The sequence below is a fragment of the Oncorhynchus mykiss genome, chromosome 5 (genome assembly GCF_013265735.2).
Source record: "Oncorhynchus mykiss isolate Arlee chromosome 5, USDA_OmykA_1.1, whole genome shotgun sequence".
NCBI classification, from domain to species: domain Eukaryota; kingdom Metazoa; phylum Chordata; class Actinopteri; order Salmoniformes; family Salmonidae; genus Oncorhynchus; species Oncorhynchus mykiss.
The window spans coordinates 73,183,938-73,244,786 of NC_048569.1; the positions used below are offsets into that span (position 1 = coordinate 73,183,938).

Here is a 60,849-nt window from a genome sequence, read left to right on the forward strand (position 1 = left end):
GTGAGTGTGGTGGAGGTACCTGTACCAGACAGAGGGTGACAGGCCAGGGAGAGAGGGGTGAGTGTGGTGGGGGTACCTGTACCAGACAGAGGGAGACAGGCCAGGGAGAGAGGGGTGAGTGTGGTGGGGGTACCTGTACCAGACAGAGGGAGACAGGCCAGGGAGAGAGTGGTGAGTGTGGTGGAGGTACCTGTACCAGACAGGGGGAGACAGGCCAGGGAGAGAGTGGTGAGTGTGGTGGAGGTACCTGTACCAGACAGGGGGAGACAGACCAGGGAGAGAGTGGTGAGTGTGGTGGAGGTACCTGTACCAGACAGGGGGAGACAGGCCAGGGAGAGAGGAGTGAGTGTGGTGGAGGTACCTGTACCAGACAGAGGGAGACAGGCCAGGGAGAGAGTGGTGAGTGTGGTGGAGGTACCTGTACCAGACAGGGGGAGACAGGCCAGGGAGAGAGTGGTGAGTGTGGTGGAGGTACCTGTACCAGACAGGGGGAGACAGACGAGGGAGAGAGTGGTGAGTGTGGTGGAGGTACCTGTACCAGACAGGGGGAGACAGGCCAGGGAGAGAGGGGTGAGTGTGGTGGAGGTACCTGTACCAGACAGAGGGAGACAGGCCAGGGAGAGAGGGGTGAGTGTGGTGGAGGTACCTGTACCAGACAGGGGGAGACAGGCCAGGGAGAGAGTGGTGAGTGTGGTGGAGGTACCTGTACCAGTCAGGGGGAGACAGACCAGGGAGAGAGTGGTGAGTGTGGTGGAGGTACCTGTACCAGACAGAGGGAGACAGGCCAGGGAGAGAGTGGTGAGTGTGGTGGAGGTACCTGTACCAGACAGAGGGAGACAGGCCAGGGAGAGAGGGGTGAGTGTGGTGGAGGTACCTGTACCAGACAGAGGGAGACAGGCCAGGGAGAGAGGGGTGAGTGTGGTGGAGGTACCTGTACCAGACAGAGGGAGACAGGCCAGGGAGAGAGTGGTGAGTGTGGTGGAGGTACCTGTACCAGACAGAGGGAGACAGGCCAGGGAGAGAGGGGTGAGTGTGGTGGAGGTACCTGTACCAGACAGAGGGAGACAGGCCAGGGAGAGAGGGGTGAGTGTGGTGGAGGTACCTGTACCAGACAGGGGGAGACAGGCCAGGGAGAGAGTGGTGAGTGTGGTGGAGGTACCTGTACCAGTCAGGGGGAGACAGACCAGGGAGAGAGTGGTGAGTGTGGTGGAGGTACCTGTACCAGACAGAGGGAGACAGGCCAGGGAGAGAGTGGTGAGTGTGGTGGAGGTACCTGTACCAGACAGGGGGAGACAGGCCAGGGAGAGAGGGGTGAGTGTGGTGGAGGTACCTGTACCAGACAGAGGGAGACAGGCCAGGGAGAGAGGGGTGAGTGTGGTGGAGGTACCTGTACCAGACAGAGGGAGACAGGCCAGGGAGAGAGGGGTGAGTGTGGTGGGGGTACCTGTACCAGACAGAGGGAGACAGGCCAGGGAGAGAGGGGTGAGTGTGGTGGAGGTACCTGTACCAGACAGAGGGAGACAGGCCAGGGAGAGAGGGGTGAGTGTGGTGGAGGTACCTGTACCAGACAGAGGGAGACAGACCAGGGAGAGAGGGGTGAGTGTGGTGGAGGTACCTGTACCAGACAGAGGGAGACAGGCCAGGGAGAGAGGGGTGAGTGTGGTGGAGGTACCTGTACCAGACAGAGGGAGACAGGCCAGGGAGAGAGTGGTGAGTGTGGTGGAGGTACCTGTACCAGACAGAGGGAGACAGGCCAGGGCAGATGGTGAACAGATCACCAGGTGAAATCCAAGCAGCAGTGCAGTAGACGACAGGGGTAGGTGTCCCACCCACTTGGGAGAAGCTTTTATTTCTGGAGGCAGATTTCTTGTAGAAAATGAATGAATGGTCTTTGAACAGCAGGAGAGGGCTTCAGAGGATGCTTCAAAGACTCCTGACACTTGTTGGGCCCAAAGTCCTTGCAAGCCTGGGAGCCTTAACTCAGCATTCAGTCCCCATAAAATAAAATATATCATTGTAATGTACATTATTTTAATTGTTTATTTTTCTTCTTGGCTTTCAAAATAGCATCAGACCAAACACTACTCACTCAGTTCCGGGTTGGATGGTGTCCTCAGGTCTCTGTTTGTTTGCTAGAGTACCCTCTGTATGGCTTGGCATGATCCTATCTGTGTTGTATCTGTCCCATTATGGCGTCTGTGAAAGCATGGGCACCGCCATTGAGGCCATCTACTTCTATAGGTTGGTAAACAAACTAAAAGGGTACGTACTGGCACTTGGAGTGTGTTGTTTGAACCGGTATAAAGCCAAGGTTGGCGATTTACTGCCACCTGCAGTTATGGAATGTTTGCTCACGAGTATAATGCATTGGCCGATCCCTCCTGATGACCTGCGTGGAATTATGTGACCCTTCCTTAACGCATAGGAAATCGCACCCAGCTGACTACTTCAAAATGGTGAAAGTCCTCAATGGGCTGCCCATGCTAAAATGGGATTTTGGACATTAGAGTCCTTCATCTCTAAGAGATGACCCAGTAACTGTAGTTGGCCCCACTAAGATATTTGGATGATTCCCTATAGGTCATTATCAGCTATAGATTATGGGTTACGAAAATGATGCACATGCTTCAATGGGGCAGAAGTCTGTGTGTTGTTGTGATTCTGGATGGCCAGATAGCTAGCAACAATGTCAAGAAGCTGCCATGTGTGTAATCGTAGGTGTCTCGTTCTTGATACCATGTCTTGTTTTGAGATGCTTTGACTGATGTCAAGTCTTTGCTAATATGGCAAAAAAAATTGCTCGCTAGCTAACCAATAACTGTAACAAAGTTTTTGAGAGACAACAAGTGCTCATCGTGCACATTTATTTAAAAATGTTCAATAAACATTGGAGACGAAATGTAGTTTATATGTTGTCAACAATCTAAGCCAACCCCCTCTGTTTTGCCCCATAGTTGCGCACAAGCTGGTTTTGTTGCTAAACAACCAACCCGTCTATAGGCAGAGAGGAAAAGGGTATTTCGATATTATAGAAGTTCATTATGGGTTATTATTTGGTAGAAGTTTGTTTACACATAATAAAGAAAAATATTTATGAAAATATGATGTTTCACAATAATGAAAATGCAGTATTAGGATTCATGATACATATTTCTTATTTGTTGAGAGAAATTACATGTGGTTTTACTGTACTAAAGATCTCTGAACACACAGTATGATTGATTTACCTTAAAAAATAATTTTATGGATTTTACCACCTCACCAAATCTTTGGCCTTGGTTGACCTGTCATGATGTATTGCTTGTTTGTTTTTTTGGTCTTGAAGCACTTTGAGATTCTATGAAAGCGCTATAGAAATGTAATAAATTCATATCATTATTATTATTATTAACCTATCCCATCTCCCCATTCTCCCCATCTCCCGTCAACATACCTAAACAATGAATGACATCACAGTTCTTATAATGTCATAAAAGCTATATTGTGTTCTGTTTCCATGGCAATTTTTTAGGTATTTTTCTTAAAACTGCATTGTTGGTTAAGGTCTTGTAAGTAACCATGCATACATATCCTTTGATAAGATGCAGGCGCACCCAACAGTGACCTCTTGGCCTTACTTCTTTCTACTGTCAGATCGTGCCCCTTTTATCTCCCGAGGGGCACAGAGCCTCCAGCATGTGGACAGGGTCCCATTCACAGGAAACAAGGTAGATGCAGGTTGAGGACCAGGTTGTGGCCCACCTTCCTTCTGCAGTCCAGAGACATCTTGCATCAATGCCTCCAGAGACGTCTTGGCAATTCTCCGAAATAAAAATGTTTTTAATTCAACGTCATTGTGGTTTAAGACTAAATTCTAAATCAAGCACTACATTTCTAACAAGAATAAATGTGAATAATCTAGTCCATAATCTGGTTTTGAACATAAATTAACACACAACCTCCGATGTTTACAAAAAGGATCAATATTCATCAGTCTACAAACAATCTCAGTAAAACCCTGTAGGGTACAGTTATTGGTCACTTACAAGTTTCTTGTTTTCTTTCTTCTTCTAAGCCTTTATTTCCAACTCTCTTTTGCCTTCTTTAGTTTCACTTCTTTCTACCACTGCTCTGCCCATCTTCCACTCCTTCCTGTTTCTCCCTCCTTTCCTTCACCTTCCCTCTTTCTCTCTCCTTCTCTCTGTAATACTCCTCTCTCAATTCCTCTCTGTCCCTGCGAGTCCACCCATGTGAGGTGATATGGTACACATCCACACAGTTCCCAGAGTATGCATCCCTGTGTGTGGCCCTGTACACAGCCTCTCTTGCCAGTGAGATGGCCTCCTCCACCGTCAGCCCCCACCGTACCCCTCCGTCCAGCACAGAGTAGGCATAGGGCGAGCCAGAGCCCACAGAGAACAGCGCTCCCTGCAGGCGAGTCCCGTCACTGCAGACGTAGTACAAGCTGGGGCCAGAGCGCACTAGCTGTTTACCTCCAGCAGAACAGTGCTGCCGACTCATGGCTGGTGAGGGGCACGGATTCCTTCCCCGTGCCTCTGCTTGAGAGATTGAGTCACTTTCTGATGTCTTTGCCAGATCATCTGTTTCATTCCCCATCTTTGATATGTTCTCTTGCTGATCCGCCCCTTTGCTGCCATGCTCAAGAGGACATGTCTCCACCTCACCTCCGTCCCAACCACACAGAGTGGCTGCCACACACAGCTCAGTGCCCTTAAACGGGTGCAGCATGTGGGCTAGTAGCTTGGCAGCGCCAGCGGTGGACAGCCTTCTGCCATGGCGGAGCTGGTAAAGCCGGAGCTCCCGAGACAGTATCCTCTTCCATAGGGCACAGTCGGCAGATGTGCCCGAGGTGGTGCCCACCAAGTGGGAGTGGACAGGCAGGATCTTCTGCGAGGCTGGGCAGGCAACCAGCCCATTGCAGCTGGACCGTGTGTCTGCTGCAGCTATCACTCCCCCCTGGAACATGAAGGCCAGGGTGGTGGTGCCATGAGACATGGGGAAAGGCAGAGGGACAGAGGGAGAGGAGGAGGGAGGAAAGCCAGGAGGAAAAGAGAGGAAAGGTAGGGTTGAATCCTGGTGAAGGGGGGTGATATTGTATGGTGCAGTGTTGGGGTTGATTTGGCCAAACTGTATCGGGCTTTCACTGAGGTATTCCACAGCTGGTATATAAAGATGCAGTGGGCTCTCACTCTTACTCCACGACAATCCCCTGCTTGATATATCTCTGGTTCTCTTCCCAAAAAGCATGGAGGTGTCTTCCTGGGCCATGCGATGTGAAGCTGGTAAATTCCATCTAGAGTTGAGAAAAGAGTCCTTGAAACCGCACAGATCTTGTAATGCCATTGAAAAATGTGTCCCTCAATATATAATGTAACCTATTTATCCATATTTAATTCCCCTCCACCGTTAATCATTGATTCTTCTGTTTTTTCTTTGAGAGTCCAGGTCGGGGTCTGTTTGTCTCTGTGATTGGGGATGCACTGACCTAAATGTAGTAAATCGCATCCTTTTATATAGTAAATGATCCCTCAGTTGTATTGTCCAAACAAGTAGCATGACATCAATAGCATTACATTACCTCATTACTGGGACGCAGAAAAAGTGTGGAGTAAGCCACGCCAGTCATCAAAAACTGTGCTTTTGAACACGATACCTGTCTCATAAATCATATTGATATGCTGATTGTACTGGCGTTGATTTAGATTGATGAAATGAGATTATGTGTCTGTAGTTCAGTCTATCCCCCTATTGGTGAGCCAAAAACTTGCACACCTGATGATGTAAAAGGGCTATATAAATACATTTTATTTTATTTTATGTGTTGTCTGATGTGTCTCCAGTATGAGTATATGCATGGTTTTATCTAGGCTTCCTGACAAAATGCAGTAAGATTGATTAGAAAAGAGAGGGAGGTACGTAGGCCTAGTAATAGCGAATATTGACCTTTTTGGACTGATTTAAGATTTAGCATACTGAAAACAAATTATTCCAGGAGAGGATGTGGGGTCCCCTACCCAGTATTCTGATGAGTTTAACAATGATTCTGTATCAATCCCTTTGAAATGCTTCCTGATGCCTGCTGCCTTGAGAGAGCAGTGAAATTCTGCAGCTCTATAAAGGTACCCAAAACTGACCATTAAGGGAGCTACCAATTAATGGCCTGGCCATTTGTTTGTTTTTGCCCCTACATTTTCTGAAGTATCGATTGTCTGAATTTTGGTTTCACACATGCAAGTTCTCCTGATGAAACATATACTGGAAAACTATTTGTGACCTTGGAAAGTGTTCTATATTTGTTCTTTGACTTAGAAAATGTGGAGTAAATTGTGTAGTTCAGTAAGAAAAATAATCAAATTTATTCTCTTTGAGATTTAATTTTAAGGCAACAAAATATTTAGACTATGCAAGGGGTGTGTAGACTTTCACTAGGGACTGTATTTCTCCCTTTCTGTATGTGTATGTTCTGCCAGTGTCTGTTTTGTGCTAAATTGGGTCTTAAATTCAAATGGTAGACTCATAGTTCATATCTGTTGATAATTTTGACGCCAGGCTGCTGAAGGTAAAGACAGTTTCTAAACCCAGAGGCGCAACATCGCGAGACTTCCGGGAACGATTGCGAAACAGACCAGGCAGGGGTTTGAGAAGTCAATGAGAAAGGTGAACAATTCTTCCTTAGTTGTAAATTTTTTCAAAATCTAAAGGCACAACCTAGATTCCAGCAAATGTTTTACATAGTTGAACATGTTATTACTCCAACCTCGTGAAAGTGACAAACTGACACATTTTAATTTGCGTCAAAAACAACTTTATATCGAACGAGTGCCTAGGATTGTAAAACCTGCACATGCGCAGTTGATGTGATTATGCACAGGCAAGACATCGCCTACAAGTGTGATGGGGGATTTCTGTTGGAGAAGCACTTTCTGCTTATCTTCACACTGTACTGTCTTTGGCTTTATCGTGCGATAAACTGATTTCCTCGTGTTTATAGAATATTGGTGCTGTGAGATTATGATGTATGAGGAGAAACGTGTTGCTGAAATACTGCCTATGAATGTATCCAATTTAATAAATAATATTTTTTGCCACTCTGCACAACCTCGCCAAAGGATCACTGGCTCTGTCGGGGGCGAACGACAGAGTAGCGGAAAGATTTAGTGTATCGTCAGGCTAATTTTGCACGGCGTAATAGGCTCCACCTGCAGAGCAGGTGCTACCACATAGCTCCACCTGTATCACGGAAGTGAGGAATAACGAGGCAACGCAACAGAAAGCCGTATTTGGATTAATAACATTGGATTTATCACATTAATACAACTATAACCACGATTTGAACATTAAATAACATTCGATATAGTCCTAAAAAAATTGGGAAGACAGAATTCAAGGATTGTATGAAATGCACACTTGAAAATGAAAGTTTTTGAAAGTTTTAACCTTTGTGGACATGCTGTCACCGTTGTAATTGTTTTGTCGCTGGTAAGAAATATACACAATTGAGTATCAATACAAGGATAATGAATATGGCTATGTAAACGGTAATCTATTTGAATAAATTGCAAACTTGTGTAAATATTTGTGTGTAGTTTACAGACTACCACCACACATCACAACTCACAACTAATATCCACAAATGTCACATTTAGTGCCTGGTCATTAGCTGACCTCGTTTCAAATGTGATGTTTAATATGTACATACCAGACTAGGCCCACGATGCTTTTGGCCATTTTCAGCAATTTAAATCTGTATGAATATGCATTTTACCAGTCTTAAATTTCAACAAAAGTGATTATATTCCAGCCATAACACACTGATAGTCACCAGTGCTGCCTGGAGGCATCTCCGAATGAATCTTACAAACAAGTTAGATTGAGGAAAATTCCCCCAGGCTTTACTCATTATTTCAGTTTTCTTGGTTTTATAAAGGGATAATACACTAGAGACATTACCCATTTATTATAGCAAACCATTCAAGGAGAGGTCTTCTGAACACAAAGCAAGCATGCTCTGCAATGGACTTAACGTTACTGTTGAATCCAACTAATTTCCACCTATATTTAATTCATCTCGACCAGGCACTATGTGAGTCTTCATCCCACATCACGCCTACCTCCTCATCTCCAGCTGGAGATAGCTCAGTGCTGCATGGTGATTCCATACAGTTTGACTTGGTCCCAGACATAGTGATGAATGGCTCAGTGGTCCAAGTTAGTTACCAGTGCTCCAGGGCCTGTGAGGTGGGAGTGGAGGTGATGGTCCCCACACAGACCAAGACAGGAGTGGCTGTCTTCAGGAGGAGATGGACCAACCACAGACGCCTCCATGTCCCCAGGACTCATCCAGTGAAGCTTTGGTTCCCTCCAGGCATGGCCTACAGAAAGGACCTCTTCATGAGGCGCACATTGGACGTCCATAATGTGATGGTTCGAGCCTGGTTGGACCACCTTGAGCAAGGCAAAGGAGACAAAGGCCATGTGAATAGGACCAGCACATACAATGGGTCCCTGGTGAGGACGTTCAAAGTGCTTCAGGCAGTACTTCCCTCTGAGCGTCCAGCTAGACTTTATCCTGGGTGCCCCTCCTGGATGGCTGATCTTATGTGGCAGCTGACCAGAGACAGAATCCGCCAGTGCCCACATGAGTCAGGTCTGGTCTCAATCAACCAATCAGGTTTTGTACTATATGTGTGTGTTACAATTAGACTCACATTGCTGTCAAGTACACTTTATGATAAACAGTTTGGTGCCAGTGAATTGAGACATAGAAAGAAAAATACTGACATTATTTATTTTGTTAAAGAAGTTATTCTCAGTCCTTGTTAGAGTTTTAGTGTATACTAATATTTTCTTGAATTGATTTGTAGACACTGTGGATATATTGACATTTCCAATGGTTAGCACTGGAAAGAGTTTTGGAGTGATTCGCAAGATCCACCCTTTCATCAACAGAGATCTTGAGAGAGATCGTGTCCTCACTGTGGAGCAGCCCAGGTTTGGATTTAACTTCCCTCTAAATAGTATTTATTTGCATTCATGACACATTTGCCTACGTTATCATGAGAGCTGATCCTTTGGGTAGTCTTGTGGACAACAACTGGAAGTGCACTGACAATGTCACCTGGAATGACTCACATAAACATGAACAAGTATAACCAGTATAATGCCAAATTAATTATACAATATATATTATGACCTCTCTTACAAAGTGAGTTATTTTAAAGTTCAACTAAAAGGGTCCATGATTTAGCATTTTGAAAATGATAGTTTCAGTCATCTGATATTTCTGACTCCATGCACCTCCTTAGGTCAGTTACAGAAAGATCTGTCTGTTCAATGCTGACAGCTCATTTCACTTCCATTTTTAATTCACTTAGCATATACATTTCCATATGCTACAGTTCTTTATTGTTTACATGCTTTAAACAATGCATTGAAAGATCAGCAAACTAACCTATGTAGAAGATGATACCAGTGGGCATGCTTTATGGATGCTTAAGGATGGATGCATAATCTAAAATCTAATCAAGATATAATCACAGATTACAACTACACAAATTCATTAAACACAGAAAATGTCATGTGAAAGATCTCATTAATCTCCCTTTCCCCAGTATCACAGTGTCTATATGGGTCTTTCTGGTGCAGTGGTGTGACAAGAAACTGTGTGGAATCATCCATCATGTTGATCAGAACAGCAAATACGACACTCCTCTGATGCAGCTCACTAACACAGGTGAGGCATAGCATGGTCTCACTTGATACTTATGATGTAATGTTGGGCTGTGAATGTGATCAAGCTGCTGTGTCTTTGAGCGGTAGGTAGTGTTATGATTGGATATCAGCATGCATTATGGTAGATGTCTGTCTTAGGATTTAATAAAGTACTGTCTACTGTTTAGGAGATATCATAATTCAGGTTCGTGTGGTGTCTGGGGGAGATAAGGCATTCAGAGCCCACACAGCTCTGCCTCTCTGGACCTGGATCAGACTAGACTGCTTCATACAAGGCTCTAAGGTACCATACAATTGAATTTAATAAACTATTATTCCAATGATTGGAAATTGGATTTATCACCAGCAAGATATCAGAAATCTAAATTAAACATGCATTAATTGAAAATATTTTACTAAGTTGCATTTCATATTCATAAGAAATCAGGCAATTTAAATTAATTCATTAGGCCTTAATCTATGGATTTCACATGACTGGCCAGTGGTACTGGGGAGCCAGGCCCAGCCATTCAGAATGAGTTTTTCCCCACAAACGGCCTTTATTACAGACATAAATAATCCTCATCACTCACCACCCCTCAGACGTTCCCACAGGTGAAGAAGCTTGATGTCGAGGTCCTGGGCTGGCGTGTTTACATGTGGTCTGCGGCCAGTTGGACGTACTGTCAAATTCTCTAAAACGACATTGGAGGCAGCTTATTGTAGAGAAATGAACATTAAATTATCTGGCAACAGCTCTGGTGGACATTCCTACAGACAGCATGCCAATTGCATGCTTCCTCAAAACTTGTGGCATTGTGTTGTGTGACAAAACTACACATTTTAAAGTGGCCTGTTATTGTCCCCAGCACAAGGTGCACCTGTGTAATGGTCATGCTGTTTAATCAGCTTCTTGATATGCCACACTTGTCAGGTGGATGGATACACTTGGTAAAGGATAAATGCTTACTAACAGGGATGTAAACACATTTGTACACAACCTTTGAGATAAATAAGCTTTTTGTGTGTATAGAAAATGTCTGTGATTTTTTATTTCAGATCATGGAACATGGGACCAACACTTTACATGTTTTGTTTATATTTTTGTTCAGTGTACATACAGCAACAACATATGCATCAGAGACACAATTGGTAGCTTAGGGTGCTACAGTTAGGAATGGGGTATATCATTAAAGTCCCATGTCAGAATCTACATCCCATCTTTTCACATCATGGTATTAATATATACTTTATATATTGGAGTTTTGGATTTATGTCTTGTGTGTCTTTCAGGTGACACTGCAAGTTAAACCTGAAATGACATCGGGAGGAATGGTGGGGAACACACACATATTTGAGTAAGGCATCAAAACTTTTTGGATAATTACAAACTTTTTTCAGACATAAATATTTTGATATATAAACACAGAAAAGGGATTGGAGTGAACTTTGGTGTTTTTAAGACTTGCACTCTTCAAACTGCACCAAAAGCCTTGAGGAGGGCTTTGCATAACTTAGTGTCAATATTTATTTCGAATGTTGAGTGTTGAATATTTTGCAGCTTTCAGAGTGACATCCATTACAATGACACTGGTGGATACTTTGTGATTGGAGGGGGCAGGTTCATGCCAGGTTTCCATGGCTATTTTGGACCAATCAAATACTATCGTTTGGGCACAGAAAAGGTGTGTCCAAATGCCTTAACTTTTTTTTAAAACAATTGTTCAATATGAGAAATGAAAATGTACAGAAATGTACTATATAGGCCTTACTGTACTACTGTATTAAGAGGTATATTGTTGTTACAGTTTTATGACAGTTAAATATAGTTAAATATATTACAGGTGATCAACTTCCTTTCCCCTGTCAAGACATTAGAGGGCCTGGAAAAGACTCACAGAGAGTGTGATGTTATCAGAGAAGTCACTGCAGCCTTTCTTCAGGCTGTGACACACAACCAGGAAGTCTTTATGACAGGTGAGCTCTATACTGTGTAGATTCATGTTTAGTCATCTGTGTGAGTGGTGTGCCAACACCAAATGGATCTGTGTCTTGAAGGCAAACCCTAGCACTGTGAATATGGAGTCTGGGGTAGTTTTATGCCACATTATTTTGGAGAAACCAGATCTGACTGAGTTAGATTTTTCAGGTTTGTGTCACTCTCACTACATCAGTTTATGGAGAAGGTTTGGACAGAATACATGTAGGCAGACATGGACCTGGGAAGCACAGAAGAAGCACCGTGTACTTTTCACCTTCTTAGAGACCCAGCTAAAGGACTTCACCACAGGTATATTACCTATAGGCTACCCATCTCATCTCATATCTGCCTTATGTACTTAAACCTACATCACCTGCAGGTAGTGTTTGACTGCACCTCACATATTCTTGGTTACATTTACTGTATCTACTCCATTGATACCTGTAGGAACTAAGAACAGGAGAACACCCCTTTACCTTGGAAGCAGATTGTTTGAGCATGTAGTGAATAGACTGTCCAATAGAGGAAGCAACCAGATGGACTCCACCACCACCACCTCCTCCCTGATAGCCCTGCTGCAGATGTCCTCCTGCTATGGCTACCACCACTCCTCCTTGCTGCTCTCCACCATCCACCTGGCTGGCCTGGGGGCCCCTGTGGACCAACAGCAGGTAAACGACCAGTCACCTGACCTCGTCACGGGTAATACCACCTTTGTCATGAGCTGTATGTGACCCCGGACCCATGATGAGTGACCTTGTTATGACCTCTGTGTATTCCAGGGTCATGTCTACAGTCTGATTGGTGCACTGGGAGACAACCGTTTAGCCCTCATGCATTTGGGCTACAAACACACACAAGGAATTGACGGGTTCCCCAAAGACTTTGACATGGCGTACAGTTACTACTCCAATGTTGGGGCACAGACCAGTATTGACCAAGGCCGGGTACTGGGGAATCAGGTGAATTTATAAAAAAGGACTTGAGGAACTTTAGTTGTACTGTTACGTTAGTATAACTGTTAACCATACATTTCCTCTCACCCCAAGCAATATATCACGGAGCACATTCTTATAAGCAACGAGGACCACCTGAACAGCCTAACTCATGAGACAGGTGACACCTTTCAGTATATCAAACTTCAAGCTGACAGAGGAGACGTTGAATCACAGGTACAGTATATATCAAAATACCTAGAAATCATTGCGCTTTTAGTCTAAAGTACTTAGAAGTGTCTTCTACGTCAAGTTAGGAATGATTCAAGGGAATAAATCTGAAAATGACACAACTTCATTTATGCAGAAACTTCTAGCAAAGCTTCTATTCTGGGGTCAAAATGGTGTCTCTAAGGACGTTGGGAGTGCAGTTAAGTGGTATGCTAAGAGTGCCATGGAGCTGGAGGATCCTGCAGCCATGTATGAGTACTCTATCTTATTATTTAAGGTAAGCATCATGTCTTGTGTAAGTAGGGGATATAGGACTTCAATATTGACAGATATGTGTTGTGTATGTGTAGACTGATTAGAGGACTGATTGATAATGGTCTCTTCAGGGACAGGGGGTGAAGAGGAACATGACTCTGGGTCTCCAGATATTGGAGAAAGCTGCAGCCAAGGTATGTGTGCTGTAATACTCTACCTTGTGGGGTGTGTTTATGTGTGTCTATGTGTGCTTGCCTTTAATGTGCATCTCTGACCCCCAGGGTTCAGTCCAAGCCTTGAATGGGCTAGGGTGGTATTACAGCACCATACTGAGAGACTACAAGACTGCCTACAAGTACTTTGAACAGGCTGCCCACAATGGCAGTCATGACGGCATGTTTAACCTGGGTGTGTATCACTTAAATGGGAAGAACCCACACAACCCAGAAAAGAACGAGGTAGGACCAACTTCACCCATCCTTTTTAAAAATCAACTTGAGTTATAAGTTGGAAGCCTTTTTCAGATTTATGAAGAGTCTAATACTCATTGTGTTTTCTGTACTCCCAAGACTGCTGCGTTTCATCTCTTCCTAAACTCCTCCCTCTATGGTCACGTGGACGGGGCGGTGGAGGCGGCCTGGTACCTGTCCACAGGAAACCTGGAGGGGGTCTCCCGGGACACAGAGAGGGCTGTGATGTAAGTCTCTATTCCGCTCAGCTCAGGGAGTGAAGAAAACCCCTGTATGGTCCACTGCACCAGAGGGTAGCTGCAGAAAAGTGTCATCTGACTAAATGCTGGACTAATTTAAGGACCTGTGTATTTGCATATATAAAAATAAGTGCCACTGTCACAGTGTGGCTTAGAGCGAGAGACCCTGCGTAGTGCAGTTACTCGTCTTATGAATCCCCAGATGAAGCTGTTAGTGTCACACAAATATCTTAGATCAGGGCTGATGCGTCAGAGTAAGAGTAAACCTTTAGTCACTGAGCTTATTGTAGTCCTTGGTGTTCTGTACCAAATGTGTACAGTCGTGGTCAACAGTTTTGAGAATGACACAAATATTAATTTTCACAAAGTCTGATGCCTCAGTTTGTATGATGGCAATTTGCATATACTCCATAATGTTATGAAGAGTGATCAGATTAATTGCAATTAATTGCAAAGTCCCTCTTTGCCATGCAAATGAACTGAATCCCCCAAAAACATTTCCACTGCATTTCAGCCCTGTCACAAAAAGACCAGCTGATATCATGTCAGTGATTCTCTCGTTAACACAGGTGTGAGTGTTGACGAGGACAAGGCTAGAGATCACTCTGTCATGCTGATTGAGTTCGAATAACAGATTGGAAGCTTCAAAAGGAGGGTGGTGCTTGGAATCATTGTTCTTCCTCTGTCAGCCATGGTTACCTGCAAGGAAACACGTGCCATCATCATTGCTTTGCACAAAAAGGGCTTCACAGGCAAGGATATTGCTGCCAGTAAGATTGCACCTAAATCAACCATTTATCGGATCATCAAGAACTTCAAGGAGAGCGGTTCAATTGTTGTGAAGAAGGCTTCAGGGCGCCCAAGAAAGTCTAGCAAGCGCCAGGACCGTCTCCTAAAGTTGATTCAGCTGCGGGATCGGGGCATCACCAGTACAGAGCTTGCTCAGGAATGGCAGCAGGCAGGTGTGAGTGCATCTGCACGCACAGTGAGGCGAAGACTTTTGGAGGATGGCTTGGTGTCAAGAAGGGCAGGAAAGAAGCCACTTCTCTCCAGGAATAACATCAGGGACAGACTGATTTTCCGCAAAAGGTACAGGGATTGGACTGCTGAGGACTGGGGTAAAGTCATTTTCTCTGATGAATCCCCTTTCCGATTGTTTGGGGCATCCGGAAAAAAAGCTTGTCCGGAGAAGACAAGGTGAGCGCTACCATCAGTCCTGTGTCATGCCAACAGTAAAGCATCCTGAGACCATTCATGTGTGGGGTTGCTTCTAAGCCAAGGGAGTGGGTTCACTCACAATTTTGCCTAAGAACACAGCCATGAATAAAGAATTGTACCAACACATCCTCTGAGAGCAACTTCTCCCAACCATCCAGGAACAGTTTGGTGACGAACAATGCATTGTCCAGCATGATGGAGCACTTTGCCATAAGGCAAAAGTGATAACTAAGTGGCTCGGGGAACAAAACATTGATATTTTGGGTCCATGGCCAGGAAACTCCCCAGACCTTAATCCCATTGAGAACTTGTGGTCAATCCTCAAGAGGTGGGGGGACAAACAAAAACCCACAAATTCTGACAAACTCCAAGCATTGATTATGCAAGAATGGGCTGCCATCTGTCAGGATGTGGCCCAGAAGTTCATTGACAGCATGCCAGGGCAGATTGCAGAGGTCTTGAAAAAGAAGGTTCAACACTGCAAATATTGACTCTTTGCATCAACTTCATGTAATTGTCAATGAAATCCTTTGACACTTATGAAATGCTTGTAATTATACTTCAGTATTCCATAGTAACATCTGGCAAAAAATATCTAAAGACATTGAAGCAGCAAACTTTGTAGAATTTAAGATTTGTGTCATTCTCAAAACATTTGGCCACGACTGTACTTTCTGTTTTTTTACGGTAGTAATGATGTCATGGTAATAACAATACTTTGTTGATGTCGTTATGTGATGAACCTCTCTGATTCAGTACATGTTTTATGTTTTATGTTGTCCTGCCCTCTAGCATGCTGAAACAGATCTGTGAGCAGAATGGTTACCTGGGATACATCGTAAGAGAGGCTCTCCAAGCCTACCTCCAGGGCTTCTGGTGAGAGAAGCAAAATAGACTCTAGTTCATCAATCCAATTTCCCTCATATTCATTTGATTTGTTAAATCGAGTTACAGTGTTTTTGTGTGTGTGTGTGTGTGTGTGTGTGTGTGTGTGTGTGTGTGTGTGTGCGTGTGTGCGTGTGTGTGTGTGTGTGTGTGTGTGTGTGTGTGTGTGCGTGCGTGCGTGCGTGTGTGTGTGTGCGTGTGTGAGTGTGTGTGCATGTGTGTGCACGTATGTGTACATGGGTATGGGTTGATGTATTGTATTGTTCCTAAAGGGGCGAGGCTCTGGTCAGGTATGCCCTTGCCGCTGAAACAGGTTTGGGAGTGGCCCAGAATAATGTTGCCTACCTATGTGAGGTAAGGAGTCTGGCATTTGAATTCTTATTTTCTCATAGAAAGATACTGCATCTCTCATATTCTTCTAAAGCCAATTAGTTCAGATTTAGTGACACATTCATTTGAGAGACACACAAAGACACCCCAGGGCGTTGACAGAGAGACAGTCATTACCATAAGCCATATCATACACTTGAGTTACCACTCTTTTTTTGATTGCAGGAGTTGAAGCAGAGCTATGATTGTCAATGGAGGTATTATAACCATTCCACAATGAACTATGCCCCACATGATTCTGGTGAGTTCCTGTCCTACAGTGTCCTCACAGACTATAGTCAGTAGTGGAAAAGCTAGTTTACATAAAGCACCTGTTTCTCTGTTAGCCTGGTCCCAGATCTGTTTGTGCTCTTGCCAACTCCATTGCTTTCATTGTCAAGCCAAACATTTGGCATTACAAAGAGTGACAATGAGTAGGCATGATGGCACAGACTGACACTCAGGCTATCGCTCTGGTTCCAGGTTTGCTGAAGATGGGCGACTACTACTACTCAAGCAGCAGGCTAGGAGCTGTTGATCAGGCTATATCACTGTACAGCAGAGCAGCCCTTGCAGGCAGTTCTCAGGTGTCTTACCATGTATTATCACTGTCATTTACATGCTACAATTAAGCCTCCAGAATCTTTGAGCCTTCTGTAAAAGTAACAGTAATCAGAATTATAATGCGTTCATACATGTCAGTTTGCATGTTTTTGATTACTGTTCTTTTTATGATTTTTTTCCTTATGAACCCTCAGGGAATATATAAGTTGGTGGTTTTGGCAGAAGAGGGACATGATGTCCCATTGATCATCAGAGACAGATTAAACATATCAATTCATGATGGGCTAGACATTGTGGTGGAGAGACTCTTACAAAGGTACTTCCCCTTCTACATAGCAGAATCATATCAGACTCATCATGACTAATGAATAATAGACTGTGTATGCCAATGCCAATGCTTTGTTTTTGTTTTGTTCTGTTTTCCCCCATAGATGTGTAGAGTTGGATGAAGATAAGGATCTGACACCATGTACTTTAGCTCTACTCAGAGTCCGCATGGGACAATCCTGGAGAAAAATGACTCAAGACCCTATACAGCTGTCACTGGTAGGCCTTTATCTTTAAGTATGACAAGGACCAGTGTTTCTCCTGCTCATCATGTGATCTGACCATGACTAGTCAGACCCATATGACAATGTCTTTATCAATCACATCCCACTGGCCACTGACGTCAGCTCAAATTTCGTCATGTCATTGGATTTAGGTTAAGATTTGGGTGAAAAAAAGACGAAATGGCCTTACGTTGATGACTTTTTGCAAATCCAATCAGATTTCCACATTGATTCAACCTCTTCACATTGATTATTTTGGTTGAAATGACATGGGAACAATGTTGATTCAACCTGTTTTTTGCCAAGTGGGATAGCTCATGGTTTTTAACTAAATAAAATGCAAGACAATTTCAAAGTTGTCAAATGGAAATGCAAATGTGATCCTGTAAATCCTGTCTTCCAGGTTTATATATCTGTTGTTACTCTCATCATTGCTCTGATTACTGTGCTAATCCAAAGTGCTCTGGGTAAGTCAGTTTCCTGAATACCTCCTTGCTAAAATACTGTTTCATTTCAGTGTAATAGTGAATAGTCTTAATGTCCAATTATCATGATCACATTTCCATATCTTATCACCACCTCTGTATAGGCATCTACATATGTATTCCACACAGTGGTACTGTTGCCTCAGTTGGTTATCTGTCACAAACTTGTTGTGTTACAGCTACAGCCTAATGTTAAATACATCAGAGGAGGTTGGTGAAGGGAGGACCGCTTATAATAATGGCTGGATTGGAATCAATGGAATGGTATCGAAAACTTGGAAACCATGTGTTTGATACTGTCCCATTTATTCCATTCCAGCCATTACAATGAGCACGTCCTCCGATTTAGCCACCATTGGAATACTGTGCCGTTCTGCACGTGTCATATTTATTTGTGTCCCCTCCATTGTAAATATAGAAAGACCATGTTAAATTGTAAAACCGACCCATTGTTTTTTCATGACAAACTCTTGTGATTTATTACATCAATGCTTGACTGGTAAACAGTTTATTTTCCTCCAGAGTGTCTCCAAGTGCACATCCCAGCTAGACAACGTAGGCAGACCACTGACCGTGCAGTAGATGACAGGACAGGGACATCCCCTGTCAATCAAGCAGAAGTCAATGGGAATGGACAGCAGGATCAGAATGACCCCATCAGGAGAGAAGACAGAATGTCCAGAACTGTTAGAATGGCCCAGGGTCTATGGTCCATTTTACTGAGGGATGGACAGAGAGTGCAGCAGACAGTTGACCTGGCTGTTACTGTGTCTGGGGTGTGTCTCTGTGTCCTCTGCACATTGATCCTCCATCACCTGCTCTGATAGTTGTCTTACACAGCACAGGAAATGCCTGAGACAGAAGATAACATATAAAGGAATGTATATGCTTTATGTTGGGAAGCAAGCCTGTAAATATTATAAAACTGCATTTTCTGAGATATCTGACTAATTTTAACTGACAAGTGGGAGTGAACAGACTCATATGACTGATACAGATGTAGGATCTTAATTTGATCACTCTTTTGTTGCTAAGAAGTTTTCTGTACAGCAGGAAATGCAGATGAACTTTGTGATTTGCATAAATTCACTGAAAACTCACATTTACAAACAGTTACATTAACAGTATTGCACTTTTCATGTAGCCTACTTTTGGCCAGCTGATAGCCTAACCGCTGAGCAACATTGTGGACTAAATGTTCAAAACCTGTTGCTGCAGGATTATTTTTCTGTGACAATATAGGGCAAATTAAGATCTTACATCTGTAGGTGTATGAGTCTGCTATCTGGTTGTTTTGTTTCAGCCACATGGTGCTGAATCACACGTTTTTTTCTGGGGCTCCTAAACGTCTGTCTGTTTGGGGCCGGTACGTTAGGTTAGTCCAAGGCCGATCAGAAGGACTAGTTTCTGCTGGTTAACTTATTACAGTTTTTGTCTGAACAGTTGTCCAGAATCTGCTTGATTTATTGGTAAGGGTTATGAATCATACGTACAGTTAAAGTCTGAAGTTTACATACATCTTAGCCAAATACATTTAAACTCAGTTTTTCACAATTCCTGACATTTAATCCTCGTAAAAATGTCCTGTCTTAGGTCAGTTAGGATCACCACTTTATTTTAAGAATGTGAAATGTCAGAATAATAGTAGAGATAATAATTTATTTCAGCTTTTATTTCTTTCATCACATTCCCAGTGGGTCAGAAGTTTACATACACTCAATTAGTATTTGGTAGCATTACCTTTAAATTGTTTAACTTGGGTCAAACATTTCGGGTAGACATTTCGGGCGAACTTCCACAAACTTCCACAATAATTTTGGCCCATTCCTCTTGACAGAGCTGGTTTAACTGAGTCAGGTTTGTAGGCCTCCTTGCTCGCACACGCTTTTTCAGTTCTGCCCACAATTTTTTTTTATAGGATTGAGGTCAGGGCTTTGTGATGGCCACTCCAATACCTTGACTTTGTTGTCCTTAATCCATTTTGCCACAACTTTGCAAGTATGCTTGGGGTCATTGTCCATTTAGAAGACCCATTTGCGACCAAGCTCTAACTTCCTGACTGATGTCTTGAGATGTTGCTTCAATATATCCACATAATTTTCCTTTCTCATGTAGCTATCTATTTTGTGAAGTGCCCCAGTCCCTCCTGCAGCAAAGCACCCCCACAACATGATGCTGCCACCCCCGGGCTTCACAGTTGGGAGGGTGTTCTTCGGCTTGCATGCGTCCACCTTTTTCCTCCAAACATAATGATGGTCATTATGGCCAAACAGTTCTATTTATGTTTCATCAGACCAGAGGACATTTCTCCAAAAAGTACAATCTTTGTTCCTATGTGCAGTTGCAAAGCGTAGTCTTGTCTTTTTTATGGTGGTTTTGGAACAGTTGCTTCTTCCTTGCTGAACGGCCTTTCAGGTTATGTCGATATAGGACTCGTTTTACTGTGGATATAGATACTTTTGTACCTGTTCCCTCCAACAACTTCACAAGGTCCTTTGCTGTTGTTCTGGGATTGATTTGCACTTTTCTCACCAAAGTACGTTCATCTTTAGGAGACAGAACACGTCTCCTTCCTTGCTCCCAAGGATGAACCAGACTTGTGGAGGTCTACAATTTTTTGCTGATTTCTTTTGATTTTCCCATGATGTCAAAGAGGCACTGAGTTTGAAGGTAGGCCTTGAAATACATCCACAGGTACACCTCCAATTGACTCAAATGATGTCAATTAGCCTTTCAGAATCTTTTAAAGCCATGACATCATTTTCTGAAAATGTCCAAGCTGTTTAAAGGCACATTCAACTTAGTGTATGTAAACTTCTGACCCACTGGAATTGTGATACAGTGAACTATAAGTAAAATAATCTGTCTGTAAATAATTATTGGAAAATGACTTGCCAAAACTATAGTTTGTTAACAAGAAATGTGTGGAGTGGTTGAAAAAGTTTTAATGACTCCAACCTAAGTGTATGTAAACTTCCGACTTCAACTGTAACTATGATGTGTTACCCAGAGTAAATATGGTGGGTCCGCAAGAGTATGTGCAGTGTGTGCAGCATTCCTAGACCCTTGCCCAGGGTTTAAGTCTGCATTTTATTCATGCAATGAACTGTCTGTTCTCAGTATGTGGGTCAATGAGTGAGATATGATTGTATTCTGTGAAACACACTAAGCCCCGTCTTCATGTAGATACAGTACTTCAGATAAGGATTTCGTATTATGGGATGGTAGAACTGTTACTCTGTATCTGAGCTATGGATTTCATAATAGGTTGGGAAAGTTCGAGGAGCTAAACAGCAGCATCTTTTCTAGTATTTTCTTGATCAGCTGTTATTTACAGCATAAACTGCAACTGTTGGAGGGCTCTCTCTTTCTCTCTCATTAATATGCAGTTATTTAATCATTATATGACGAGTGATATTACCTTGAATCTTGGCAACAACAAACACTGTGGCCAAAATGTAATAAATGTGACAGTTTAACTGCTGTCACGTTGTACTTTGCAATACTGTTCTGTTTAGTCAAACTCATTTAATAGAAATGTTTCCCAAGGGCAACCTTTATAATCATTTATGGGTTGTTTTTTTTCATGGAGACTTTTTGACTTTGGCAACATCCAGGACATACAGATATTGAGTTGATGCGTGGTCTCAGCCATGCATTATACCATAGTCTATAAACTGTCCTTTCAGAAAATAAAGACCAACATTTATTTGAAACAGCTGAGTATTCAACTATCTATCCAAGGTTATCACCAGTTCCAGAACTTTCTCTACCTGCATATTTTCTTTAATTACAGTGCCTTGTGAAAGTATTCGGCCCCCTTGAACTTTGCGACCTTTTGCCACATTTCAGGCTTCAAACATAAAGATATAAAACTGTATTTTTTTGTGAAGAATCAACAACAAGTGGGACACAATCATGAAGTGGAACGACATTTATTGGATATTTCAAACTTTTTTAACAAATCAAAAACTGAAAAATTGGGCGTGCAAAATTATTCAGCCCCCTTAAGTTAATACTTTGTAGCGCCACCTTTTGCTGCGATTACAGCTGTAAGTCGCTTGGGGTATGTCTCTATCAGTTTTGCACATCGAGAGACTGAAATTTTTTCCCATTCCTCCTTGCAATACAGCTCGAGCTCAGTGAGGTTGGATGGAGAGCATTTGTGAACAGCAGTTTTCAGTTCTTTCCACAGATTCTCAATTGGATTCAGGTCTGGACTTTGACTTGGCCATTCTAACACCTGGATATGTTTATTTTTGAACCATTCCATTGTAGATTTAGCTTTATGTTTTGGATCATTGTCTTGTTGGAAGACAAATCTCCGTCCCAGTCTCAGGTCTCTTCCAGAATGGTCCTGTATTTGGCTCCATCCATCTTCCCATCAATTTTAACCATCTTCCCTGTCCCTGCTGAAGAAAAGCAGGCCCAAACCATGATGCTGCCACCCCCATGTTTGACAGTGGGGATGGTGTGTTCAGGGTGATGAGCTGTGTTGCTTTTACGCCAAACATAACGTTTTGCATTGTTGCCAAAAAGTTTAATTTTGGTTTCATCTGACCAGAGCACCTTCTTCCACATGTTTGGTGTGTCTCCCAGGTGTCTTGTGGCAAACTTTAAACAACACTTTTTATGGATATCTTTAAGAAATGGCTTTCTTCTTGCCACTCTTCCATAAAGGCCAGATTTGTGCAATATACGACTGATTGTTGTCCTATGGACAGAGTCTCCCACCTCAGCTGTAGATCTCTGCAGTTCATCCAGAGTGATCATGGGCCTCTTGGCTGCATCTCTGATCAGTCTTCTCCTTGTATGAGCTGAAAGTTTAGAGGGACGGCCAGGTCTTGGTAGATTTGCAGTGGTCTGATACTCCTTCCATTGCAATATTATCGCTTGCACAGTGCTCCTTGGGATGTTTAAAGCTTGGGAAATATTTTTGTATCCAAATCCGGCTTTAAACTTCACAACAGTATCTCGGACCTGCCTGGTGTGTTCCTTGTTCTTCATGATGCTCTCTGCGCTTTTAATGGACCTCTGAGACTATCACAGTGCAGGTGCATTTATACGGAGACTTGATTACACACAGGTGGATTGTATTTATTATCATTAGTCATTTAGGTCAACATTGGATCATTCAGAGATCCTCACTGAACTTCTGGAGAGAGTTTGCTGCACTGAAAGTACAGGGGCTGAATAATTTTGCACGCCCAATTTTTCAGTTTTTGATTTGTTAAAAAAGTTGATAACACAGGATTAGCCACTCTGCAGTGTCATTCCACTCCATGATTGTGTCCCACTTGTTGTTGATTCTTCACAAAAAAATACAGTTTTATATCTTTATGTTTGAAGCCTGAAATGTGGCAAAAGGTCGCAAAGTTCAAGGGGGTCGAATACTTTCGCAAGGCACTGTACTATAACATTACTCAGTCTGAAAGAATAGATTGAATTGGTAATGTATGAATCAATATTTGAGAAATCATAGCAATGATCACCTTGTATTTGGTTTTCTGATTTGCTGCCATTTGTGCCAATTGATTTAGACACTGTAGTTAACTATAAAGTACTATCACCGTATTCAGAGTTCTACTCATGAAGTGCACCTTGGCTTGAGCAGGGGTGGTCTCCCAGGTGAACTATAGGGCAGGACAGGCAAATGCGTGGCAGGAGGTGATGCAGCGTGCGCACAGTGTACCTGCTGGTCTCTATGGGCCAGCAGGATGTTGGCCTTCACTCCTGACCAGGGAAAGGTTCTGCCCAGATAGCTACTGTCCAAAGGCACATCTGATACATTTCACTTACTACTATCAGTAGTACACACTGATTCAACCTCCCAAAAACCAGCTACAGCATTGGAGCACAACTCACCCGGGGTAACCAGTCTACTGTACCCATTAGCTTACAGTTATGCATTATCAACCACATGACCAGGCATTTTGAAATCTACAACATCAAATATATCATAATACCAGCTCAGCCATGCAAATAACATTTAAGTTGTTTACCTATAAGCGTGACACAAACTGATGCATTGGTTTCTAATATTTATTGATGAGAGACAATACTGTGAAACCCATATAAAACAAATACCAACATGTATTCAGTCCGACAGAATGTAAAATGACAGTCAGTCATGATACAATACACAATGCAATACAGTAAATGATCAAATAGGAACATTACACTAATTGGAAATATATCACAACATTCTGTTTACAACTAACAATTTGTATTATTTACAAATATCAAAAGGTAAAACATTTTTAAATAGTAAGTGATGCATTAATAAAAACATTTTTTCAAATTGCATGTTTATCCCATTCTATTTTATCATGAAAGTTGAAATGATACATTCAATAAACATGATCAAAAATGTATGACGGATGTACATAATGAGTCTGTATGATTCCATGGAGTGGTTTTAGCTATATATGGTGATGTTCTCCTACAAGAAGTACAGTTGCTGTGTTCAGGCCTTCACCACTTCATGATACAGTATCACCTAAACAGAGACCGGTTAACTCCATAAAGCCTGAGCAAATGTGGAGGATTACATATATGTTACAAATTGGTTATATATGTCTTACAGATGTGTTACAGTGAATTCATAACTGTGTCAGAGCTGTGTAGCTTTCACAGTTTCCTTGGGAGCTTCTAGTGGCTCATTGTCTCTGGTTAGGGCTGGGTTATCATACATCTCTTGACTCTTCTTCCTCTCCTTACCACCCTTCTCTTCATCCTCAGTCTTCTGGCAGCACTTACAGCAGCAGCAGCAGCGGGTGCCGCAGAAGGCCATGCCAGACATAATCACTCCATCCCAGGGGGCCATGGAGTGCAGGGGGCGGGGCAAGAAGTCCCAGTTCCGGAGCCTGCTGGGCAGGTACCGAGGACAACGCGTCTGCATCAGGTTGACGATGATGATGAAGATGGCCAGGACAACGATGGGCACAGCCACCCCCACCAGGGCCTGCCAGCCGGCCAGGGAGAGCCCCAGGATGGTTAGGGGCATGAGGAAGAAGCAGAGCAAGAGGTAGATCGCTGCGAACCAGCGGTAGTTGGCTGTGCGGTTCCCCAGGGCTCTGGCCAAGCGGATGGGGATCCGAGTGAAGGGGATAGGATACCACAGCAGGATCCCCGCTATGTTGAAGAAGAAATGGCACAGTGCAATCTGCAGAGGAGATGCAAACAGGGTGAGTGAGACTTCAATAACACTGATGTATAGAGAGACAGAGTGGACAGAGAGCAATATGACACCGCCATAAAAATAAATGATTACTACAACAAACCTGCAGTGAGTTGGCCAGGGTTTCCCCGGGAGCAGCCATAGCAGCAAGAATAGCAGTGGTAGTTGTGCCGATATTAGAGCCCAATGTCAGGGGATAGGCTCTCTCAAGGCTAATAACACCAATACCTGTTGGACGATAGAGAGAAGGAATAAGACATTGGCCAGAGAAAAATAATACAGGCAGGGTTACATGATACTGAAAGAATACTTGAGTGTACCAGTAGGTTTGGATGCCATAGGAGCCAGCTAAAGGTAAATGGATAGATAGACGCTAAACAAATATGCCTAACTACTCACCAACAAGGGGCGTGATTGCAGAGGTGAAGACAGAGCTGCTCTGAACGATGAAGGTCATTCCTGCTCCGACCAGGATGGCAATGTAACCAGTGACCCAGCCGAAGGGGAAGGGGAAGTCTGAACAGACAAGACAGAACAGGTTGGCATGGGCTCCCGAGTGGCGCAGCGGTCTAAGGCACTGCATCTCACAGACCCTGGTTCGATTCCAGGCTGTATCACAACCGGCCGTGATTGGGTGTCCCATAGGGCGGCGCACAATTGGCACAGCGTCATCCGGGTTAGGATTTTGCCGGGGTAGGCCGTTCTTGTAAACAATAATTTGTTCTTAACTGACTTGCCTAGTTAAATAAAAGTTAAAAAGCTTGGAGACCATAACCTTAAGATCACTTTGACTGTATTATGACCCCTTCAACATCAAAGTGAATTTTAGGATTACTTTCAACATAAACATCAAAGTGAATTTTAGGATTACTTTCAACATGAACATCTAAATGACCATAAGAATCACAGGATAGTCATGTAACAGGACCAGAGCACCTGATGTGACCTTCAATCTGCAGAATGGCTAATCCTGTGTTATCAAACAGCGTTCTGAGTAGATTGGGAAGATAGCCAATGTCTTCTCACCTGTGTTGAGCACCTTTTTGATGACCACGGCCACCTGTCCCTTGAGCATGGAGTTGAGCAGCTTGACGATGAGGATGAGGCAGGTACAGAGGATGAGCAGGGACAGGGCCAGCAGGATGAGGCCCACAGCCAGGTCAGGCAGGTTAGCATAGGCAAAGATATGGTTACCTGCATGGGAAGATACCAAATGTTATTAAATATATACCTGAGACAAGGGTGGGATAAAACTGAAAGATTAGAGAGAAGGTAATTAGTTTGTTGAGATTAGTGATAAGATAATTTTTCTGTCCTGATAGGACTTCCACTGATTTGATGGAAAGGATAGGAAGGAAGAATGTTACTTCAACAGTCAACATGTTTTTTTCCCCATAGCTTCTACACTTAGCCCTGACATGTCTGGTGACCCAAAGTAATGGGTTACTTTACAACTGGATCTGATCCAAGCCAAAATGAGTGATGACCCTTTCCCTTATTTTGATTGGCTGATTTTCCAAGCATACAGGTATTAATTTTGTTTGGCTGTGTGGAGTGCTGGCCCGTCGATCGGCCTTGGGCCACTCAGGTGCTTCAGCTGGCCAGAATGAATGGGACTTTTAAGCGGGTAGAGGGGGTGAGGGGAGGGTATTTGAGCAGGTAAAAGAGGTGAGAGGAGGGTATGTGATGAGTCACTAAATCGACTGAATGGAAGTCATTGTCCTTGTGACAGGTGGTGGTGGTGATGGTGGTGGGGGGGTTGTTCTCTGGTTTCACAGATGTTTGGCTGAGCGTATCAGGTAATCCAAATTGCTCTGTATAGGCCTTTTGTGGGATCATGGGCACAGTGATTGTTCTGTACTTACATCTCTCTAGATTGATCGTCTCAGTAACATTTATCTGCGTCCATGTCTTGTTGCCTTCCACCCAACAGGGGACGCCGATTGTGCAGTTGGCAGCTGAGGGAACTGTTATATTTAAAAGAGTCTAAAAAATAATAATACAAGTTTTTTCGCCAATACAGATAAAATGCACAGTGCATAATCATTGTAATCAAAACCTATGGAAACAATAACATCCACATTGACTAGTAAAGAAAGGGCATTTTATTAAAGGTCCAACACAGCCGTTTTTACCTCAATATCAAATCCTTTCTGAGTGACAGTTAAGTACTTTACTGTAATTGTTTACCAATCAAATGGTCAAAAAGAAACAAAAATAGCTTATTCGCAAAGAGCTAATTCAAGCTGGAATTTTGATAGGACTGTCTGAGAGTGGTCTGAGTTGGGAGGGGAAAACTGAAAATGTACTGTTTTTCTCAGAGAGGTTTGGAACTCTCTTATTGGTCTATTAACTGATTTACCACCTGGTGATGTCACAAGGCATGCCAAAACAGGCTGACACCAAAATAGGCTGACATTTCAGGCGGTCTTTTCTAACAGCGCACACATTAAAAGGGCATTATAATAATTTTCACAATTTCACAAAAAACACAGGAAATCACGTTTTTGACTGCACTGGGCCTTTAAGAAAATTCCACCTTCATCATGATATAGTGGCAATAAAGCACTGGTCCTTATAAGTAGAATCACTCTGGCCAAGCTAAAAGCTGTCAAACATTAACCCTGCGACAGAGGGCTTAAGAGATAACACTCCCAGCTATACTACAGATTTATCTTGTTTTCTTACTGTTGGAAAAGTCTTCATCATCAATCATCACAAACTTGGTCGATAATAACCCACTGTTTGACTGTCTGATTAATAATTCCGTGAATTACCGTGATATTCTCTGTTTTGCACCAGATTTTGATCAGACTCTTGTTTCTGGCCGCTGGGTCACCCGTGGCAATGTCACTGATGACCGTTTTATCCAGCTAGAGGAAAAGAAAGGCTTCTGTTCAGTTGTATATAATTTTATTATGGCCTACTAAAGTTCTCTATCAACTCAAATGTAACATTAAGCTGATGTTTCAAATATGTTTCAGGGTTGTATAGGTGTCTTGCTAGCCTTTGGAAAGTACTCAGACCCCTTGACTTTTTACACATTTTGTTACATTACAGTCTTATTCTAAAATGTATTAAAAAAAATATTTCCTCATCAATCTACACACAATACCCCCTAATAATGAAGCAAAAACAGGATTTTTGCTGATTTATCAAAAAAAAAAAAAAATGAAATATAACATCTATCTACATAAGTATTCAGACCCTTTACTCAGTACTTTATTCAAGCACCTTTGATAGTGATTACAGCCTTGAGTCTTCTTGGGTATGACGCTACAAGCTTGGCATAACTATATTTGGGGAGTTTCTCCCATTATTCTCTGCAGATCCTCTCAAGCTCTGTTAGGATGGGTGGGGAGCGTTACTGCACAACTATTTTCAGGTCTCTTCAGAGATGTTCGATTGGGTTCAAGTCCTGGCTCTGACTGGATATTCAGAGACTTGTCCCGAAGCCACTCCTGCGATGTCTTGGCTGTGTGCTTAGGCTCGTTGTCCTGTTGGATGGTGAACCTTCGCCCCAGTCTGAGGTCCTCAGCGCTTTGGAGCAGGTTTTCATCAAGGATCTCTCTGTACTTTGCTCCATTCAAATTTCCCTCAATCCTGACTAGTCTCCCAGTCCCTGCCACTGAAAAACATCCCCACAGCATTATGCTGCCACCACCGTAGGGATGGTGCCAGGTTTCCTCTAGAAGTGACGGTTGGCATTCAGGCCAAAGAGTTCAATATTGGTTTCATCAGACCAGAACATCTTGATTTTCATGGTCTGACAGTCTTTAGGTGCCTTTTGGCAAACTCCAAGTGGACTGTCATGTGCCTTTTACTGAGGAGTGGCTTCTGCCTGGCCACTCTACTATAAAGGCCTGATTGGTGGAAAGCTGCAGAGATGGTTGTCTTTCTGGAAGTTTCTCCCATCTCCACAGAGGAACTCTGAGTGACCATCGGGTTCATGGTCAACTCTCTGACCAAGGCCCTTCTCCCCCGATTTCTCAGTTTGGCCAGGCGGACAGCTCTAGGAAGAGTCTTGGGGGTTCCAAACTTCTTCCATTTAAGAATGATGGAGGCCACTGTGTTCTTGGGGACCTTCAATACTGCAGAAATGTTTTGGTATCCTAGAGCTGTGCCTCGACACTTTCCTGTCTCTGAGCTTTACGGACAATTCCTTCGACCTCATTGCTTGGTTTTTGCTCTGACATGCACTGTCAACTGTGGGACCTTATATAGACAGGTGTGTGCCTTTCCAAATCATGTACAATCTATTGAATTTACCACAGCTGGACTCCAATGAAGTTGTAGAAACATCTCAAGGATGATCAATGGAAACAGAATGCACCTGAGCTCAATTTCGAGTCTCATAGCAAAGGGTCTGAATACTTATGTAAATAAAAAAAACTAGATTTCTGTTTTAAATTGTTTATATATTGTTAGGTGCATTAGGGACACTCGTGATAATAATAAATGCCATTTAGCAGACACTTTTTTCCATAGCAACTTACAATCATGCATGCATACATTTTAGATATGGGTGGCCCCAGCGGGAATCAAACCGACAATATTTGCTGTTGTAAGCGCCATGCTCTACCGAATGAGCCACACAGGACCACCTATGTTGAAGCAATCTGTCAGTCGATGACACAGTCGATGACGTAGCACGCAACCATTGGTTGATGTCTGCAATGTCTGGGCAGGAGCAAAAGTCCTATCCTTTGCTTGCTCATAGTTAGTTAAAATCCCATGATGTACACCAGATGACATCATCCAGAATAGCATTTTATATTGTGATCAACAAGATGCTTCATGATGGTAAAATGCTGCTCCTACCTCTATGATGGCACTGGTGAGGGGGTCAGTGATGACGTTTAGCAGGTCAGGGGCATTGTCACCCCCCTGGATGTTAAAGGAGTCGATGACAATCTTGGTGAGTTTATACAGGACACCAGTGGCTGCCTCCAGCGGTAGCAGGATCAGCACAGACAGCCAGTTAAAGAAGTCATGCACCGTGGCACCAGCAAACGCCCTGGACAAAATAACACCAGGATCGACATCTCACTATCCAGCATGATACAATTCTGCTTGTTACCAAGCAACAAATTGGAATTATTTTTTATAGTCCAAAATGGTGAAGTAAACTTCTATCAATTTAGGCTGCTTAGAAAGTGATCCAGTCAGATGTACCTGCGGAACTCATTTCTGTCTCCTGCCTGCATCATCGCCACGATAGTGTTGGTGACAGAGGTTCCAATGTTGGCTCCCATAATGACAGGCACGGCAGACTGGACCTCCAGCACTTCAATGACGATACAATCACTTTAGGTTTATATGAGACAATAATCACTTGGCTTTGATGTAGTTATGTAGTTATGTATACAGATGTGTATGTATGAGTGAGTGCAAATGTGTTTGTTTACATTTTAGCAGATGCTTTCATCCAGAGCAACTTATAGGAGCAATTTGTGTTTAGTGCCTTGCACAAGGACACATACAGATTTTTCACCTAGTTGGCTTGGGGATTCAAACTAGCAACCTTTGGGTTACTGGCCTAACACTCTTAACCGCCAGGCTATCTGTTTGTGTGTATGTGCATCCTGTACATGCGTGAATGTCTATGTGTGCATGTGTGTATGTGTCCCATGTGTACTTGTATGTGTGTGTATACTCACATCCAGAAGACACCATGCTGACCACAATAGAGGAGGACGTGCTAGAACTCTGGACTAACACTGTGACCAGCACTCCAATCACCAGGCCAGCCACAGGGTTGGACAGCACCGCATTGTCCTGGAAGATGTCCCCGGCTGCCTTACCTATGGATACACAGTGACACACAGCCAAATTCATCATGAAAACATCCCATAAATGCTTTGATATCCATAAACAGCCAATTTTATGATATTTAGAAACAGAATAAGAGGACAGTTGTAATTGTGAATAATATTGTGTAATGTCATCAACATGAAAGTATGAGAGTATCATTAAATGAGCAGAGCTAAAACATAAGTATGGACAATGGGTCCCTTATCAGGATCTGGTTGACAACAAAGATTCACTTTTAATTACTTTAATTTGATTATGACTGTATATTATATGATTGGGTTGGGTTGAATTAATTTTGTCTACACTGACAGAGAGAGAGAGCGGGTTTAATGTTACCTCCAACTAGCTGGAAAGCAGAGCTCAGGACGTCCAGAGAGCAGACAAACATGTAGAGAAATCCAACCAGCAGAATAAACTTGACGATGGAAGTCAGAACCCGCATAACCTTCCCTTTGGCATCCAACTCTGTTTCCAAAGAGAGACTGAATTTTTGTTGGTGTAGTCACACAGGTTCTCACTTCAACATTGATTTTCATCCCAGTGATTGGCATTTTTCCTGTTTTGTTGCCTTACAACCTGGAATTAAAATGCATTTTTTGGGGGGGTTGTATCATTTGATATACAGCATGCCTACCACTTTGAAGATGCACAGTATTTTTTTATTGTGAAACAAACAAGAAATAAGACAAAAAAATAAAAAACTAGAGTGTGCATATGGATGGGTTCCGCTGGTGTACAGAAATCTTTAAGTCATGCCACAGATTCTCAATTGGATTGAGGTCTGGGCTTTGACTAGGCCATTTCAAGAAAGTTAAATGTTTCCCCTTAAGCCACTCAAGTGTTGCTTTAGCAGTATGCTTAGTGTCATTGGGATGGTGGTTCACCATCCTGCTGGAAGGTGAACCTTCGCCCCAATCTCAAATCTCTAGAAGACTGAAACAGGTTCCCCTCAATAATTTCCCTGTATTTAGCACCATCCATCATTCTTTCAATTTTGACCAGTTTCCCAGTTCCTGCCGATGAAAAACATCCCCGCAGCATGATGCTGCCACCACCATGCTTCACTGTCGGGATGCAGTTCTCAGGGTGATGAGAGGTGTTGGGTTTGTGCCAGACATAGCGTTTTCCAGGATGGCCATCTGACGAGAGTACCTCCTTCCATATGTTTGGGGAGTCTCCCACATGCCTTTTGGCGAACACCAAACGTGTTCGCTTATTTTTTTCTTTAAGCAATGGCTTTCTGGCTACTCTTCGGTAAAGCCCAGCTCTGTGGAGTGTACAGCTTAAAGTGGTCCTATGGACAGATTCTCCAATCTCAGCTGTGGAACTTTGCAGCTCCTTCAGGGTTATCTTTGGTCTCTTTGTTGCCTCTGATTAATGAACTCCTTGCCTGTTCCAGGAGATTTGGTGGGCGACCCTCTCTTGGCAGGTTTGTTGTGGTACCATATTCTTTCATTTTTTTTATAATGAATTTAATGGTGCTCCTTGGGAAGTTCAAAGTTTCTGATATTTTTTTATAACACAACCCTGATCTGTACTTCTCCACAACTTTGACCCTGATCTGTTTGGAGAGCTCCTTGGGCTTCATTGTGTCACTTGCTTGGTGGTGCCGCTTGATTAGTGGTGTGGAAGACTCTGGGACCTTTTAGAACAGGTGTATATATACTGAGATCATGTGACAGATCATGTGACACAGATTGCACACAGGTGGACTTTAACTAATTATGTGACTTCTGGAGGTAATTGGTTGCACCAGATCTTATTTAGGGGCTTCATGACAAAGGGGGTGAATACATATGCATATACCACTTTTCCGTTTTGTATTTCTTAGATTTTTTTTAAACAAGTAATTTTTTTTCATTTCTCTTCACCAATTTGGACTATTTTGTGTATGGCCATTACATGAAATCCAAATAAAAATCAATGTAAATTACAGGTTGTAATGCAACAAAATAGGAAAATTGCCAAGGGGGATGAATACTTTTGCAAGGCACTGTATTGAGCACCCAGTGGTCAAAAGCTGTGCACTTTGTTGGGAATGAGGAACAATTTCAGATGCAACCACACTCTATCTCACCTGACCACTTGAGTCCAGTGTCCTGCAGTTCAGGGAGGTTCCAGGGGTCATCCTCATCCGGGTCCTTGTCCACCAGGTCCATGGTAGAATATGCCGGCAGGACGACTGAGTCTTTAGGTGCCTTACCATCATCATCTGTGAGATTAGGATAATTGTGAGTGGAGGTTGCCTCTGTGTGTGGTGATGCTGCCTGGTGGTGAGGTATGGACTTCATAGATAGTAAAGCGTAGCCTACTGTACATACCAAGAGTGGGAGACGGAGTATCTCTAAATTCTGGATGAAGAGGCATTGCCCTATAGGAAAAAATAACTTACTTTGCGGTAAACCATGAAGATCATGTAGCAAACCTCAAGGTATATTGGAGTAAGGCTAAACAGTTTTGACTTGAATAAATCAATTTGGAAAGAAAAACATTTAAATGTGAAAAGCCAGTAACGGTTCAATTTTTAAATATTTTTCTCTCTCAGAGGAAACAAATACACAGTCCTTTTATATTGAGACACCTCTATTTGATAGTTCCTAAATATTTTATATTTTTGTATCCTCCAACGCATAGCCAAGCAATCTTGTGCCTGTCACAAGATGTTACCAAATATGAGAATTTCTCCTTTAAATTATGGAAACTTATTCCATGGGAATAACTCATGGTGATGTTGCTTTTTCACATCCACATTGATAAAGTCCACAGAGAAATACAAATATGACTGTATGCTAGGGGCCTACAATCCTCAAGAAACCATTAAAAAAAAGTTGAATCAGAAAAGCTCTCTAAGCTCAGATTTTCCAAGGTTCAAAATGAGTTATCTCAAACAAAAATTGTGTACAACAGAGGCATACTATGCCTATTACTAGGCTATAACTAATACAATGAATACCTATTATTCTAATAATAACAATAATAGTTATATCATCGTTATCTTTGCAACATTTGACAAAAAAAAGAAAGCGAGGTTAAACAGCAGAAAGTAGCACTCCTGAAAACAAGCTCGACCAGTCATTGGCTACACATTGTGTGTAGCTGCATGCCAAAAAGAATAATAATAATAATAATAATTTAGAGGTTATAAGCAAATACAACTATAGGTAACAATTCCTAACATATCCTTGTTTGTTTGTTGTAGTTTTATTTTGTTGTGATATTACCTGAATGAGTCTTGTTTGTAATGTATGATGTATTGCAGTATGAAGAGTGGTAATACACACCTGCAGTGGAGGCTTTTGCAGGAGTCCTTCACCTGAGCTACCTGGATACCGCAAGCTGCTTATAAAGCACAAAACACGCTGGACCCTGACTGTTCAAAGTCCGTGGCAAAAGGGGCGCTCTGACAGTGAGTGAGTGATCTTACCAGAGCATCTGCAGTGAATGTAGACCAGGCAACATCAAATGATTAGTGTATGATGGAATATTACTACTCTGGCATGGGTTTTTACAACTTTGTTGGCACTAGGTAGAAAGTAGGCTAATGCCTGTCATAAACTTTTTTATTTTTTTTTGCGGGATGATAGTAGCAGTCAATCTCAGAATATGGCGAAAAGAAAAGTAGCAAATGAACTAGGCGTAACCAAATAACCTTGATGATTTCAACATGGATGTAATGTATTGCCACATTTTCAAATATCTAAAAGGCCAGTTTGTGAATATTTATCACACTTTGATTGAGAATAGGGTATTCAAATAACAGATTTATAGAAGTTTTGTCTTCCAAATTTAATTAAGACTTTAAACAGGTTTAGACCATCTAGATTATTGCTAACCCTACCCCTTTTCCTGACCTTAACCTAATTATCCTGAACTGCTACGTTAATTATCTTATTAACCTGCTACGTTAATTATCTTAACCTGCTGCGTAAATTTCCCTAGAACCTGCCACAAAAAAGTCGCTTTCGATTTGAGCTGTATGAAAGTGGCATGTTTTTAGGTTGTCCTGGCCGGCTCAGTTTGCATTTGTGTGAAATGCATTTATCTTCTGAGTGGAGAAAACATGCTCTCTGGTGGTGGCTTGTGGTGGCATTTGTAGGTTAAGCCAAATTCTTTGGCAAATATTGTAGAGAACAAAAAAAAAAGTTAAGTATGTTGTGGGTAAAAAATGTTTAAGATCTACAGTGGGGCAAAAACGTATTTAGTCAGCCACCAACTGTGCAAGTTCTTCCACTTAAAAAGATGAGAGAGGCCTGTAATTTTCATCATACTTCAACTATGACAGACAAAATGATAAAAAAATATCCAGAAAATCACATTGTAGGATTTTTAATGAATACATTTGCAAATGATGGTGGAAAATAAGTATTTGGTCACCTACAAACAAGCAGGATTTCTGGCTCTCACAGACCTGTAACTTCTTCTTTAAGAGGCTCCTCTGTCCTCCACTCGTTACCTGTATTAATGGCACCTGTTTGAACTTGTTATCAGTATAAAAGACACCTGTCCACAACCTCAAACAGTCACACTACAAACTCCACTATGGCCAAGACCAAAGAGCTGTCAAAGGACACCAGAAACAAAATTGTAGACCTGCATCAAGAACCTCAGCCACCCGAGCCACGGCCTGTTCACCCCACTACCATCTAAGGAGGAGACAGTACACGTGCATTAAAGCTGGGACCGAGAGACTGACGAACAGCTTCTATCTCTAGCCCATCAGACTGTTAAACAGTAACCACTAGCCGGCCTCCGCCCAGTACCCTGCCCTGAACCTTAGCCACTGTTACTAGCCAGCTACCACCCTGTACGCTACCCTGCACCTTAGAGACTGCTTAGCCCTATGCACATAAAGTCATTGAACAGTGGTCACTTTAATCATGTTTACTTTACATACTGTTTTATATCTATATACCATATTCTAGTCAAGGCTCATCCTATATAAATGCTGCTGTAAACACATTTTCCATTCATATACTGCCCATACAGTCTATACACACCATTATATACAGCGCATTCGGAAAGCATTCAGACTTTTTCCACATTTTGTCACATTATAGCCTTATTCCCTCATCAATCTACACACAATACCCCATAATTACAAAGCAAAAACAGATTTTTAGAAATGTATACAATTTATACAAAATATACATTTACATAAGTATTCAGACCCTTTACTCAGTACTTTGTTGAAACACCTTTAACAGCGATTAAAGCCTTAAGTCTTCTTGGGTATGACGCTACAAGCCTGGAACACCTGAATTTGAGGAGTTTCTCCCATTCTTCTCAGCAGAACCTCTCAAACTGTCAGGTTGGATGCGGAGCATCGCAAAGCTTTTGTCAGGTCTTTCCAGATATGTTCGATCGGGTTCAAGTCTGGGCTCTGGCTGGGCCACTCAAGGGCATTCAGAGACTCCTGTGTTGTCTTGGCTGTGTGCTTAGGGTAATTGTCCTGTTGGAAGGTGAAACTTCATCCCAGTCTGAGGTCCTGAGCGCTCTGGGGCAGGTTTTCATCAAGGATCTCTCTGTACTCTGCTCCTTTCATTTTTCCCTGGATCCTGACTAGTCTCACAGTCCATGCCACTTAAAAACATCCCCACAATATAATGCTGCCACCACTATGCTTCACCTTAGGGATGGTGCCAGGTTTCCTCCAGACTTGACGCATGGCATTCAGGCCAAAGAGTTCAATATTGGTTTCATCAGACCAGAGAATCTTGTTTCTCATGGTCTGAGAGTCCTTTATGTGCCTTTTGGAAAACTCCAAGCAGGCTGTCATGTGCCTTTTACTGAGGAGTGGCTTCTGTCTGGCCACTCTACCATTAAGGCCTGATTGGTGGAGTACTGCAGAGATGGTTGTCCTTCTGGAAGTTTCTCCCATCTCCACAGAGGAACTCTGTAGCTCTGTCAGAGTGACCATCGGGTTCTTGGTCACCTCCTGACCAAGGCCCTTCTCCCCCGATTGCTCAGTTTGGCCAGGCGGCCAGCTCTAGAAAGAGTCTTGGTGGTTCCAAACTTCTTCCATTTAAGAATGATGGAGGCCACTGTGTTCTTGGTACCCTTCCCCAGATCTGTGCCTCGACACAATCCTGTCTCGGAGCTCTACGGACAATTCCTTCGAACTCATGGCTTGGTTTTATGGGACCTTATATAGACAGGTGTGTGCCTTTCCAAATCATGTCCAATCAGTTGAATTTACCACAGGTGGACTCTTATCAAGTTGTAGAAACATCTCAAGGAGGATCAATGGAAACAGGATGCACCTGAGCTCAATTTCGAGTCTCATAGCAAAGGGTCTGAATACTTAAGGTATTTCTGTTTTTCATTTTATATACATTTGCAAACAATTCCAAAAACCTGTTTTCGCTTTATCATTATGGGGTATTGTGTTTACAGTATATACTGTATGTGTATATACAGTGGGGCAAAAAAAGTATTTAGTCAGCCACCAATTGTGCAAGTTCTTCCACTTAAAAAGATGAGAGAGGCCTGTAATTTTCATCATAGGTACACTTCAACTATGACAGACAACATGAGAAAAAAAATCCAGAAAATCACATTGTAGGATTTTTAATGAATTTATTTGCAAATTATGGTGGAAAATAAGTATTTGGTCAATAACAAAAGTTTATCCCAATACTTTGTTATATACCCTTTGTTGGCAATGACAGAGGTCAAACGTTTTCTGTAAGTCTTCACAAGGTTTTCACACACTGTTGCTGGTATTTTGGCCCATTCCTCCATGCAGATCTCCTCTAGAGCAGTGATGTTTTGGGGCTGTTGCTGGGCAACACGGACTTTCAACTCCCTCCAAAGATTTTCTATGGGGTTGAGATCTGGAGACTGGCTAGGCCACTCCAGGGCCTTGAAATGCTTCTTACGAAGCCACTCCTTCGTTGCCCGGGCGGTGTGTTTGGGATCATCGTCATGCTAAAAGACCCAGCCACGTTTCATCTTCAATACCCTTGCTGATGGAAGGAGGTTTTCACTCAAAATCTCCCGATACATGGCCCCATTCATTCTTTCCTTTACACGGATCAGTCGTCCTGGTCCCTTTGCAGAAAAACAGCCCCAAAGCATGATGTTTCCACCCCCATGCTTCACAGGAGGTATGGTGTTATTTGGATGCAACTCAGCATTCTTTGTCCTCCAAACACGACGAGTTGAGTTTTTACCAAAAAGTAATATTTTGGTTTCATCTGACCATATGACATTCTCCCAATCTTCTTCTGGATCATCCAAATGCTCTCTAGCAAACTTCAGACGGGCCTGGACTTGTACTGGCTTAAGCAGGGGGACACGTCTGGCACTGCAGGATTTGAGTCCCTGGCTGCGTAGTGTGTTACTGATGGTAGGCTTTGTAACTTTGGTCCCAGCTCTCTGCAGGTCATTCACTAGGTCCCCCCGTGTGGTTCTGGGATTTTTGCTCACCATTCTTGTGATCATTTTGACCCCACGGGGTGAGCTCTTTCGTGGAGCTCCAGATCGAGGGAGATTATCAGTGGTCTTGTATGGCTTCCATTTCCTAATAATTGCTCCCACAGTTGATTTCTTCAAACCAAGCTGCTTACCTATTGCAGATTCAGTCTTCCCAGCCTGGTGCAGGTCTACAATGTTGTTTCTGGTGTCCTTTGACAGCTCTTTGGTCTTGGCCATAGTGGAGTTTGTAGTGTGACTGTTTGAGGTTGTGGACAGGTGTCTTTTATACTGATAACAAGAATAATTTTGCACGCCCAATTTTTCAGTTTTTGATTTGTTAAAAAGTTTGAAATATCCAATAAATGTCGTTCCACTTCATGATTGTGTCCCACTTGTTGTTGATTCTTCACAAAAAAAATACAGTTTTATATCTATGTTTGAAGCCTGTAATGTGGCAAAAGGTCGCAAAGTTCAAGGGGGCCGAATACTTTCGCAAGGCACTGTATATAAAATCCGGACTCTGACATTGCTCGTTCTGATATTTCTTCATTGCTTTCTTTTTACTTTTTTAATATTGTGCTTATTGTTTTGTATTGCGAGGTATTATTACAGGACTGTTGGAGCTAGAAACACAAGCATTTCGCTGCACCTGCAATCACATCTGCAATCTGTGTACATGAACAATTCACTTTGATTTGATGTAGGCCTCCATGTGTGCCCCTGGCTTCAAAAGTAATACAATATTTATTGCTTGGCCATATCAATTGCAATATTTACCTCAAAATCGTTAAATTTTTTGACGGGGATCATGTACAACAAACATTGCATCAAACGTGTCTCATCTGCAGTCCCATGACATCATACAGTGGCTATGACAATAACTAAAGTTCACATCATGATAGCATAGAGAGATGCCCATTGCCCACTGATGAGAACGACATTAATCAGCTTATCACATGAGCGTAATCACTGACTCACAGATTACTACTACTACTGCAATACAATAATAAAAACAGATACGGGTGTGATCTATTATTGCCCCTGGTAGGCTATATAGTTCATCTTCTATTAAGCGTGATTAGTGTTATGAGTGTTACGCGGAGCAGAGCAGCTGAACCCAAGAGAACTCAGACGAGGAGACTGGGATAAGGTAACCAAGGTATTTATTGAAAAACAGTGGGGAGATGGTGTGCAGGCCAGGAAAAGCTTGGGCGGGTTGCAGGGAGCCAGATGCTGAGGCTAAGGCCGGAGTGAGGGGAGTTGGGGCTAGGTAAGCAGGTACGGAGAGGAATCCAAGGAAGCAGTAAAGTGGGGGGTCCGCGACAGGATAGCAGGACTGACAAGACGTGGGACTGGAGACAGGGACCAAAGTTAGAGCGGACAGAACTGTAGCTGAGAGGAAAACAGCATCAGGCAAGGGACATCAGGCATAACACGAAAACAGGATCTATGCAAGAACAAACAGCTAAAAACGCAGAATGAGCAGATTTTACGATCTGGCAGTATGGAAGTGGCAGGGCTAAGTATTTGTAGAGGTCTTGATTATGGAACAGGTTGCAGCTGGTGGGGATCTGCTCTGCCTCCAGCACACCTGTCTCTGCCCCCCCCCCCCACACACACACACAGGGAGAGAGTACTGGGGGAGAGGTGGCAGGTTAGGGAGACACAGGATGAGCAGTAGAGGGTGTGGCAGTTGTAGATGTAACAATGGGTAGGGCTGGGCGTTTTGGTCATTTTTTCCAACAGAGCATTTCGGTCATCCGACCTCTAGAGCCCTATATAGCACCTCCTCACAGCAAGTGTGAATTAATTGTCACGTGTGCATACCATCCTCATCTAATATAATTATCCATTTAGTCCAAAATAAATTGGCAACAATGTGGATTGATTTCAAATGAAATGTTTGTCGACAATTATTCTCATCAGCAGCCTAACTTAAGGCCAATATCAAAATAAATATTTAACTTATTCATTAGCTGTTGTATTGTAAGCACATCGTTCGTGGCCGGTGTGGGCTTGTTTGCCTATAATCTGTTTTAGAGAAATGTAATCATCGAATATTGTAAGAACTTTCATTGTCTGTTTATATGTAAGAAAGGCCAATGTTCTCAATTCTGTCGCTGTACATTTCAAAAGTGCTGAACAAATAGTTATATTGACTACGTCCGTCGTCTCTCGCTCATTAATGTCTTAATCAAAATTACGGATTGCCTCTTATCCGCTTGTCGTCCCCTTATGCCATAGTTTGTACATCTCAATTGTCAGTAGAAACCACATTTGTTTAAGCAAGTCAGCCATATCAGCGTTTTTTTTAAAGGCAGTAAATGAGGCGGAATAAACTGTAGCAGCGGTAAGGCGTTGGGACTGCTGTTGGCACCCTGCTGTTGGGACATCTTTATGTAGACCCAAACAGTTTGCTGCCAGACAAGGCTCCGCTGATAGTCAGGTGTAGCAGTGGTAAAGTGTTGGGACTGCTGTTGGCACCCTGCTGTTGGGACATCTTTATGTAGACCCTAACAGTTTGCTGCCAGACAAGGCTCCGCTGAAAGCCAGGTGTAGCAGTGGTAAAGTGTTGGGACTGCTGTTGGCACCCTGCTGTTGGGACATCTTTATGTAGAACCTAACAGTTTGCTGCCAGACAAGGCTCCGCTGAAAGCCAGGTGTAGCAGTGGTAAAGTGTTGGGACTGCTGTTGGCACCCTGCTGTTGGGACATCTTTATGTAGACCCAAACAGTTTGCTGCCAGACAAGGCTCCGCTGAAAGCCAGGTGTAGCAGCGGTAAGGCGTTGGGACTGCTGTTGGCACCCTGCTGTTGGGACATCTTTATGTAGACCCAAACAGTTTGCTGCCAGACAAGGCTCCGCTGAAAGCCAGGTGTAGCAGTGGTAAAGTGTTGGGACTGCTGTTGGGACATCTTTATGTAGACCCAGTTTGCTGCCAGACAAGGCTCCGCTGAAAGCCAGGTGTAGCAGTGGTAAAGTGTTGGGACTGCTGTTGGGACATCTTTATGTAGACCCAAACAGTTTGTGGGCACCGTTTGTCACCGTTATGGTGCAATGAATGTATTGTTTAGTGTTGTGTTGTTGCTTTGCTGTCAGGCATCCTACATTTGTTTGTTTGGCCCACCAAGATTTACATGCTAAAATCACCACTGTCTGAAAATAGTCTACATTTCCCCCTCTACATTTTCTGATATAAAAATGCCAATCATACCTATATTTTAAGAACAGACAAAGAATATGTTGTGAAATATTTTGTTTATTGATGTTGTCTTGTTATGTAAAGATGAGACTGTTTCGCTATATCCTCCACGGCATGACCTGTCAGCTATCTAAACTGTCTTGGGTAGAAGCATTCTTCCTAGACAGCATAATGTGTCCTCTGTATCAGAGGAGGCTGGTGGGACGAGCTATAGGAGGACAAGCTAATTGTAATGGCTGGAATGGAATTCATGGAATGATGTGGTTTCCATATGTTTGATACCATATGTTTGACACCATATGTTTGATACCATATGTTTGATACCGTTCCATTGATTCCATTCCAGCCATGTCAATGAGCCCGTCCTCCTATAGCTCCCTTCACCAGCCTCATTTGCTGTGTAGTCTGTTTTTCCATGTATAATCTAATGCTAAATTATACATTTTACAGAATATATTGTTGTCATCTGCAAATAACGTCCCAGTGGGGTATTGACACACTCTTTTTTCAAGTGATAATCTGATTCTGTCTGGATTCATAGTCTCTCCCCTTTAACTGTCCTAATGAGCCTATTTTTATAACCTCTGATGATCAGGGATTGTGTCTGTTGGAGAGGATCACCTTGAGCAAAGTGAGGTGTAGAAACATTGATCTACAAATAGTATTCCCTGCCAAATAATAAGCTTTGTGCGATTACATTTCATAGAGCTACGCCTCCCCTGGCTTAGGCGACCACTCCCCCCACCAAACACTCAAGCACAACCAAATATTGAATGATTGATTGGTGACAGCTTGTGTGACAGCTTGTGCATTTCTTAGGATTTTCTGCCTGCAGCAAACCCAGTGGATAATAAGGTTTGCTCCGGTGTGTGGAATAATAACCAGATAGGCCTAATAAGTCAAATCAAATCAAATCAAATGTATTTATATAGCCCTTCGTACATCAGCTGATATCTCAAAGTGCTGTACAGAAACCCAGCCTAAAACCCCAAACAGCAAGCAATGAAGGTGTAGAAGCACGGTGGCTAGGAAAAACTCCCTAGAAAGGCCAAAACCTAGGACGAAACCTAGAGAGGAACCAGGCTATGTGGGGTGGCCAGTTCTCTTCTGGCTGTGCCGGGTGGAGATTATAACAGAACATGGCCAAGATGTTCAAATGTTCATAAATGACCAGCATGGTCCAAAAATAATGAGGCAGAACAGTTGAAACTGGAGCAGCAGCACGGCCAGGTGGACTGGGGACAGCAAGGAGTCATCATGTCAGGTAGTCCTGAGGCATGGTCCTAGGGCTCAGGTCCTCCGAGAGAGAGAAAGAAAGAGAGAAAGAGAGAATTAGAGAGAGCACACTTAAATTCACACAGGACACCGAATAGGACAGTAGAAGTTCTCCAGATATAACAAACTGACCCTAGCCCCACGGCACATAAACTACTGCAGCATAAATACTGGAGGCTGAGACAGGAGGGGTCAGGAGACACTGTGGCCCCATCCGATGACACCCCCGGACAGGGCCAAACAGGAAGGATATAACCCCACCCACTTTGCCAAAGCACAGCCCCCACACCACTAGAGAGATATCTTCAACCACCAACTTACCATCCTGAGACAAGGCTGAGTATAGCCCACAAAGATCTCCGCCACGGAGAAGTGTCAGTTATTTTTTAACTAGATTAAAATGAAGTTTAAAATGTCTTAATCAGTAAGACTTTAAAACTTCTTGCTCCTACCTGAGACGCAGATGTCTCAACTAGGCACCTGGAAATGCAAATGCGCTACGCTAAATGCTAAATGTACTCGTTAAAACTCAAACGTTCATTAAAACACACATGCAGGGTATTGAATTAAAGCTACACTCGTTGTGAATCTAGCCAACAAGTCAGATTTTTAAAATGCTTTTCGGCGAAAGCATGAGAAGCTATTATCTGATAGCATGCAACACCCCAATATACCTGAAGGCGACGTAAACAAAAGAATTAGCGTAGCCGGCGCTACACAAATAGCAGAAATAAAATATAAAACATTCATTACCTTTGACGAGCTTCTTTGTTGGCACTCCTATATGCCCCATAAACATCACTATTAGGTCTTTTTTTCGATTAAATCGGTCCATATATACCCAAAATATCCATCTATGGAAACTGTGTGATTCAGAAAAATTCAGTTTCAAAACGCAGCTTCATTTTTTAAAATTACAAAAGTCGACGATAAACTTTCACAAAACACTTCGAAATACTTTTGTAATCCAACTTTAGGTATTAGTAAACGTTAATAATCTATCAAATTGAACACGGGGCGATGTGTATTCAATAGCTCCACGTCTTCAAATCACGTTTGGGAAATCTCTCTTCCAAGACGTCCTGTCGGAGACCGGATGGAATGGAATCTCTCTCCTTTGTTTGACCAAGAAATAACTCTCGGGAAAATGACAAGACTGGCGACATCGTGTGGAAGCTGTAGGAATTGCAATCTCGGCCCTATTTAATTTGGTGTCCCTTAAACAACACATGCAAGTGGCGCATGGATATTTTTTTCAGTTTTCAGTGACCAGTTTTTCTTGCACTTTTCGATGAAACACACGCTCTGTTATAGTCACAGCCGTGATTTAACCAGTTTTAGAAACTTCAGAGTGTTTTCTATCAACACATACTTATCATATGCATATACTATATTCCTGGCATGAGTAGCAGGACGCTGAAATGTTGCGCATTTTTTAACAGAATGTTCGAAAAAGGAGGGGGTAGACGGAAGAGGTTTTAACTCTGTCAGTATCTTTTTTAAACATACATTTTATTTTCAGGACTGGCACCGTCAGATTTATCCAATGCCAGATGATGTCTCAAAAGCTAGTGTTTAAACTTTAATGTATGCAAATGTCTGGAATATTTTTGTGCCCTTTAATTTTCATTCCTCCAGACAATGTATACAAATGTCTGTATACTGTCCCAGGATAGATGTTCTTGACCTATTCTGAGTGCACACATTGTTTTAAATTTCAAATACACCCACAATGGCGATAAGTGTGTGAAAGGTGAAGGGAGGGGAGGTTGAGTGTCTGCTACCCTATAATACACGTCACTTTACACAGGGTTCATGATTCAAATAACCTCAAATACTACAGAAACTTTTACATGTGACATTGTTTCACAATTCATCCAGTCATTTATTAACCATGGATACTGATACAATTTGTTTTTTCCATATGACTTAAGGAATCCCACATTCTGTGGCACAACCTTTACCCTGCTTGGATTGGTCCTCCACCCACACTCTAATCAAATATATATTTGGATGGATTAAAACTGAGTTTACAGCACGATCATATAGAATGTAACATGCTGAAACATGACCATGGTCGAAATCTTTGGCATGGAATGAACTATTTTTTCAAGAGGTCTTATCGAATTATATATTCAAATTGCATTGCATCTGATATCGTCTTATTTGATTTATTCCGTGATGCACAATTATGGCATAGTGGTTAATGATTGCCCAGAGCGCCTTTGAGTTGATGCTGCGTAGCTATCTGCCGCGCTGGCTCTGTAGTCCACGCAGGGTCAGAGTTTATTATCTTGTCTCCTTACTGCTAGGGTCCACCCAGCACTATAGTACTCTGTTAGGAGTCTATAAAGCCATAAACACTCTGAACTGCTTGAACTCGTCTCATCTAGTTCATCCTGGGAGGCTTTAGAGAGAGAGGCTGTATCTGCAGTCAAGGTCACCACATGGGCCTACCACACTGCATTGGGATGATGGAAAACTACTTAGCAGCATCAGCACACACAGTCACTATGGACTTGAGTTCCTTGCTTCTCATTTACCTTTTCAGGTTCGGGATTACGTTTTCTGAAAGCCCTGAGTACTGTAATATAAAACCTTATTCAGATACTGAATGTCAAGTTGAGCTTTCATGTTCTAGTATGTTCTAAATCAGATGTGCTGTGACCATCTCAAACTGTGGACTGGCAGAGCGGTCTATAATGGCCGGGGTAGGCCGTCATTGTAAAATAAGAATTTGTTCTTAACTGGCTTGCCTAGTTAAATAAAGGTTAAATAAATAAAAAATATAAAGAGTTGGAACTCTCCACGAGGTGTGTCCTTTATTTTATTTAACTAGGCAAGTCAGTTAAGAAAAAAACATGATTTACAATGATGGCCTAGGAACAGTGCCTTGTTCAGGGGCAGAATGACAGATGTTTACCTTGTCAGCTCAGGGATTTGATCTAGCGACTTTTCAGTTACTGGCTCAACGCTCTAAGCTAGGCTACCTGCCACTCCACTTTACTAGTTTAACTATTAACACCCCTATCTATCCCTGTGCCTGCCAGTCTCACATAGATGACAAAATAGTCTTAGACAGATTACTTGATTTAGGGAGCTCATTTGCTCTCCACTGAGTGGTGTTACTCTGCCACCCTCATGGCCCTGTAGCCTCTCCTTTAAGGAGTCTATCCTCAAGGTGGCCCAGCTCCTGAGATTCCCCTGATCACCAGCAGAGGGTAATGAATGACTGGTAATAACACAAATTATACTGCAACACTTGAACATACTGTGTACTCATCTCACCTAGCTGTGGTAGATCTGATAGATCAGCCCTGACTTTCTACCAAAATAAGAGCATTATGTTAGGACTAACATTTCTGCTTGTTTTTCCAGTTAATTCATAGTGTTCTGAGAACAGAAGTTTCAGCTGTGTTGAGTGTTAACTGGGGAACACATATGGAACACCCTCCACACCCCCACAGCCACTGCATTGTGTAGCCTAGCTTCTTCTGTCCCAGCAGCAGCAGGCTGCATCCCCACAAGGTACAGTATGTGGCCCCCTGGAGACCTAACTCATCCAGACATCTGCATACACACACATTACGTAAGCATGGCCGAGACGAGGGCCATGAGAAACTCCAGCAGAAATTCACCCCAGATCAGATCAGTCTCGTTGTGTGTAGAACTTTATCCCAACCAACTGTCACATGATACCTCAGGGTATGTCTCAATGTTCTATTCAATTTTACAATGTTTTCCAAGTGGATGTGGGCATAGCCTACTTTAGTTCGTACTGTACTGATACTTATAATGTGTATCTTCAGGGAAGGAAAACTAGAGGGTAATCAGGTTACCACAGAAAAAAGAATAGGTACTAGACCTATAGCTTACTTTAATAGGGCCATTGTCATCCCAAATATAATCCTGCATGGCGCTATAGGATCAGGCTATGTAGCATAATAGTGCTGGGATCACTGCAGCTTACACAGGGGAAAAAGGTTTATTTAAAGTGACATCACCACACTGCGGTGAACGCTCGGTCCTGATCACAGAGTTCTGCCTGAGTAGAAAACTGCTGACTGGAAAACAGAAGGTCTTTTGACGGTAATCGTTTCACACTTTTAATATAGGCCTGCACAGCAACGCTTTAGAAACATCTAATATAATGGCAGAGAAAAAAAATGAACAGGAGGGGAGGGGCCTGGGGGGGGTCTATATTTTCCATATCTTCCCTTGTTTGATCCAACCAGTGGAGAGTGGTAGCAATTTAATGTCAAGGTTAGCCATCACCACCAATTTATCCACTGCCCCCCTCCCATACTCCTGACTCTGCTCTCTTCCTGCCCGTTCCAAGGCAGGCTCGCCAACGCTGACACTTCTCAGGCCTCGGCGGTGATTGATCAGCAACGCTCCCTCCAAGGTGCTCCGTATGGACGGCTGCTCATTTATCTTAAATCACACAGGAGATGAGGAATGAAACCGTGACCCCGGAGCTCTTTTTCTCCAGGACCAAGAAAATGCCGACAGAACTCACTCAGACAAAGGTAACGCTGACAGAACTCACTCAGACAAAGGTAACGCTGACAGAACTCACTCAGACAAAGGTAACGCTGACAGAACTCACTCAGACAAAGGTAACGCTGACAGAACTCACTCAGACAAAGGTAACGCTGACAGAACACACTCAGACAAAGGTAACGCCGACAGAACTCACTCAGACAAAGGTAACGCTGACAGAACACACTCAGACAAAGGTAACGCCGACAGAACTCACTCAGACAAAGGTAACGCTGAGAGAACTCACTCAGACAAAGGTAATGCTGACAGAACTCACTCAGACAAAGGTAATGCTGACAGAACACACTCAGACAAAGGTAACGCTGACAGAACACACTCAGACAAAGGTAATGCTGACAGAACACACTCAGACAAAGGTAATGCTGACAGAACTCACTCAGACAAAGGTAATGCTGACAGAACTCACCCAGACAAAGGTAACGCCGACAGAACACACTCAGACAAAGGTAACGCTGACAGAACACACTCAGACAAAGGTAACGCCGACAGAACTCACTCAGACAAAGGTAACGCTGACAGAACACACTCAGACAAAGGTAACGCCGACAGAACTCACTCAGACAAAGGTAACGCTGACAGAACTCACTCAGACAAAGGTAACGCTGACAGAACTCACTCAGACAAAGGTAATGCTGACAGAACACACTCAGACAAAGGTAACGCTGACAGAACACACTCAGACAAAGGTAATGCTGACAGAACACACTCAGACAAAGGTAATGCTGACAGAACTCACTCAGACAAAGGTAATGCTGACAGAACTCACCCAGACAAAGGTAACGTCAACAGAACACACTCAGACAAAGGTAACGCCGACAGAACTCACTCAGACAAAGGTAATGCCGACAGAACACACTCAGACAAAGGTAACGCTGACAGAACTCACCCAGACAAAGGTAATGCCGACAGAACACACTCAGACAAAGGTAATGCTGACAGAACACACCCAGACAAAGGTAATGCCGACAGAACACACTCAGACAAAGGTAATGCTGACAGGTATGGTTTCTTTATACGTTCACATTAAAAGTGTGTGACTGTAAATGTTCATGGAATGTGAATATGCGCTGATCTCCAATAAACCAGCTGATGAATGATTTGGTTTCCTGATACGCTACACTAAACAATTTATACTAGGTCTAATTGATATCTGAAAGCCTAATGCAACAATATCCACATCATGTGACCACCAGGTTCACATGACCTTTTCCCCCTCCACAATGCTCCTCACCACAGATGTAGACACTAAAGTTTGCTATTCCTCCTGAGATGAGGGTGAAGACAGTTGATATCTTCACCTCGTTACAGATACAAGAGGACACAAAGCTGGTCACACCCTGGACATACCACTTAACATCAGTACGCTTACAGTTCAGAGGACCTCCAGAGTCCCCCTGAAAGACAGGGAGAAAATGAGGGAGGGGGGAGAGAGAGAGACAGAAGGAGAGAGAGAGAGAACTTGTTTTACAAACATTAGTTATGACACAGGTTATGGTGAATGTGATACTGTATTATCCTAAGAATATGATCTCAATATATTTTGTAGTCTCACTCACTCATCCTGACAATTCACCCCCTCTAGCACAGATCATGGTGTCCTTCACCACCATGTCCCGCCAGCCACTCTGGCTACACACACTATTCCCCACTAAGAGCAGCAGGGCCTGCTGCAGCTGATCAGGCATGGGACCTTGTGTTGGAACAGAACACGGAGGGTACAGTTACACACTATACACTAAGACATAAACACTACGTAACAGGATTAGATACTATACAGTATGTCTACATATCATATTCTACATAACAGGTTTATATTGTATATGTCTAAATTCCAAACACCTTAAAGCTAGAATCCTTAGTTGAAGAACAACAAAGTGGACACCACACCTCTGTTTTGGTATTAAGCTGAGGGATGGGCCTGGAGAAATGTAATCATTTTCAAATTCATAGACTGATCTATGTAGTTTTAACCATGTTTTGAGGACATACAGTGTTTGTTTACATTTATATTGTCTACAAACATTGGAGAACAACAAGCTTCTATGTTGGGTTCTCATGGGGTAAGACAGTTCAACTAAACTCATGAGGCATGTATTAGTTATATTCTTCAAGAATAAATGGCTATATATCATTCATTTATAAGTAAAATAAATGTAGCAAATAAGGATTACAGTTTAAAAGGGATAGTGTGAGATTTCGGCAATCAAGCCCTGAACCAGAGTCAAATGAATTAATGGATACAATTTGTATGTCTCTGCGTGCAGTTTGAAGGAAGTTGAAGGTAGTTTTATGAGCCATTGCCAGCCAGTGTCAGCGCAATGACTGGAAGTCTGCAGGTACAGCTAGCATGCTTCAAACTGCAAGCAGAGACATACAATTTGTATCCTTAATGAATCTGACTCTGGGTAGAGAGAAAAAAAGGGTAAAATCTCGCACTGTCCCTTTAAAATTGTTGCGTGGCTTAACATCAACAGGGGCAAATAGTGAGCCTGAAATGACACTTCACATGCCACAAGCCCACAGTCTTCTCATAGCCACACATATAATATATGCCATTGAGCAGACGGTTTCATCCGTTCATTACAGTAGTGCATACATACTTTTCATATGGATGGCCCCAGCGGGAATCTAACCCACAATCCTTGCATTGCAAGCGTTGTCACACTAGGTAATATTTGGTTGAGACTTTGATCAATGATATTTCAAACTTTACTCACCCACTCAAAAAGACAGCCAGAAGTTTGTTGATTTCCCAATGTGGTATCATTATGCCTTCAAAAAGCACAGCCAAATTCCAACGGAAAAACAACGTCTGGTTTTTGGTTTAGTTGTCATCTAATTGTGTTATCACTGTGCTTTCAACCATTTAAAAGCACATCAAAGTTCAAATGGGAATACAATGTCAGATATGTTGTGTTTCTACAACAACTTAATGTGTTATCACTGTGCTTCATTTAATAGCACAACCAAATGACCTGGATTGCAGTTGATATTACATTTAAAATACATAGTGCAATGATTGCTGTTCAAGATTCTGCACTAATTATTATAGCAATTATGAAGATCTACACAGACCTGCGACCTTTGCATGCTATCTTGAACAGGCAAGCTTTCTATGATGACATAAGAAGATATTTATAGTTACCGTAGGCTGACCTCAAAATGTTGCCATGGATGTGTTACTCATTTTAAGGTTGAATAAATACTGTTACATTAGTTTAGGATATTTACTTTATTACAAAAGTATTATTGAATTGTGTTTGGTTGACAACGCAACTGAATATCAACATTGAAAGGATATCTAATGCTTGTATAGTTTAATCTGAGTCACTGGCTGAATCCTATCCTTGAACTTTTTTGGTTTAGTTGGAGATGTGAATACAACATATAATTTGTTAGCTTGTCAACAAGTTAATAGGCTATTCAAGTGATATTGAATTGTATTTGGTTTTCAACGCAACCAAATATCAACAATTTAAGGAGATTTTGTGCCACTGACTTAGTCTGGGTTTAATTTCAGTTTTTCTACAAATGAATAATTGAAATGTTGGATTCATGTCTTCATCTCAATCAAGAATCAAAGTTAAAGAATAGAACTAAATCTTTATTTAAAGTGCATTTTAAGTTTGATTTCATTTAGTCCTGTTCTTTAACATTTAGTTTGAGATAGAGTTTTGTAGACAAACACTAAGTCAGTGGTATAGATGGAACTATCCAAGCAGAAGATACATCTCCTTCAAACACATTTGGTTTGTTTGTTCAATATTCAGTTTCTACACGTTAATAATGTATATGTTCAATTCACATCTCAAACAAAAATCAATGACTTCAATAGCAACAGTGCATCGGTTATTAAAGGGGAAACTTCCACATTTTTCAACTTCATATTCATCATCTCCAGCAACACCCCAACATCAACCTATGTGAAAATTGTGTGTTTCTATGTTTTGTAGTAAAAAAGATAGAGGAAGGTAAGTGTTTCCAATGACATCATCGTGTGATTTTGACAAATTGTGAGTTGGCATCGCCTACTAATTGTCTACTAATTGGTTGATGATATCAGTGGAAACACTTATCTTTCTCTATAGTTTTTACTATTAATCATAGAAATGTGCCATTTTCACACATGTTCGAGTGGTGATGGAAATGATGATTATGAAGTAGAAAAATTGTGAACTTTCTCTTTAAGAGATCTCTTAATAATCATTCTCAAGATGGCACATTGGTAGTAGTCAGTGGCAAATATTAAAGCTGGGCTTGGTTAAAAAACTGGATGGGGGACCAAATGAATAGCTGTAGATAAATCAACTCTCCAGAAGGAAGTGCTGCCCAGCCTTGTTTTTTTTCTGATAGTGGATATATAATGTTGAAGATCTGACGTTGTTTCACAGGTACAAATTCAACATATTTTATACAAGGTTTGTGGCAGTCTTTGGCATTTTTTAGGTCTATCAGTTGGATACTCACCAGCGGCGACCATGTGAATGTCCCAGTCAGCGTGAACCAGGATGTGCAGCACGTCTCTGACCTGTTCAGTTCCCTCCTGTACACTCAGGTCATGTTCTCCCATCACCACATGGTACACATCTCCAGGCATGCATGGGGAGGATATACCAAACATCACCATGAAACATCAAGTTACCTTGAATGATACTGTATCTGCATACTCAGACTTTCAGTACACTATACAGTACATTATACTTTCCCAATATTCCCAATATTCTGCTTCACATTCATGACCTCAATGACCTCTTCCTACTCACAGTCTGTCATTGTCATTGTCATGTCCAGCCCCAGACACTGTGCTCTAATAGTCCCGTATACCGATATTAGCTGGGAATTACCTCCCGTTCCCTTAATGCTCACCTTGCACTAACCTGTACTGTACTTTACTGGAGGTATTATGTCCCCCTGGAAATGTTGACAAGGAAAAGGGATGTGTGTGTGTGGGACGGGGGCGGGGGGACAAACTCGTATAAAGAAGTTTCCACCAAGATGTTGGTAACCTGCATACTGTAACCGGCATATACTGTAGCTTTTGAGTATTCTACAGTACTCGACCATATCCATACCAGTAGCCTGAACAGTACAAACTGTTCCCAACATTGATGGAAAAAGAGAGAGAGGGAGCAGTTGAAAGCCCTTGTAAAAGAGAGATAGAGTGTGTGTGAGGGACAGAGAACAGGAGAGAAAAGTAGAGAGAGAGACGTAAAGAGACAGAGGGGGGGGAGAAAGAAAGAGTGATTGAGAGGGGGACTTAGTGTTGTCAGCTGTGTTAGTATGCAGTGGACTGAGAAATACATTTTCTTCCTGTGACCGCTGAACTGGATACGCTTGGGCTGCGTTCAAGAGAAACAGTCCTGTAACAACTTTTCTTTCTTTAATAAATAAAGTGGAGTACATCTAAGCCGGGGCTGTGCTCCCAGTGAATCTGGAGCCAATTCTTTACGCCTCTCCGAGACAGTATCTTTTCCTCTTTAGGGGAATTAGCAGCGTCCTCTAGAGGAAACAGCACACATCCATAAATTTCCCCTTTAAAGAAGCACAGCGAATCCATATTTGCCTGGACAGCTAAAAGGCTCTGTATGTTTTCTCTCTGTGTTATAATTCTCCACGGCACATTTTGTGTACTGATTTATGGAGCAGACGTGCAAAATGTTTGCATATTATGGCAATGATATAAGACATTTTTATTTTATAATGTACATGTATGTTTCAGGTATAGCATGTGGGTAAAATGTAACAGACTTATAATTTATGTCGTCGGTCTTCTGCTTCTCTCTCTCTCTCTGTGTGTGTGTGTGTGTGTGTGTGTGTGTGTGTGTGTGTGTGTGTGTGTGTGTGTGTGTATGTGTGTGTGTGTGTGTGTGTGTGTGCTTTAATGTACAGTACAGATATACTGTACTCTGGGAGTGTGACATGCCTGCCCATCTTTATATGCTCAAGAGTTCCATCTGACTTTCATTAGAAAACTAGCAATTCCTGCCTGTCCAGTAAATATGGGTGCTGAAACAACTTGAGCCTATCCATAAACTTCAGTAATCATTTTTTATTTTCTATTAGGGCGACCTTCAGAAATACTTCGTAAATCAAGACTTCCAAGGAGAAAAACAGTCAGCCACAGTAGCTTGTCTGCTCTCTGTCTACTCGTAGTTTGAGACAAAGATAAATGATGTGCCTTCAACCTTCACAGTGTAAGGCCAACTGGCTAGGTATTTCTGCTAAGGTTTTCAGATATGACAGGAATCTGCAGTAGGACCCCAGGGACTGCAGGGGAAATAGATTCAAATGGGCAGATTTGATCCATAAATTATATTTAACTGGTCAGATAAAGTGGTGAATTCCTGTTTCCTGTCATTTAAATTAAGGATATCAATTGTCCTGTTTCCTGCCATGTAAATTAAGGATATCAGCAGTCCTGTTTCCTGTCATTTACATGAAGGATATCAGTTGTTCTGTTTCCTGTCATGTAAATTAAGGATATCAGTTGTCCTGTTTCCTGTCATTTAAATTAAGGATATCAGTTGTTCTGTTTCCTGACATGTTAATGAAGGATATCAGTTGTCCTGTTTCCTGTCATTTAAATGAAGGATATCAGCAGTCCTGTTTCCTGTCATTTACATGAAGGATATCAGTTGTTCTGTTTCCTGTCATTTACATGAAGGATATCAGTTGTTCTGTTTCCTGTCATTTACATGGAGGATATCAGTCATTAATGTGAGGCTAGGAAATGGTATAGGGAATAAACCAGCTACTCATGAATTCGTTGGTAAAATAACAGACGTTCGCCGCAGATAGGAAAGGGGTGATACATCAAATGTTTATTTAAGAAGGATTGTGAATTATATTTGGCAACAAGCACTAATACTACCATGGTTATGTGTATAAGGTGAATTCATGTTTTTACAGGATTTGGGCCCATATATTCTTATCATGAATCATAGACTTTATTAGGCATGAATTCATGTTTTTGACTGAATCCTTGATATTAGCATGTCCTGTTTTAGGTATACTGTAGGCTAATGTACATGGAATTGATTTCAAAATGATGGATGACTCAATTAAGATTAAGATCACTTTATTGGTCAATTGCACAAAGTTCAGATGACATGTGGCTTCCGCTTTTAACCCAGTCCTGCTGAAAGACACACAGGTTTTGGTGCGGTGCAGGGAGGTGCTACACTGGCTGCCCAGGGAGCTGTTGTTGTGGGGGGTTAAGTGCCTTGCTCAAGGGCACAATAGCAGGCAATGGCATCTAGGATTTGTTACCAGCTCACTTCATGCCAGATTTTTCCCGTCAGACGCTGGATTCGAACTGGCAACTCTCTGGCTACTGGCTCGCCTTTCTAACCGCTAGGCTACCTGCTGCCCCATCAGGTAATTAAGTGGTAGAATTACACTTTTCCACAAACATCTTACATCCATACATCACAGCCCATCTTCAGGAATGCCCAAGCTTACTGCAGATATTTCAGATTTAAACATAATCAGCCTCATTTCCCATGCATAGTTTCCACCCTGTCTTTTGTATATAAAAAAATATGAATTTGTAGCTTGTTAACCTGTCTGTCTGTCTGTCTGTCTGTCTCTCTGTCTGTCTGTCTGTCTGTCTGTCTGTCTGTCTGTCTGTCTGTCTGTCTGTCTGTCTGTCTGTCTGTCTGTCTGTCTCTGTGCATGTCTACAGTAGCTCTGATGAGCACCACCAGGCTGAGGATCTGTGTGGATGGAAAAGCTGGGTAAGGCAGAACCGTCTTGACGGCTTCAGTCAGAGTATGTTATGTCTAGTTGAGGCTCTATGAATCACACCCCTCAGGTTTGCCAACAGTTCAGAATCCCATTTTTTAAAAACATGTTATCCCCCCTATTCCTGCACTCTTTCTCTCCCCCTCTCTCCCCTCTCCTGTTCCTGGCTAAAGTCTGATCCCTCAGGTCGGGTTCTGTGCAACCTGGGCCCACCCCAGTCCCTGCTTCTCTTTCCTTAAAGCCCACTACACTACAGTTGCCAAACATTAGACATATTATTTCTAATTACTAGCACAGATGTTGGCTTGAGTTTATCGATGCATGGATCTGAAATACTTCAGGAAATCCCAACTAAAGTGTGCTCGACTGACCCTACAAATGAGCCATTTAAAGTGTGTTAAGGAAGGAATGATCAAGAAATGCCACGTGTTGGAACTGCTTTGGGTGAAATGTTATACTGTCTGTTTGGAAATATGCTTAGTTTGTCACAGTGAGTAAAATTATGTGATATATTTTCTTATCCTGCTGAGAACACTAGACCAAGGATGCATCATTTCAGAAACGCCTGTAGAGCTATCGGCAGAGCTAAAACAAACACAGGATAATTGCGTTATAAGATAGCAATCCCCCCCCCCACCCACCCACCTCCCTCCCTCCCATCTCCCTGTGTCTGCAAACATCACCCCTCCACCCTGCCCGTTAATGTCCCCCAATGGGCTGGTCTGCAATGGGTGTTTTCACTTATAATTGGCTCCATTTGGGCACCTTGAGGCTCAGTGGCGACACTTTTTCAGCTTGATTCATTGCTATTCCCCTTTCCCCCCTCTTTCCCTCTCCCTCTCTCCCCCACTTCCCTTTGTTCCCCTCTCTCTCCTTCCCCTCCCCCGGTCCCCAGCTCCCCAGGTCCCTGCTTTGTGGAGTCTTAACTAAAACCTTGTTGGACAAATTAAAAACGGTTTGGTCTGTGTCTCTGGCTTGCATCATGAGCCCATAAACACAAAGTGCTTTGGTCATTTAAGACAGAGGCCCTGTGATTATCTCTGCTCTTTTAACTCGCAAATCAAACCCGGGTTCAGCCCCGGGCCCTGACATGTCAGCTCTACCTACTGGAGGAGAGAGAAAGAGAGAGGGAAGGAGTAATGTCCCTCATACACAAACCAATCAGACACAATCTAAACAAGCAGGCGTAAGTTCGAGACAAACTTGGCTTAGTGGGGATATTGACAATAAGGGATTTTTGATTCTGCTAAAAGTTGAGTGAGAAGTGTAGTTATCAGCGGGGTTTGTATGTTTCATTAATGCAGCAGGTGACACAGATGTAGGATCTTAATCTGAGCCAGTTTGATACAGCAGGAAAATAATCCTACAGCAACAGGAAATATAGGGGTTAATACATTTTTCGTCAGGGAAAATCAAGTTTGAAATTTCAATGTGGAAATGGCACATTTCAGAAGCCTTTTTAAACTTCAAATACACTATAAGTTTGACATTTCCTGCATTTCAGGAAAGTTATCCTGCAACAGGGTGATCAAATTAAGATCCCACATCTGTATCTAAATATACAAGACTGAATCCGTAGGTTATTTTCAATGTGTTGCCACATTTAATAACATATATGCCCAGTGTCACGCCCTGGTCTTGGTATTTTGTGTTTTCTTTATTATTTTGATCAGGCCAGGGTGTGACATGGGTTTTTTATGTGGTGTGTTTTGTCTTGGGTTTTTCGTACGTATTGGGATTGTGACTTAGTGGGGTTTTCTAGGTATAGTCTATGGCTGTCTGGAGTGGTTCTCAATCAGAGGCAGGTGTTTATCATTGTCTCTGATTGGGAACCATATTTAGGCAGCCATATTCTTTGAGTGTTTTGTTGGTGATTGTTCCGGTCTCTGTGTTTTGCACCAGATAGGGCTGTTTTTGATTTTCCACGTTTATTGGTTTGTAGTGTTCGTGTTTATCTTTTGTTATTAAACATGAATCAAAGAAACCACGCTGCATTTTGGTCCGCTTCTCCTTCACCACAAGAAAACCCTTACACCCAGTAACAAACACATGTATGCTACAACTAGACAGTATGAATGAACCTATTAATCACAGATGACTTTGTGTTGAAGCTATAAAAACTCTGCACTGACTTAAATGGAGATTTATTATGGCTTGAATTAGCAATAGGAGAAAACCTTACATGGTCATGATGAAATGCCCTCTGTTTTTGTCATTAACCCATTCTGCCGGCGCCCAGCCACCTGGTTATCGTGACATTAAATTGGTCCTAGCAGATTTGTGATTCAGGGTCTCAGCCTTCAAAGGGAAATCAATGTAATGAGGTCTAAACGGTAGTAACTTTCTGATGGCTAATGATCGGCCAATCAACTGTCAGGTCACATTAAGGAGCTCAATGCTTAAGACTGACCTAGCTGAGATTAATGGAGAGGGAAACGCTGCTGAGATTTCTTTGAAGGGAATACTATAAGATACAGACAGAAAAGAGAAGAACAGAAGAGAGAGAGAGAGAGACATAAGAGAGAGACAGGGGTGGGGAGAGAGAGAAGAGAGAGACAGGGGTGGGGAGAGAGAAAAAGAGACAGGAGAGAGAGACAGAGGTGGGGGGAGAGAGAAAGAGACAGGAGAGAGGGATGGGGTGAAGAGAGAGAGAAAGAGACAGGAGAGAAAGACAGGGGTGGGGAGAGAGAGAAGAGAGAGACAGGGGTGGGGAGAGAGAAAAAGAGACAGGAGAGAGAGACAGAGGTGGGGGGAGAGAGAAAGAGACAGGAGAGAGAGAGGCAAGGGTGAAGAGAGAGAGAAAGAGACAGGAGAGAGAGGCAGGGGTGGGGAGAGAGAGAAGAGAGAGACAGGGGTGGGGAGAGAGAAAGAGACAGGAGAGAGAGACCGGGGTGAAGAGAGAGAGAGAAAGAGACAGGAGAGAGAGACGGGTGAAGAGAGAGAGAAAGAGACAGGAGAGAGAGACAGGGGTGGGGGAGAGAGAAAGAGACAGGAGAGAGAGACAGGGGTGGGGAGAGAGAGAGAAGAGAGACAGGGGTGGGGAGAGAGAGAAAGAGACAGGAGAGAGAGACAGAGGTGGGGGGAGAGAGAAAGAGACAGGAGAGAGAGAGGCAAGGGTGAAGAGAGAGAGAAAGAGACAGGAGAGAGAGGCAGGGGTGGGGAGAGAGAGAAGAGAGAGACAGGGGTGGGGAGAGAGAAAGAGACAGGAGAGAGAGACAGGGGTGAAGAGAGAGAGAGAAAGAGACAGGAGAGAGAGGCAGGGGTGGGGAGAGAGAGAAAGAGACAGGAAAGAGAGGCACGGGTGAAGAGAGAGAGAAAGAGACAGGAGAGAGAGGCAGGGGTGGGGAGAGAGAGAAGAGAGAGACAGGGGTGGGGAGAGAGAAAGAGACAGGAGAGAGAGACAGGGGTGAAGAGAGAGAGAGAAAGAGACAGGAGAGAGAGGCAGGGGTGGGGAGAGAGAGAAAGAGACAGGAAAGAGAGGCACGGGTGAAGAGAGAGAGAATGAGACAGGAGAGAGAGACAGGGGTGAAGATAGAGAGAAAGAGACAGGAGAGAGAGACAGGGGTGGGGAGAGAGAGAAAGAGACAGGAGAGAGAGACAGGGGTGAAGAGAGAGAGAAAGAGACAGGAGAGAGAGACAGGGGTGAAGAGAGAGAGAGAGAGAGAAAGAGACAGGAGAGAGAGACAGGGGTGGGGAGAGAGAGAAAGAGACAGGAGAGAGACAGGGGTGGGGGGAGAGAGAAGAGAGAGATAGAAGAGAGAGACAGGGTGGGGAGAGAGATAAGTGAGAGACAGGGGTGGGGAGAGAGAAGAGAGAGACGGGTGGAGAGAGGGAAGAGAGAGAGACAGGGGGAGATAAAGAAGAGAGAGATAGGGGTGGGGAGAGATAGAAGAGAGAGACAGGGGTGTGGAGAGAGAAGAGAGAGAAAGGGGTAGGGAGATAGAGAAGAGAGAGACAGGGGTGGAGAGAGAGAGACGAGAGAGACAGGGTTGGAGAGAGAGAGAAGAGAGAGACAGGGGTGGGGAGAGAGAGAAGAGAGAGACAGGGGTGGAGAGAGAGAAGAGAGAGACAGGTGGAGAGAGAGAGAAGAGAGACAGGGGTGGAGAGAGAGAGACGAGAGAGACAGGGGTGGGGAGAGAGAGAAGAGAGAGACTGGGGTGGAGAGAGAGAAGAGAGAGACAGGGGTGGGGAGAGAGACGAGAGAGACAGGGGTGGAGAGAGAGAAGAGAGCGACAGGGGTGGAGAGAGAGAGAAGAGAGAGACATGGGTGGGGAGATAGAGAAGAGAGAGACAGGGGTGGGGAGACAGAAGAGAGAGACAGGGGTGTGGAGAGAGACAGAAGAGAGAGACAGGGGTGGGGAGAGAGAGAAGAGAGAGACAGGGGTCGGGAGAGAGAAGAGAGAGACGGGGTGGAGAGAGAAGAGAGTGACAGGGGTGGGGAGAGAGACAGGGGTGGGGAGAGACAGAAGAGAGAGACATGGAAGGGGAGATAGAGAAGAGAGAGACAGGGGTGGGGAAAGAGAGAAGAGAGAGACAGGGGTGGAGAGAGAGAGAAGAGAGAGACATGGGTGTGGAGAGAGACAGAAGAGAGAGACAGGGGTGGGGAGAGAGAGAAGAGAGAGACAGGGGTCGGGAGAGAGAAGAGAGAGACAGGGGTGGAGAGAGAAGAGAGTGACAGGGGTGGGGAGAGAGACAGGGGTGGGGAGAGACAGAAGAGAGAGACAGGGGTGTGGAGAGAGACAGACGAGAGAGACAGGGGTGGGGAGAGAGAGAAGATAGAGACCGGGGTGGGGAGAGAGAGAAGAGAAGAGAGAGACATGGGTAGGGAGATAGAGAAGAGAGAGACAGGGGTGGGGAGAGAGATAAGTGAGAGACAGGGGTGGGGGGAGAAGAGAGAGACAGAATGGAGAGACATGGGTGTGGAGAGAGACAGAAGAGAGAGACAGGGGTGGGGAGAGAGAAGAGAGAGACAGGGGTGGGGAGAGAGAAGAGGGAGACAGGGGTGGGGAGAGAGAAGAGAGAGACAGGGGTGGGGAGAGAGAGGAGAGAGACAGGGGTGGGGAGAGAGAAGAGAGAGACAGAGGGAGAGAGAGAGAGAAGAGAGAGACAGGGGTGGGGAGAGAGAAGAGAGAGACAGGGGTGGGGAGAGAGAAGAGAGAGACAGGGGTAGAGAGAGAGAGAAGAGAGGGACAGGGGTGGGGAGAGAGAGAAGAGAGGGACAGACAGAAGAGAGAGACAGGGGTGGAGAGAGAGAGAGAAGAGAGAGACAGGGTTGGGTAGAGAGAGAAGAGAGAGACAGACAGAAGAGAGAGACAGGGGTGTGGAGAGAGAAGAACGAGACAGGGGTAGGGAGAGAGAGAAGAGAGAGACAGACAGAAGAGAGAGACAGGGGTGGGGAGAGAGACGAGAGAGACAGGGGTAGGGAGAGAGAGAAGAGAGAGACAGGGGTAGGGAAAGATAGAGAAAGAGAGAGAAGAGAGAGGGGTGGGGGGAGAGAGAGAAGAGAGAGAAAGACAGAAGAGAGAGACAGGGGTGGGGAGAGAGAAGACAGAGACCGGGGTGGGTAGAGAGAGAAAGAAACAGAGAGGGGAGAGGAAGGGAGAGAGAGAATGAGACGCCAAGTGCAGGAAATTATAAGGGAAACCAGGCTGAGGAAATGAAGAGAAGGATATTAGATACACAACATGATGCATGTGCTCTGTGAATATTTCTGCTGCATTTAACTGTCCCCCCCACACGTACAAAAATGTCACATTCAGCTGA

At 43.1% G+C, this 60,849-nt stretch overlaps 3 protein-coding genes across 3 annotated transcripts; 1 reads left to right on the forward strand and 2 right to left on the reverse strand.

Annotated features, from left to right (window-relative positions):
• Positions 1-4,087: 4,087 nt before the first annotated feature.
• On the reverse strand, positions 4,088-5,001 carry LOC110522885 (proteasome subunit beta type-11-like; the record flags this gene model as incomplete). The annotated part of the gene is made up of 2 exons (XM_036976526.1): positions 4,088-4,580; positions 4,665-5,001. Coding segments are annotated over 2 exons (828 nt in total), but the record flags the coding sequence as incomplete, so codon positions are not given.
• A 2,193-nt stretch (positions 5,002-7,194) lies between these two features.
• Positions 7,195-18,757, forward strand: LOC110524525 (protein sel-1 homolog 3). Its single transcript, XM_021604254.2, has 24 exons — positions 7,195-7,479; positions 8,077-8,647; positions 8,865-8,991; positions 9,612-9,733; positions 9,900-10,015; positions 11,005-11,069; positions 11,273-11,396; positions 11,556-11,688; positions 11,861-12,001; positions 12,140-12,363; positions 12,475-12,654; positions 12,742-12,864; positions 12,995-13,135; positions 13,245-13,307; positions 13,395-13,571; positions 13,683-13,810; positions 15,833-15,916; positions 16,198-16,279; positions 16,481-16,556; positions 16,778-16,881; positions 17,053-17,174; positions 17,290-17,404; positions 17,813-17,876; positions 18,417-18,757. Exons 1-24 carry the CDS (start codon positions 7,414-7,416, stop codon positions 18,716-18,718), a joined length of 3,450 nt encoding a protein of 1,149 aa, XP_021459929.2. The 5' UTR covers positions 7,195-7,413; the 3' UTR covers positions 18,719-18,757.
• Positions 18,758-23,922: 5,165 nt separating this feature from the next.
• On the reverse strand, positions 23,923-34,221 carry LOC100135942 (sodium-dependent phosphate transport protein 2B). Its single transcript, XM_021604256.2, has 13 exons — positions 34,170-34,221; positions 33,210-33,259; positions 32,966-33,100; positions 31,225-31,353; positions 30,735-30,878; positions 30,250-30,361; positions 29,896-30,091; positions 27,852-27,947; positions 26,940-27,060; positions 26,101-26,268; positions 25,474-25,590; positions 25,178-25,302; positions 23,923-25,059 (listed from the first exon to the last, which is right to left on the reverse strand). The coding sequence occupies exons 2-13, from the start codon at positions 33,253-33,255 to the stop codon at positions 24,508-24,510; spliced, it is 1,941 nt and encodes a 646-aa protein (XP_021459931.2). The 5' UTR covers positions 33,256-33,259; positions 34,170-34,221; the 3' UTR covers positions 23,923-24,507.
• Positions 34,222-60,849: the final 26,628 nt, after the last annotated feature.

Coding starts and splice junctions, on each gene's coding strand:
- LOC110524525 (XM_021604254.2), top strand. CDS start 7,414: ATGAAAGTTTTTGAAAGTTTTAACCTTTGTGGACATGCTGTCACCGTT. Junction 13,308..13,394: donor TGGAGAAAGCTGCAGCCAAG/GTATGTGTGCTG, acceptor TCTGACCCCCAG/GGTTCAGTCCAAGCCTTGAA. Junction 17,877..18,416: donor GCTAATCCAAAGTGCTCTGG/GTAAGTCAGTTT, acceptor ATTTTCCTCCAG/AGTGTCTCCAAGTGCACATC.
- LOC100135942 (XM_021604256.2), bottom strand. CDS start 33,255: ATGCCTCTTCATCCAGAATTTAGAGATACTCCGTCTCCCACTCTTG. Junction 31,354..32,965: donor CACTGGACTCAAGTGGTCAG/GTGAGATAGAGT, acceptor CTTTGGAAACAG/AGTTGGATGCCAAAGGGAAG. Junction 26,269..26,939: donor GACGATCAATCTAGAGAGAT/GTAAGTACAGAA, acceptor CTTCCCATGCAG/GTAACCATATCTTTGCCTAT.